This window comes from Harpegnathos saltator, unplaced genomic scaffold (assembly GCF_003227715.2).
Source record: "Harpegnathos saltator strain DR-91 unplaced genomic scaffold, Hsal_v8.6 scaffold16, whole genome shotgun sequence".
NCBI lineage: Eukaryota > Metazoa > Arthropoda > Insecta > Hymenoptera > Formicidae > Harpegnathos > Harpegnathos saltator.
This window is the reverse complement of record NW_020229939.1, coordinates 545,031-605,978: the sequence shown is the minus strand read 5'-3', so window position 1 is coordinate 605,978 and position 60,948 is coordinate 545,031. Positions and strand designations below refer to the sequence as shown.

Below are 60,948 nucleotides of genomic sequence, written 5' to 3'. Positions count from 1 at the left end.
GCGTCTTGGTTGGTAAGCTGAGGTAGAGAAAGAACGTTTGGTCGGAATGAGTGAAGAATATTCGCTACGATTTTTTGTCTTTATTGACATTGAATGTCTAGATAGGAGCTTTTGAAAGAGCTGACGAAAAAAGATGACAACAAGAAGTGGAGACAACAGTTGTGTGCTCTCGAAAATACACTTTTACGAATGGACATTTAAATTTAGATCCCGTAACGACAGTAACCAGACTTGAAAGAAGCGCTGACCGAAAACAAAAAAGGTCGCAATCTAAGAAGCGATATGACGTTGAATATTTTACACAAGACCGGTATACTCACACAGTTGAGAATTATTCAGAATGTTTGATTGAGAACATGATGAATTAGAAATCCGCGTTCATGAACCGTTATCCGTCTCTGTCTGGATCAATATCTCTTGTATACAACAACGCAATAAATAATTAAACAGATAGAAATTGACGAAAGTAATTGCAGATTCATAAAGTCATGATTACTAGTCGGATAATGACGGATTGTGAATGCCGAGCGCGAAATTCCGACTTCTTATTCCCGGAAAATTCGTCAAACGTCCGCTCTCGTTATCGGAGACCTCCCGCATAATAAATGATTCCACATACCTGGAAACGTGACGTATTGGTGCCGGCGTTCTGCTTCCCGACTGCTGAAGTCCTTCGGATTTCACTCGCTCACACTTCTAATGCCGATACTCGCGATTCGACCGTGTGATTAATCAACGCGATGCCGATTGAATATCTCGAGGACCGACGAGATATATTTCTTTCAATTACACAAGACGGAAGTGACGAGCGCGTCGCGCACGGCTGCTGTTGATGGAATGAGGTCGAATACATGAGGTGCGCGAATATTATAATGCGAAGGGCAAAAAGTGTCGTCGCTCGCCAGCCGATCAACACAATCGGCGCGATGTAAATATTACAGGCCTCGGCGGCGGTTGAAGCAAGAGAGACTTGCCCTTAGGCGTCTCTCCTTTTCTCGGAGGTTCCGAAACGACGAGGGGAATGCAAGGAAGCCTTTCAACTGTACGCGACATTGATTTACTACGTATTTATTGATCACTGAAAATAAAGAAAATTACTCTGTCGAAGCATCGGACATTTGTTAGCTTTATGTTAATTAAAGAGAAATGTGTACGATTAAAAAATGTGTCAGCAACTAATTGTACAGAGTGTCAAAGTTGTTGTGACGCCGTTTTCGGAGAATAATTTTAAAGGTCATGATAGCGTTAAAGAGTGGAATTTCATCCCATGCAAATTTTGTCTCGTTCTTATTAAGTATTAGATTATCCGCTACGGACAATAACTCTTCTACTTTTCATCTAACATTCAATGATGATAAATAACATTTAATTGCATTTGTTTGGCTTTTTTTATTTCGAAAATAAAAAAATATATACCAGGGTGAGATTTCACCCATGACAACATAAACATTATTTTCTTTGATGTTTTTTTTTAAAGTTCAAATATTTCGTCGACTCGCGGGATATTTATAATCGGAGGCACGTCGCATTAATTAACACGTGCTCCTCCGAGCGGATCGAATGCTCACCGACGGCCACGAGCGAATGTCCGGAACGGACGGGATGCTGAATTGAGAAGCAGAATGAAGGGAACGGGACGCGGGCATCATGCGATACATCATGCGTCTCCAGACATGTCAAATCGTTTATTATAGAGGAGACTTTGATACGGCAATATATATTCAAAGATTTAACATTTAATACGTACTTTTATTGTTTCTGCTCCTCCCCCTCCCCCTCCCTCTTTTTAGACCTACGGGCATAGTCTGGTATAATAGAGATGGCAAGAGATGGTGGTTGCAGCACGGACATAAACCGCCTGAAAATGGATGTAGCACGGACTTCCATCACATGCAGATTTTACCATCGAGACCTGAAAGTGGATGTAGCATCGTAGTTCCCTTCTCAAAATGGATGCAGATGACGTCCTTTCCCAGTGCGGAAAGTCGGTGTCGCAGAAAATGTCATGTTGGCCGCTCTCAGGTTTCTCTCTGGTAGAAGTATTTTTGGTTAGGCCGTCTAGGGGGAAGAAGAAGAAGGTAAAAGTATCGTATCTAAATACTCATGCTTTATGACTATTAGTCGCGTTGCCGCGGCACCTTGTCGGTTGTAGCATATAGTGTTTTGTTCCCGACATTGTGAATGCTGTGTCTAACAAACCTTGCCACCGCTATCGCTTTCCGCGACACTTTAGTGGCCGAGTGGTGCACAGGTTATCATCTTTGGTTATCGTGTTGAGGATAATACTGTGTAATATGCTGGTGAAGCCTTCGCCAACGCTCGCTGAGTGACATGTCGACGAGAGTAACACGCACTGCGCATTCCGCACGTCGTCATCCATCGAAGAAGCAGCAGTTGCTATCGTACTGTCATCGTACTGCGAAAATTCCGCTCGGTATTTCATTGTAAGTATCCACATGTGAGCTCATGTTTGACTTCATCATATTACACAGGACGATAATCATTGTTAACGTTATGCAGACCTGTGTCGCCGCGATCGAACATCGCTGTTGGGTTTAACCTTCCAATCAACTGAACAGTTTTCTTCACGTTAGATTATTGTCTTGATTCGCGATCAACGGGTCTATCACGAAGTGACATATGTGATTCCATCATAATCGTCGTCGGGCTCGATCTCATGCGAGGTGTGTTTTGTCGTAGTCATTCTTACGTGTGTTTTATCGAGAAGGAAAGAGACAGAGAGAGAGAGAGAGAGAGAGAGAGAGAGAGAGAGAGGGAGAGGGAGAGACAGTGAAAGAGAGGGAGAGAGAGAGAGAGAGGAATGAGTTTAGATCGTTGATCCACCATTGCATGATGCACATTCCCGATATATACGTTATATTTTCGTTGTTGTAAAATGAAATTTAAATTTTAATTATTTCCATCCTTTTTGTTATATTTTAATAAAGTTATTCCTGTACAAGTAGCATTTTTATTTCTATTATTTATTATTTATTTGCTATTATTTATTTTGCAATTATCAATAATTTATATATATTTTCAGGTTGCTTAGGTGATAACAATGTCAGTACATTACAAATTTAAATCCACCTTGGACTATGATACTGTTTCATTTGATGGATTGCATATTTCTGTAGCAGATTTAAAGAAAGCTATTTTTCATCAGAAACGTATTGGCAAAAATACAGATTTTGATCTACAAATTACCAATGCACAAACAAAAGAAGGCAAATATCTTACTTTCTTATTAAGAGTTCTTGCTTTCTTCTTTTGTAATTACTTAGACTATGTATCAACTACTCAATTGATCACTTATATTTCCATAGATTACACAGATGATAATGCATTGATTGCTAAGAACACTAGCCTTATTGTTGCTAGAGTTCCACTCACAGTACAACAAAAGCGCTCTTGGGACCGAAATGAAACCCCTCCATTTAATAACTTGAAAGATGAAACTAATTTGGGCAGAGCTGTTGATCTTACAAGATTGGATGGTTCGGAGGAAGATAAAATTCGTGCAATGATGACACAGTCAACTCAAGATTATGATCCATCTAAGTAAGCAATTTCACTAGTCATTAAATTTACTAATTTATTATTTGGTTAAACACAACATAAATAAGGCCATATTTTTATGTAATCTAAACCATATATTGGATTGAGGTATAACTGATTTTTTGTATATAGTTACATGAAAATTCGTGGAGCAAACCAGACTGGTGACGTACCTGCCAACTATCGTTGTTATAAATGCCATCAACCTGGCCATTGGATAAAAAACTGTCCATTAGGTACAAATCAAGAACCAATAGAAATAAAGAAGAGCACAGGCATCCCTCGAAGTTTCATGGTACCAGTTGAAGGTCCTCTCGTACCTGGTGCTATGATGACACCTACAGGACACTACGCAGTACCTGCTATCGATCAGTAAGTTTCAATCGCGATATCTATGTTCAAAGGACTGACTCTGTTTGCAAAATTTCAGAAATATACATATATATATATATATATTACAATATACACAATAATATTAATAAAAAATAATATTACAATATACACAATGTGTAGGCAATTAGAATAATTGCTTTTGCTTTTTTTTCCTCAGTCAAGCTTATAAGGAAGGCAAAAAAGAACGACCGCCATTTTCACAAGATCCGGAACCTGTGGTAGAGAAACCAGAAATACCAGAAGATTTACTATGTAATATCTGTAAAGATCTGCTGACGGATGCAGTAATGATCCCGTGTTGCGGAAATTCCTTTTGTGATGAATGTAAATTTTCATAAATTATTGATATTTGAAATATGTTATTTTATATGTTCTATTAAGATTACATATTTAATTTTTTTGGTAACAGGTATTCGCACATTTTTATTGGAGTCTGAGGAACACGAGTGTCCGGATTGTAATGAGAAAGATGTATCGCCAGAAACTCTTATTCCGAATCGATTCCTGCGTAATGCAGTTATGAATTTCAAAAATGAAACTGGCTATGCCAAAAGACAAACGTATCGGCCTCCTGTGCAGACTGCTGGACAACCGTCGGCTGTGCCAACTGAGCAACCAAAAGTTGAAGTGCAGCAACTCGCTAGTCAAGTATCACCTCAAGCTACACAATCATCCTCTGTTCCTAACGCGCCATCTCAAGAACCTGCAGAACCGCCGCAACCTATTAATCTCGAATCCACTTCGCAACACATCCCGGCCACATCCAGCAGTTCGCAATCACAGACGCCGAGCAGTAAGTGTTTTTCGACATATATAATTTTTGTTATTGTTCCCATGTGTATTATATAATTCTATAAGAAAAATAAATCGATCTAAGATTGTGTAATATAATAATAGATTTATGATAATTTTATGATGTATTAAGATAATGGAATCAAAACAGCTGTATTTTGTATGTTTTCTTATATTTGATAATTATAATCCATCATTGAGTCTTGATTAGCATGAGATCAATGTGCAGCAGCATACAACTGTCATTTCTTGAGAATGATGTTTATTTGATTGTGTTAAGGATCTTCAATAGTTAATTGCTAGATTTATTAAAGTTCAAATATATTAAATTTTATAGTAAATTTTTTATTGAATCTATTTAAATGTGATTTGGTTAAACATTTATCTTTAACGTTTTAACAGTTTTGCCTGTAATGCATTTGATGACATTAATTTGGGTATTTTTGAATGAACATACACACACGCGCGCACGCGCACGCGCACATACACACACAGAAAATATAAAAAAATTTTGTTTTTCTTACTAAGTCTGTCAATTTTGAAAGCTTTCAATTATTCCAGTGATATTTCTAAGGTGTTTAATATTGTGACACAAAAAAATATATGTATATATATATTAATATAATATATTATACTATACATCAAACTTCAGCATATATATATATATATACATATATATATCGAAGGTTTGTATTAGTTTAGAGATCACATAGAAAACAAAATTAGACAAATAGTAAATAATATATTTAAATTGAGTACTATGGGAAAAACAAATATTCCAAATAATTATTTCCAGTAATTATTCCAAAGTCTTTTAGAAATACATTATTTATTCTGAATTATTTTTTGTTTACTTATTTATTAGTACTTTTTATTAATAATAATTATATATTCTCTGTAATTAATTTGAGTTGTACGGATATTTAAATTTAATATAAACATTGATTAACAATGAATATTTTAGACTTTTTGAGCTTTATCAAAGTTTAGAAAATCTCTTCTTTTTTATATACTTACATAAAAAAATAATCAAACAATTTAAATTTCTTTTTTCTTTTACGCGGAATGTCATTTTATGTCGCTTACTGACGAAAGTGCCGTATTTTTATATACGGTATATGTAGAAAACTTATCTCTCTCGTAAAAAGTGAACCTCTTTCTACTTTTCTGTATATTATATTTCTCGCACGAAAACAGGCCAGACGCCATTATTGAAGTATGTAACCAATGTGGCTTTGGCGTTTTTGTTTCACATAGCGCGTAATACTTGTCGAGTGGAATGTTGTGCGTTGGAGTGTGCTCGATTGTTATTTAATCTTGCACTGTAACATATATTGTTGACGATATATTCGAGTTTATTCAGCCAGCTGACGATATTAAACACATAACCTCAAATACGCGAAAATACCCCGTACATTATTGCGTCTCTGACGCGATGTAGTGAGACATCGCTTCCCTAAAACGGGTTCTAATCGCCTATTCGAGTTGCTTAATCGTATTGTGATGTGCTTCTGACAGCTCTGCCTGAACCCACCTCAGAATCACACTTACAAAGTGATTCGGTAACAAAACTAACAACTGATGAAGAAACTGAGGTACCTCCTCCTCCAGGAACAGAGCCCTTACTTCCAATCCCCACTATTGTAAGCTCGCCCGAGAGAGAACAAGAACGAAACCAGGAGCCACCTTGTCGTGAGAAAAAAGAACGGGACAATGATTACGCAGGAGAACGGCAATCCAGAGAACGTCGACGGAGCTTCAGTAGAGACAGTCACCGCGAAAGGTAAATTAACTCAAAAGGAACAATTTATTTATAATAGAATTATTATTTTGATACATTAGATGGGGAGATATCTCAATCTCACTACAGACAAACTTAGATTTTTAATGACTCTAAAAAAAAATTATCAACTCTATTTGCAGGTTTCGTTATATTGATTCTTATATTATGAAAATTGTAAGAGTTTAAGCCAAAAGATATATTACTGCCCATAATTAACAAAAAAAATTTTAACATTTAGAAAGATGTAACTTATGTAGCTGACTATATGTTAATATCGCAGATTCTTATTGTAGTGTATCGTGTGTAATGAAATAATCAATAAGACGTTCCTTTCTTATGATAATATGCAGAAGTGGAGAGCGTGGCCGTAGAATCGAGAACTTACGACCATTGAGTCGCAGGCGATCCTTGTCGCCCCGTCATTCTCAGCATAGCGATTATCCATCCTCGAGCGGAGTGCCGCCTCACTTAATGAACCCACCTCCTTCCAAAGGTTATCAAAGTCACCTGGGGGATGATGGACATTACCCACCTGCTATGCATTATGACAGCAGCATACGCAGACCCAATGAGGATCGCCCTGGTACTCCGACGGTAAGTATTCGTTTTCTCTTTAGCTGAACGATGGTGAATTGCGATTCTCCGCGTTTATACAAGTTTATCGTTTGTATATTTCCACTGGTATATACAGGTTGACGAACCACATTTACATGTCCCTCCATCTGGCAACCAGCCGCCATTATTACCATTTCCACCCGGTGAGGAGCGTATACCACCGCCGAATTACAATCAACCACCGCCGAATGTGCCGCCTCACAATCCTCCCCTGTTGCCTGATCCATATATGAGTCATCGAATACCAATATATCCACATCAACAGGGCTCGCATTATGGACCGCCGAGATACGATAGACCACCTTATCAGCAGCAAGGATATCGGCCGTCTCAGCCGCCTCGAAATTACAATGGACCACCAAGAGGACCAATTAGAGGATTACATCACAGTAAGAAACATGCTAAATTCATTACATTATGTGATTAGAAATAAATATTCGCAGATTCTTCTTGCAATAATCACTGATCATCGGTATTTTATTTCGAACGTCTTATTACAGTGGGATATAGAAGTTTACAACCACCTCCTCCAGGGCTTGGTAGAAACATACATAATGGAAATCCTCCTAGGTAAGCTAATATTCTCTTACATCTATGCGATTGGCTCGTTCTTTATCATCAACACTCTTCTCTCCTTAGTATTATTGATGATCCATTGGAGGCGTTTGAACGTATGCTCCGAGAAAAGGATGAGAGAGATAGACGTCTCGGTAAACATAGACGAAGGAGCAGAACGCGATCTCGCTCCCGCAGCTACAGCAGATCCAGATCACGCTCATTTGGCCGTAGATCACCGTTTACTCGTATTAGTCGTTCTCGTAGTCCACCGAAACGCAGGTCGTCCAGATCACCCTTACCACTTAGACCTCGCAGTCGTACCCCGAAACGTAGATCAAATAACAGATCAAGGAGCGGCAGTTTCTCCATCAGCAGGTATCTCGATGTTAAAAAAAAGCATAGTGCTACACACACACACACACACACACGTCGTCGTTCGGCGATTTTTCAAACTTCGCGCTCGTGTTGCAGATCCAGATCATATTCCCGCAGTCAGTCACCGAGGTTATCCCCGTCCAGAGACCGGGATCGAGAGAGAGACAGGGACCGGGAGAGAGATAGGGAAAGAGATCGTGAGCGTGATCGCGACCGCGACCGCGACCGTGACAGGGATCGCGAACGAGATCGGGACCGCGATTTGCTACCTAGATATCGGTCGCCAATAAGATCACCTCCAAGGTATGTATTTAATGATTTGTGTCATTACCTTAAATGATATTTTGGCTCATTTTATTATCTTGAAAATGAAACTTCATTGAGTACGTTTCATCTCGAATCATTCTTTATAGCGTGCGCAAAACTGTCTTCTTCCAGATTCCAAAGAGAACGGGATCGTGAGAGAGAACGACCGAGATCCCGCGAGCCTCGGGACGGATACAACACTTATTACAGCGACTCACCGGCTCATGATTATCAGTTCAGAGATCGTGAGCGCGATTTACCACCTAGGGAGAGGCCGTTGCCGAGATATCCCATAAGGAACCAGTCGTCCCAACATAACATACCGCCGTTGATGCCCCATCTAGTCACTGGAGGTCACCCACCACCGCCGCTTATGTCACTGGGACCTCCGCCTACGGACAGGAAAGACTATTATGATTCCTACAACAGGTATTTTCGCCTCAATAGTATTTTCATTCATGTACACGTTAAGCAGACAGTCTACCAAGACAATACCTACATACCGCCGCCATCCCCTGCACAAAGCTGCGGAAGTGTGGCGGATGGATTATACAAAAGCGGCATAAAATACAAAAACCGAATCGTCTTTATTGTGTTTAATAGCGAGAAACTTGTGCGTACCGGAAGGATTCCGCAAATCCTCTTGATATGATGCGCATACACACTGAAGTATAGTCTTATTGCATAAATTTGACAATATGAATCTTTATACAACATAATTTTATAAATTAAGAAAAGAGTATTGTGATATATTATCGTAATAAAAAATGAATAGACCGCAATGTCCATATATGATATTCATTCATTGTGATATTTAATTGTGATATTCAGAGTAAAATAAGTTTGTTGAATTTATGCAATTTGTATTTTGTAGGTACATTTTAATTGCTGCAAGAATATTATCTTTTGCAAGTTGTATGTGTGAGATTGTGTTTGTACTGGCTCGTTCGATTGATCCGTGATATTCGAGAGATATTGTATAGATTTATGTACATATACATATATATTTTTTTTTTAATTTATGTCTAGTCTTGCTAAGAGACAGAGTTAAAGACTAAAATGGGGGAGTTGCGCTATTATACATATAGCACTATATGTTTAATAATTTTCTATTCGAGAAGTTTACTACGAAAATTTATATATTTTTTTATATATATATATATATAATAGTTTGAGTCTTAAATATTGTGATTATATAAAAACTCGCGAATGTGATTCTGAGGATATCCTTATTATAATTTTCGCAATTGCGAACGTGTTTTTTTTTTTCTAAGCATAGTACAAATATGTATACCAATATTCTTATTGGTATGGCTCATAAGATATTCAGATGACGTATATTTATTATATATTAAATATTAGATACTTATGCTCTAAAAAAAAGTATAGTTTTAACTAAATTATTGAAGTGGAACAACTTCGCCGATAATAGTTCTTAATTATGTGTGCAATTTTATACGTATGATCTATATTATTTATATTTCTAAATTGATGATTTTACAAACGACAAGTAAAACGATAAAACGTATGAATGAATGTATGGATTGTATACTTATGATATTTCTATTCCGTGTCACCTTAATGTATTCACTTTTATAAAGGGTTAGAATTGGTTTAAGATATAATAAGGTTGGTTTGAAATCTATATTTTTCCTTTCTTTTTTTCATATTTTCTCAAAGTATAAAGTGTCGAAAATGTATGTGTAAATCTGTATGCAGATGTGGTGAGAGATAAAGTTATGCAATTTTAATGTTGCGGGCTCCTCATTATAGCACGTGACTAAACGGTGCGCACTTAGTTTTGAAATAAAGTTTTTGAATGAAGGTTTCCTTCGTTCTTTCGACATATTTTCTTCTCTATGACTGTTATCCATTTTAATATTATAGTCTTCAAAAGAGAAAAAACTAGTCTGTGTTCATCAAAGAATGCAGTTCCTTTTCTCTTATATACAGTCCGCTATTTCTCTTAAATTATACTACATCTCGTATATTATAATGAATGTTTTTGTAATAAAATAATTAAGCACACAGCAATTACTATAAATATTGTGAGATCGAAGACGAAGAAAAGATTGCGATGGGCGAAAAGAACACTTTCGAGATGTCTCGCGGCGAGAAAATTTGTCGTCATCGACGACAGTTTTTACTTTGTTATAGGTAGCGCTGAACAAGATTGTCTATTTAATACGACATGAAAGTTCTTTGGTTGTACTAAAAATGTACATAGGAATATATTTATATACTTATATACATATATTTAACAAATTTCAAAATCATCGAGGAATAGAATGAACCTTTGAATGGAAGTGCATTTATTTCGCGATTACTTATTCTCTTTTCTAATATACGATAAGACTTGAAACATAAATGAATTAAAAACATCAAATTATATATAAAATTATTATATGGTTAAATGTAACACATTATTTTCTTTTTATACAATAATAAGCGGCACGATTTCGATGAAAATATTTCAAAAAAATTCATTTCTACTGGTTTATTCTACAGGGTGAGGAAAAAATACCGGGACCCCGGAAATATATCGAAAAATATAATTTTTATGAAAAAATGTTTCAAACGAAAGTTGTGGGGTTTCAAGTAACACATTACATAGCAATATCAGTATGACCTTGAATAGTGTTATCAAGGTCATGTGAGTCATCTTAAATTTCTTAAATGGAACCCTCCATTTTTCATTATATATTCTTGTAGCTTATCTCAAGGGCTTTCCAAAACATTATAACTGAATGTTTTTTTGTTAAATATTTTGCGAGTTACATTAAAAGTTATAGTATCGCCGGCATTAGTCAAGGTGTACCGCGTGGAGGTTACATGGTCAGATTTACACCTCTTTTGTGTGTATGTATGTATGTGTGCGTGTGTGTGCGCGCGCGTGTGTGCGTGTGTGTGTGCGCGCGCGCGTGTGCGTGTGTGTATGTGTGTGTGTGTGTGTGTGTGTATGTGTGTGTGTGTGTGTGTGAGGTGCTCCGTTCATTTTGCTATTTTCATTTTTGTGTGCGATAACCCTATTTCCAATTTTAACGTTAGACTGGCTCATTGTTAGACTGTTAATAGCCAGCAATTTGAGCATTTATTATGAATGTAAACGCTCAGAAACATGTAGTGGTATTTACGCACATTTAAATAAAAATATGTATGTACGTATGTACGCACGAGGGCACAAATCGCGCGCACACACACACACACACACGCACACAAAAGAGGTGTAAATTTGATCATGCAACCTCGCGGTATACCTTGAGTAATGCTAATGCCGGCGGTACTGCAACTTTTGTCTTGTAACTTAAAAAATATCTAACAAAGAAACATTTAGTTATAGTGTTTTGGAAAACCCTCGAGATAAGCTACAAGAATATAGAATGAAAAATAGGCTGTTCCATTCAAGAAATTTAAGATGACTTTTACGAGACCTTGATAACGATATTCAAGGTCATTGCTATGTAATGCGTTGCTTGAAACCCTACAACTTTTGTCTGAAATATTTTTTTATAAAACTTATATTTTCCGATATATTTCGGGGTCCCGGTATTTTTTCCTCACCTTGTATATGTAGCGAAATAGCGTGAAAGATTTACAAACAACAGAATTAATCGATTTTTGACTCAACACACTACAAAAATCGTTCCAAACTTAAATTATAAAATCTAAAATCCAATTTTATAATCTAGTGTCTTCTAATTCCACAATTTTTATTACAGACGATATATTGTGCTGTGCTAATGCTTATTTATAAGCATTAAGTACTATATATACATGTTAATTTGTACAGTAAAATTATTTATAATTTGCCCTTAAATAGTTATTTAAGCAAAGATATAGGATGCATATTATGGAAGTTTGTAAACTGTATACGTATGTAAGCTTTTTTTATCCAATTATATTTAAGTATGTAACTTCTTTATACTAAACGGACTTGTGCATATACACAAGAACGTGTGATAATTAGTTATATATATTAGTTATATATAAATTAGGATATATGTTAAATTTATAGTAATAGATAAAACATAGGTAAGCATAAACAATATTAATGCATTTAAGATATTTCACGTATTTTTTAATATCCTTAATATATTTAAATATATTTAAAATAGTTACATAAAAGTGATATTATTTATTGAATATTATATATTATGAAATGTGATATTATTTGTCTTATTAAGTATAGTATAGTATTCGTATATTAAGTATAGTACTCGTTAAATTATATATACACATGCAATTATGCAATTATGTATACATTTAATTATATACACAATACTTGATAATTATTATGGATTAAGTAAGAAAGATTTAATTTGATTTAATAATCTTGTTGCATAATTAGGTCTTTTTGTAAGACTCATTAATTTAAGTTTGCCTTAAAATATACTATATATAACGTGTACAATATTTTATATAAGGATTATACTATTATAGTAAGTGTGCTTTATTTACTCGCTAAATGTTATCACAATATTATTGAATATACAATTTTGTAAATTGCATGTGAATGTGATACTTATTGTTATTATTATTGTTATAAATATTGTATTTATATATGTGTATATATATGTGTATATATACATTATATATATATATATATATTATGAAATATGTTAGTAATCTAAAAAGTGCAAGAAGAAGAGAGAAGCAAGGAAAAGCGTCAAGGACCATCGTGGAGACCACAGAAGCTAGCCAGCTGATTGACACGTCTGCATGGTTTCTGAATCAGGTGAATTCAGGACCAAATCAACATTTATAACGCTAAACAAAAGTTACTTGTTCACATATACGCTTCTCTTATGCTTGGATTAAGACGCTACTAAGTATGTATCGCGTCAACGATAGACAATAGTGTAAACAACACAGATTCCACAATTGGCAATTTTCCTTATACATCTGTATCTACAATTCGAACATTCATGCCTCTCGTTCAGGCGAGTTTGGCGAATTAACGGAAAGGTATTTGCAATTGCAGTATAATAACGAGAAAGCGTATTTTTTTCTGCAGTATATTTAAAGTTCCACGCAAAGTTATGAATGTTGATTTATGTACTTCATGATTTTATAACTTTATAGTTAATGATCTTAACAAGTTTTTTGGGTAATAGGTGGTGTCACGTCCTGTTCTCACTCTTTCAGCTTGTGTGAAGAATCGAATTCGAAAAAAAATGCATTCGTTCCGGCCAACATATTTTCTTTGGTCTGATTATCGAATTTTTATTAAGATAAGTGTTCCTCCACATGTGTGTGACCAGAGAAAGAGAGATCGACAGAGAGTAATCTTGTTAACAAGGATACGGAAGAAAATTCCAAAGAGGCGAACTGACCTTCTGTCAAAAGTTACGCTCAATCGTGCACGAACCTTCAGAAGCATTTTAATACGACCATCAATTTTCTCAGTATGATATCTTGTGTGATATCTTGATGAATCATTACTAACAGCCACCCGAATGCCGCGCAGCGGTATCCTCCTCGCGTCGTCGTATCGCTTCTAAAAGACGTATGACCATGTACTCATCCTAAAAGCACAAAGAAGTGGCCTCTGGTACGAGAAGTCGCAGCTGCGTTGTCTGACAAATGTATATGAAGTGCTGTACTGACTTTCTGTCGACAGGTATTCCGGTCCACCGCCACCGCCGCCACAACGTTTCAGCAGCCCTCTGAGAGATCCTCCGCCTCACAAACGGTTCGATGATGTTGCACCGCCTGGTACTGAGGGTTACTATGACCTTTCGCCACCGGGTGTTGAGCATTCCGACAGGATTCTAAGAGACGATCGCGAGCGACAGCGTTCGCTCAGAGAACAAGAGGACCGGGAGCATTCGTCGAAGGATCGTGACAATGAGGAACGCGACAGATTGCCTTTGAGAGATGATAGGTAAAATTCTTTGGATACACCGCTGAATTTTATTACCCTTTAACAATAAAATTCGCTTATTGTTAAAGAAACCTGTCGGTTTTTCTTTTTTTTACTGCGATTTATTTTCTCTTAGAACGTAAATTCTCGTCATATCTCCTTCGTATTTCTTCTGTTTGATAACTTGATGCTGAGGATATTTAATAATTTTCTGCTTTTCAAAGGGGTCGTGATCGCGAGGATCGTATACGCGAGAGAGACGAGAGGGATCGCAGGATAGCGACCAGAGATCGCGAGGATCGCGAGAGACCAGGCCTACCGAGAGATCATGAGGACAGGATACGAGAGAAAGACGACCGCGACAGAAGAGAGAAGGAGAAGGAACGAGACGACAGACATATTCGTGATCGACGAGATGATGACAGACATGTTGAGAAAAAGGATTACGACAAAGATCGGTATGTTTTAACGTTGTAAATAAAAATTGCAGAAGCTTAAGCACAAATTTCGAAGTTTGAAGTGTTTTTATATGTGAGACGCTGTGCTCGAGCTTTCATTTGCGATTAGTAAGACTTGTCAATTTCTCGTATAATTTAACAACTTATTTTTCGTTGCAGTTACAGAGACGATCGGGATCGACATAGTCGGGATGATAAGGGTCGTCCGCGCGAGAAGGAAAGACGCGAACGCGACTACGAACCCGAGAAGGATCGTGATCGACATGAGCGATATGAGAGACGCTCTGTGGAGAGAAAGAAGGGCAGCAGGAAGAGTCTGACCCCGTATTCGCAGAAGTCCAGAAGTGATGCCAAGGACCTGTCGCCGGAGCGTGCGAAAAAGAAGGAGAAAGATCACGAAGAGAAGGCGGAAGAGAAAAAGAAGGAGAAGAAGATCAAAGAGAAGAAGAAGAAGAAAGATAGCGAGGAGAAGGAAAAGAAGAAGAAGAAGAAGAAAGAAAAGAAATCCAGCCAGAAGGACGCAGCGCCCAAGGATGACTCGATGAAAGCGGTGGAGTCTGAGGATGCCTTAATCGAAATCAAAACGGCGGACGACACGTCATCCTCGCCGCTCAAGACCGAGTCTATGAAAACATGCAATGAGGAAGACAACGTCGAGAACAGAATAGAATGCATACACAGCGAAACATCGATCGTGCCGTCGATCAAGGAAGAATTTGAGGACAAGTCATTGGCGATGAACCCGGAACCGCCAGAATTCCACGGGTCAAGCCCAGGTCGAATTGATCACGCGGAATTTGGCACGAATCCGCCAAATCCAAACTTTAAGCCGATCCCGGAGCTGAAGTCCGAGATGAAATCAACCGCAATTGACAGTCTTTACAGCGGACTGGACGACACAGAGATTAATACTGTGATCACGGAGAAGTACTCCCTGATGTCATCGACGGAACATGAGAACGACGTGAAAGAAGAGGCGCCCGCGGAGAAGTCACCGAAGAAGGACGAGTTCCTGGCGCCCATACCAGAACTGTCCAAGTGGGAACGTGACGACACGATCGAGAAACCCGAAGACGACGAGAACGATGACGCACAGAGCTCACCTGTGGAGAAGACGCAGTCGGACGAGCCGAAGTCAACAAAAATGGTGACGTCTGAAGTGCTAAAACGTGCGGAGAACGCGATATTTCAGAAGGCGATCAATGCGATCAGACCGATCGAGATAAAAAAAATCAGCGAGAGCAGGAAGATATTATATCAGAATCCAGAGCCCAAGGTACTAGAGGTGGTAGACCCAGCAGTGACTGGCGGCGGTAATCGAGAGCCGCGGAAAGTCGTCAATGTGACGATCAACGTCGGCAGGAACGAGAGAAATGTCGAGATTACCGAGCCCGTAAAGAAAGCTAAACTTGATCGTACGAAGTTCAAGCCTGTCCCGGAGACGTACTCGCCGACCAGATTATCCGCGAAGGAACGACTTGGCGAGAAGATCGAAGACTGCAAGGAAAGAAAGATCAGTCCGATAAAGAGCTTTTTAGAGCGACGTGATTCGAAGAGTGAGAATCAGTCGAGAAGTCGATCACCTAGACGGGAGAAGCGACTGTCATCTCCAATATTGGAACGACGAGTGGAACCGTCATCGTTGGGCTTGACAAGTGGTGAGCGAAAGGTATTCTTGGAAGACAGGAAGCGAGATAAAGATAGAGGCAGCGATCGCTCCAAGGACAGGTCTGATTTTCGTGGTAGCGACCGGCATGAGCTAAGGTCTGAGCGGGAAGGTAGAATGGATTGCAGAACGGACTTCCGATCGAGTAGGAGTGACATGAAAGACAAGGACCGTGAAAAGGAGCGTGATCGTGAGCGCAGAGGTAGAACGCCACCTGCTTCTACCAATGTATTTAAATCACGAACAACGGAGATGTCGAAAATGAACCTACTGAAATCCAAAGACGATGAGGAAGAGAGAAAACGAGATAAGAAGGGAACACGGGAGGAGAAGAAACGAAAGAAGGAGCACCGTAGCAGAAGTAAGTCTAAGGAGCATAAGAAACGCAAAGAAAAGAAACATAAAAAGGACAAGGAGAAAAATCAGGAGAAGAAGCAAAAGCACAAAGATAGCGGTGCAGTTGTGGCGACTCTGAAAGAAAAGTCCGATGGCAACGAGACGAAGATCACCGGTTACGAAACTACCGAACAACCATTGACGGAATCGTTGAAGAAACAACGGAAAAACCCTAGGCTTGTGTCCGATCGCAAGCGCAGTATGCTAGATGAGGCGAGCTTCGAGCCTGATTACTCTGCTTCTGAGTCAGAAACGGATGGCGATGACAAAACATTGCTACCAACGAAGAAACTCAAGCTCGATGAACCGGAATTGGACAAGGAAATGGAGATAAAATCACTGAAAAAACGATCCAAATCGAGTAGCAGCGAGGACACGTCCAGCAGCTCTGACAGCACGAGCTCCGACTCAGACAGCTCCGACGAGTCGCACAGAAAAAAGAGAAAGAAGCATAAGAAACATAAGAAGAAGAAGTCTACGAAGAAAGATAGTAGCTCGGACTCGGACACTTACTCGGATTCCTCTGACAGCAGCAGCGACGAGGAAAGACACAAGAAGAAATCAAAGAAATCGAAAAATAGAAGCAAGCAGTCGAAGAAGAAGAAAAAGTCCAAGCATAAATGACATCATTAGGTGTGCTTGATACTCGATCGAGGAACTATACTGAGCGAGTGGAGGAAAGATAACAGCAGAAAGCTTTTCAAACCCTTTTCAGATATTGATGGAAATGACTCTCTCACGATCATCCATAGTTTTTGCAGATAAGTCCGTTTGACAATGATGCATTACTCCTCGCATATCTTTCGGACGGATTATTTTGTACTCGTGACATTCTTGCTACAGTTCAAAGCTTTTACAGAAAGTTGTATTTAACAATAAATTATTTATTGGTGCGGACAAGAAGCTTAAATGCGATGTTTCCGCATACAATTAATACAAATTAACGGACCGAGAAGTAGTAGAAAAAAAAGAATATAATATGCGCGCAATAGTTGACATTGTTACATTTTAATTTAAAAAGAAAGAAAACAAGAATATTGTATGGCCTTCGCATAATTATCATGTTCCAATGTATTAAGAATTATATATATATATGTATTTATATATGTACACATATATATATATACATATATATATATGTACACACGCATACACATACACATATATATACATAGCACAAGTTCATTATGATAAAACGATGTACATTATAGCCGTCAGAAGATAATAAACGTCTCTACAAGGAACTCTATATTATATATGAATTAAGAGCAATTGTATTTAGGATGTTCAATATCTTAACGTTGTACTTTGATAATGTAATGTCATTCTGTAAAAGATACATCACAAAAATAAAATAGCAAAATTCTTTTAACGCAGTTCTATATTTTACCAGAATATATATCGACATTACACATATGAACAGCATGTATATGTGTGCGTGCGTGTTGTGTGTGTGTGTATATATATGTGTGTGTGTGTGTGTGTGTGTGTGCGCGCGCGCGCGCGTGTGTGTGTGTGTGTGTGTGAAACATCTTTTAGCATACATATATTATTTTGCAATTCTAAAACTAATGTGTCGCATTTTCCTTTTATTTTGGTGTGATAAAGCTGATTTATATGTGTTTAATTTGTGCTCAAATGGCTCTTATATTTGTATATATAAAAAGAGACATATCCAAATGATTAGTATGTAATATACATACGATATAAATAAATAACATTTAAAAATTATATTAGATGCGTTAAAATAATTCATGATCATCGGGCACTCGTTTATCATCTTGTGTTAGGTATTTTTTAAATTAGAAAAAGTTTGCACAAGGCTACACAATAATGGTAAATTTTTGCTCCTTTCGTTATCTTTAACTCCTAGACCTTGTGTAAGAAAAGCACGGTCCAAGGGATATTTTGGAAGATCACATTCTGAAAGAATATTATTTTTCAGCATTATTTCTTCAAACTTCTAATAAAGATGAATATTTATATTTGATATAATTTTGTTTCATTAACGTACAAGTTGATACAAATGATATGTACAATAATTGACAAAAAATAAATCATACCTGCAATAAATACAGTAGAACTGTACTTATACCCCATCCAATCTAAATATTCTCTGACAAGTTCATTGATGAATATAATATCATGAGAGGGTTTAACGATTTTTGATTTGCTCTCTTTGCTCGAACAGTCAAGCAGTTTTATTACTTTCGTGCGCATTTCTGCTTTTATACGATCAAGGTCTCCATCAGCTTTCAGTGATTCTTTTACAGCTGCAAATTCAAGATGTTTTTGATTGAAAAACATGGTATTGCTTAAATTATTACAATTATTTTAAGATATGTGTGCAACTACGCGTTTTATTATTTAATTTAAGATTACTTACCATTTACGAAATCTTTCTCCGTCGCCATTTCACGTTATATCGATATTATTTCATATACCATAGACACAAGATAAAAGAAAGCTGTAAAATCCTCGTATATTAAAGGCCGCCTCCAATTCAGAGAATGCTCGTGAAGTATCGTCCAGTGTCAGTGTTCACTTCGTATTTACTTCGTATCTACTTCGATAGTTCGATAATTCAAGAATCTAAAAATCGATCAATGATAATAAAAACACATGAATCGATACAATCGTATACTTAGATCGGTTCGAATTTCAATGTACGGATACGTTTCAAATTTTTAAAATAACGCTGAAAAAATGTCCAAGTCAGGATCGATGAGGTTAACCAACGGTTAATCGATATTGCGGATAACCAGTATCGGAAATAGCGAGACCAAGAATACATATTTTTTTCTGACCTTATCGTCTTTTTACATTTTAGCTCGCGCTCGCACAAGATTTCGCACGAAGAGATTGCGGAATCGGCTCGTAAGGCGCGGAAGGTGCAAGTGGCAGGAACAGGTGTCGATCACGATCGTAAAGGAACACGAAGGTATGCGCAATGTGAATATGCGGAGTACTTCAGTGCAACCGATAACTTCGACGTTTCGATTCTCTCGGCATATCGAAAGGGACGAGCGTAAATTTTCCGAACGTTCCCCTCCGTAACGGCGGCCTATTTTCGAGTCCTTTTCTAGCTCCTCGTCTCCGCCTCCCCCGCTAGTTCCTCTTGCCTCTTCCCCGTCCCCCTACTGACCCCTACTCAGCGCGCGATCTGACCCGCGTATGCGACGTCGCTCGGCCGCGCTAGTTTGACGTTTCCGTTACGTGCGAGTGGGTGGATGAGCGAGGAGAGTGGCGCAACGCAACATCACCACGATCACCACGAGGAGAGTGCAACGATCATCTCGGTTTGTGTTCCCACGCAACGCGTGCGCTCACGACGGCCGGCTTATCAACGGCGGCAGAGGCGACGAGGGCTACGAGGAATACGAAGGGGAAAAGGACGACAAGAAGGACGAGAACGATTATTTTCGATTATTCTCCTCTTACCTTACGAACGCGCGACCGTCATCACCGTTCGCCCTCTCATCTGTATGCCTTGTGTACGCCCCCACCTTCACCGATTTTCCATGAGTAAGTTATTTATTGATTTCGAGACGGGATACTCTTAACAACGAGCGTTTCGCGATTCGCACACGAATAGACCATTCTTCGCGTCTCGAGAACGACGCGGAAATCTTAGCAGTAACACCACTACTATCCTTCGGTCTGTTCGTCTATGCGTCCAACGGCGACGACGACAACGAACGAACGTGTATACGAACGCGCGAGTTCGTATGAGATTTCTCGAGCGCTCCGTTGCCATAGATCGGTTTATATGCACTTGCCAAATGTGCCGAGGTACGTAATTCCTGTCGTAAAACGGATCGAAATGTGCGAACAATTATGCGACGCGGCGAGACTGCCGCGTGCGTTCACGGTTTACTGTGAAAAACAGTCGCTTTACCGAATAAAAGTCAAATGTAAAATAACGCTATATAGCACATCAAAAAAGATACCTATTGTATACATGTGTGCGTGTGTTATATATGATGTAAGTATATATATATATAATGTGTGTGTGTGTATGTGTGTGTGTGTGTGTGTGTATATCGAGTGCACATTCGAGAGAATGTTGAAGTTTATCCAAATGACTCATACGTTACACTCTCTTTCTCGACCAATCATTTACCAAGCACCTCTGCTAAAAGCTAACAATAGGCTTCTTTTCATTAATAATAATGATGGATGGTCTTATCAAACCTGTTGTCTGAGCACTGATAGATACATAAAACAGAAAAAGCATAATTATTTCTAATTATAAATGATAATTTCATCACTCATACGTATTTGGTAGCATTGACAAGATATATTTAATCTTCTTACTATTGTGTGTAATAATACAGTATCTACTCATTTGCATTACAGATGTTAACATTGTCTTCCCACAGCCGCTGGTAATGCAAATACCCTTCCTTGATCTGAAGTCTGCAAGATGGTTCTCATCGTCAAGTTCCAATTTTAGCTGAGAGTAATACAGAAATGTGAGTAACAATTATATGGATGGAGCAAAGTATTGTTTTCAAAATGCAGATGTGTTCTGTTACAGTGAATAAAACTGCTTGTTACAGAGCGAAACAAAATTGGTCCAGCTTGGTGGTAATGCGGGGATGTGGATCTGCTTCGACCCGATAGGAAGCCGAGACGGCTGGGGTGCTTCCATTTCGTTCGTCGTGCTTCTATACTGGACCTCCATCACCATCGATGCCAGCCTAACGAATGCGGCCGCGTCCAATGTCCCACGTAATACCGTTACGTCGGAGATATCGGTACCAACGTCGGCACACCACGAGAACGACGAATGCAGGAATGTGACCACTGACAATAGAGAGGGTACATTTGAGATTCTGCTTCCCCGACCTAACCCGACGACCGCTTGCGACGGATAATTTTTTCTCGTGTTAGCAAAACAATGGCGCTATGCTGTCTCATCTCTCTCTCTAGGTACTGGACTGTCAGTGGTCAGCCATGGATCCGGTTATCCTCATTCGCCGATAGTGCCTCCAACCTTCCTGTACGGAGCTCTTACCTGCCAACCCTATCAAGGAATTTATGTGAACCACATCTACTTTCAACTCGCAAATGCCTTCTTCCTATTGTCACACCTTGCACCAAGCGGCATACATGGTGTACTCTATTTAAGGTGCACTCTACTCGTGGGCTGTGCCTTTCTTGCTTTGTGGGGCTGGACAATAGCTTGCTGGCTGGACGCTGCTCTCTGGAATGTTCTCTTTGTTGCCATCAACTTCGTCCATGTATGCACGCTTCTTTACAAGCTCAGGCCTATCAAGTTTTCAAGGGAAATTGAAGAGGTAAGCGAAGATCGAATAGAAGACAAATGATTTGAGGGAGTAATGTCTTGACATACATTTGATCTTTAGGTGACATATTATTCTTTTAAGATTGGTAAACGTGTGTAGTTTTTATTTCCCTTTTTCTTAATAGCCCGTTTTATTCTTTTCACGTATTAGAGGAATGAATTGTCAAAAATATTTCGTTCATATTAAATTTTTTTTATTAAATTTATAGGCATCTTATTGCATGTTTATTTATTTCCTTTTTACTTACGGATATTAATCCACAATTTTATCAATGATATATCGATAAATTATTAATAATCTATGAGATCGGTAGAGAAAAATGAAAAAAGAGGATATTTATTTATTTTTAAAAAATTATTTTTTATATAATTTATTTATTACGGTATAATAATTTATACGCGCGCGTGCATACACACTTATACATGCACACACATAACGCATTAAACATGTGAGCATTTCTAATGAGCATTTGTCTACATTCTTCAGAACTACTGTCTTATATATATATCTTTATGGATAGATACATTATATATTTTCTGAAAGTAGTATAGTGTATTAGTGATAATATAGGATGATTTCTATTGCTTTCTGTCTGGCTGCAGCACTTGTATCATACACAAAGTTTTCTTATATATTTAATTTTGCACTGTTATAAAATATATTATTATGACTGATGTATCTATTTAGTTCATATCTCGAAATCGAGTGGTGTGCTGTGGAATCTAGTGGCTGAAATCAACTGCTATTTTATCTCGAACGTAGCGGATAATTCTCTCTCTTTATATTAGCCAATAACTTATTGACTGACTATATCGATATATCGATATCAGGAACAAAGTGCAGTGATGTGGATGGGAGTTTTTCCAATATCTCTGATGATGTGTCGGTGTATCTTAGCGTTCTTTAATAAAGTGTTAATAAAAATATCTCACAGTCGTTTTCTGTCACGTAGGTGTACATTGCAGTGTTCCAGCCGTTACGGGTGTCTCGTCATCAATTTAGAAAAGTACTAAATTGCATGAAGGTTATTCGCCAGTTAAAGTATCAAGAGGTTTATGCGCAGGAGAAAGTGACCAAAGTTGATTCTTTATCATTGGTGCTGTCGGGAAAGTAAGCATGAATTTTATCATATGAAATTTCCCCATTCCAAAATTTATCCATTTTTCTTTAAATTTTGCTTATTTCTGAACATCCTCTCTTTATTTCTCTCAGGCTAGTGGTTTCGCAAAATGGGAGAGCGTTGCATATTGTCTTCCCACATCAGTTCCTGGATTCTCCAGAATGGTTTGGCGTTTCGACAGACGAGTACTTCCAGGTAAATTGTTAAGCTTCTATCGTGCGTATTTATCACCGATACGCTCTTCATATCAGCAAAGTTCTATTTTGCGCATTATCAATATTTTTTTATCTGCACTTTATCGAAATTGTTATTTACTATAGATAGAAATCAATACAAGTAATAGCAATTATGTCATATATTTGCTTAGGTGTCAATAACAGCTATGGAGGAGTCAAGGATATTATTATGGCATAGGGACAAACTAAAATTAAGCATAATTACCGATCAATTCCTGCAAGCAGTATTTGATCATATTCTGGGCAGAGATGTTGTTAAGAAATTGATGCAGGTATATGCTTCATCTGTTAGATCATCGCAGAAATGTGTTTGTGGACTTCCTATTAAAAAATTAAAACGGTTTGATGTTTATAAGATTTTAAACATAAATTTTATAGAATACTATATAAATACTTTTCATTATACGTAAATACTTGCTTGTAAATATCAAAATTTTAACGAACGATTATTAATAAAAATCGCCAAAAATTCTGTGTTGTCTAAATGTTAAAAAAGATTAATTAGAAGATTGATGAAGAGGAAAATCGAGGAAATGTACTATATTTTCTTGCAATAGGTCAGTGAAACGATGGCTGCTAGTAGTCATCAGCAACAGAATGGACAGATAATTGGTCTAGGTGGAATTGGAGCCTTAGAAAACGATACTGATACGAAGCTTTTCGTTGTAAAAAAGACTGGTGACAGTCAAGGCATCACTGCTCTCATCAGTCGTCAACTTCAAGGTATGTCTCTTTCAATATCTAATATTCCTTGTTATTGATAAATCCAATGATAAATGTGTATAATAGAGATTTTTATCATTTTTGTATTACTTTGAATTTCTTTTCTCGATATTCTCTTAATATATTATATAATATGTTAACATATATTTTTTAAAAATGGCTATATACCTTTTTATGCCTTGTATATTATTTTATATATTGTTATCTTTTTATATACTACTATTATTATTTCTTTCTTTAATGAATATAAAAGACACATGTAATATTATCCATATAACATGGGCATGTGCATGTTCTGCGTGTACCTAGTTTTGTCGGTATAATTCGTAGTAATATTCGTGGTATTGGCTTTTATTCTCAACAAATGATTTTCATAATGAATATGAATTCGTTAATTACTTATATTCACTGGATTTTTGGTTGTATTGTTAAAATTTGCACTTCAGATAACTTCAGATAATCTCAGAAAACTTTATATAATAATCATTTCTATGAAACTGTATTAGTAGTATTCCACATAAATATAAGATATAAATAATAAATGGAGAAAATGTTGATTAAAGAAAGAAAGAATAAGCAGACTCTCGATGTTTTTATTTTGTATAGAATACATAATGTTTCTTACCTAATATATACCTTTGTAATGCAGCACTTCACACTCTTCCCATTTCAAAGTAATACAATCTTTACTCACGTTTACAATTGTTATGGTATTAAAACTCAGTGACGCAGTAATATGTGTCACATGTCCTTGAATTTATTATACGCACTGTTTTATAATTTCGCATCAACTTTGATTTTGCTTCGGATAGAAGAGAGAATGCCGCTGCTGTACACGAGTCAAGAGGTACTGAGCAATACCTTACACCATGCGAATCACCTCAATGTACCTCGTACGTTTCCTTTACACCCTATACCGTTCGAAAAAAACGTTCAATCCTCGCTATAATATCCTTGCCTGTCTGTGTGCAACGCTCTAGCACAGAATCATATATGGTGTACATGTTATGTTCCTGCAATGGATGCGCGCATACATTACACAAATGTTACAGAGTAACACCATTTATTATTTTTCCTGGGTATTGTACCGAGGTGAGTTTTTCTATGCTTCCGAATATTTTTCATCACGCATGATAAAGTCAAATGTATACGAAAAACGGAGAATATATCTATGAGCAAAAATATATTAAGCACAGTAATTTGCTGAAAAGCATGTTTAATATTGAAAAAATCAATCGTAGTAAAAGGAAAACGATGCATTCAAATATTTATGTCCTCGCATGCGTTACGCTTTTTAGTTCCTCTCAATTTTACAATCAACTCCAATACTATATTCGCTGTTAATATCAACTTATTAATATATTATTAATATCTAATTAATGAACTAATACGCAGTGATTAGATATGACACGTAGTGATTATAAGATATATATAATATCTTAAATAAATAACTAATATGTTAATGTATTTTCAAATATAATTTTCTACAATGGTATAAAATTATAAAAACGTGAGATTTCGATTTACAGCGGCAGGAGATCCGAACGCTTGGAGATTGGGAAGAATCGAAGAGACTGATCACGAAACACCCGTTTAATGGAAAGATTGTTAAGTCGACGTCATCCTCGACAGTCAATATAACATAACACCGGTGTTTTTACATAATGCGATTACAACAAGCAGACATTCATCGTGACGAAAACCACACAAGGCACATTTAAACTGTGCGCGGAACAATTGAACATTCTCTTGCCAATTAATAATTTTCTCACGACTAGTCAACTGTATGCGATAATATGAAAAATTCCATCGTTTTGTAGCATATAATTCCACCCTAGTTTATAAAAAGCGAGTAATTGATAAGTTTATGCTTCCAGTGTATTTTTGAGTATGCCTGAGCAATTGAACTTACGAATGGTTATTTATAATTTACTTTGTGAAGTCGGTATGTTTTCTGACAGATGAACAATGACTGAGACTTTATAAAAGTGTGTACAATGAGATATAAGGATGGCACGTTCGCGGCGGCGTAACTTCTGTTGATGCAAGGTCTGTGATCGTGAAGGTACTCGATAGAAATTCAGGGAGGCCTAAAGAAACAAATTCTTTCCCATATCCAGAAATAGTGCCTTTTTACTTACACTTCCTTTCTTAATGTTTCCACGGAGAAAATATATATACAGTAATATGTATGACTTAATGTATCTAGTAGAATTCTCCAAATGTCGCTGTATTACATGTTCGAAGGTCCATGTTATGATACTGTTAATCAACTGGTGTTTTAATGGGGTCAAAGAAATACACGAAGTTACGCCATTATTATCGCATTGGATGTTACAAAATGTGATGTGAAGGGATATTGTTGCGAAGTTTGTTCATTACATTCTAGATACGCCGAATTGCGTATATAACATTCGGCATTTAACGTAAAAAAAAAACAAATTGCTGTAATGCCAGCATGATTGACGATTATTGTGCGTTCACTGCAAAATATTATGTTTTGTTATGGTTTCTTTGCGAACGATGCGTATAATAATTATTTTGCATAATTCAGCTCAAGCGAAAGTAAATCCTTTAACGTTTCAGCTGTGTATCTTATAAAATGAAACTGAAGATGATTACATACTTGTAAAAGGATCACAGATATTACAATTAAAAAAAGAAAAAAAAACGATAGAGAAGGACAGTATCAGGATAATGGAGCTTAAAACAAGTCTCGGTTTTGACGATTAAAATATTCTAATAATCAAAGTATCAGAAGGAGAGAATTCCTCCCGAAACAACTTTGTTCAATCTTTGCAACTATTGTATTGAAGATTAGCATCATGTTACTAAAATATTGATATCATGCCCAGTTAAGGTTGTAATACATACTTTAAAAAGACTTTTTATATGTACAATCATAACAGAACATATTCTATTTCGAGTATTGCAGATAGTTTATCGCATGATATAACAATGTTCTCTATTACATATACATACTGCATATCTATAACGATATTTTGGTCTGGGGGATATCATTTTACCTAGCGAAATACGAAATGTAGGAATGCCTTTTGATATGTACAAGTGTGGAATGCAGGACCATAAGATTTAACATCTTTTGCATATGAACCGTATACAAAGAGAATGGAGTGTGTATTACTTTCCATATAAATGTGAATTATATGTTATTGAATATTTGTTGTTTATCGTCTCTAATTGTTGTTACGATTATTTTTATACGTGAAATTGTTTTTAGTAACATAGATATTGAAAGAAAGTATGAGTGACGAAAGAGCGAGCGAAAGAGAGAGTAGGAGAGAAATGGAGAGAGAATATAAATCTCACATTGAATACAATAAGAATGAGTATAAAGTGGTGATACGAATAAAGAAAGTTAGTTTTAGAAGTGGCAGTAATTTTATTACGTTTTATCCTATTTTTATTTATTATATTTATATTTATTAAGACTCGTGCATATATAAAAATTGAATGGATATATATATATATAACAGTAAATTTTCAAACATGCGTTAAATGCACATTTATATAATAATTATCTTAACCCTTTGCACTGAAGGAATATTTCCACATTTCCTTCCATCAATTTGCTAATTATGAATATAGTCTGTCATGAAAAATTTAGAATTACTTTTTAGCTGAGGAGGGGAAACATAAAACTTTATCATTTATATATAAATTTATTGACAAAATTCATAAAATTTTACATTTTATAGCTTTTTAAAGTATGATACCGTTTGAAACAATTTCCCGGATGAAGCCCGGGCTTTCTTTCACAGGTATCACAAAAATAACTCGTCCGTTTTCTTTCACCAGGAACATTGGGTTTGGAACACACCACACAATCTTTAGTTTTACTTCCAGATAATTGAAAAATAAAATGCGGAATGTTTTCTAGGCGTTGCTCTTTATCGCTATCGGATACTGGCTCTGATCGTAATTTGGGCGCACGGAAATCTCCAATTAATTCCATCAACAATTTCTTTCGAAACTGTAGATGAGTTATGGGTATATCATCATTTTTTACTGCGCATTCTTTGTATAATATATATGCATTCACAATAGCCGATTCAAAACCCCAGAAAAATAGTTTCCTCCACCATTTCAATGTTTTTCGAATGAAACAATATGACACAGCATATTGATCTGCAGTATTAACGTTGTTGTCGGTATAATCGAAAATCACCCTCGGTTTTGTTATAAGTTGTTCCCCACTATTTGGTTCCCTCGAAAATCTTTCTTTCGGCCGAGTCAACATACCCGACGTATGTTTTGTACTTAACATCGTGACTACTCTTTTGTGACGCCAAGCTAGAAGAAGAGTTTTTTCTCTTCGATAGGCTATGCTTTGGCCTATTGCTAATTTACATTTTCTTATTCTTTTGGATATACCTTTTCTGTTTATCGATATTGTTCCAGTTAAAAAACACTGCTGTTTTAAAAGTTCAGTGGCAAGTATTGGATTGGTGTAAAACTTGTCTGTAAATATATGATAACCAGTGGCTCCAGGTATCGATTTTTGAAGATTATCATATAGCTGAAGAACTATCCTATTTGTGAATGATAAGTCTGGTCTAATAAGGTCATTTATTGTTATTTTTCCATAAAAAGGAACAAATGAGTATAAATAACTTGTCCGAGTATCTGCTAATATGTATACTCGAAGTCCCCATTTTGTTGGCTTCTGCATGTTATATGTACGGAAAGAAACTCTTCCTTTAAATCCCACAGTAGACTCATCAATCGATAAATTTTTTTCTGGAATGTAATGTTCCATAAATTTTTTATTGAGAAAATCAAGATAGCTGCTGATTTTCCGAGTTTTTGTCGTCATATTCATTGACCTTGGAAGTGTTTCTAAATGTAATGCCCAAAAAATTTGCATGAATCGATCACGTGAGAATATCTTTGAAAAAAATGGTATTTTCGAGTAAAAATTTCTTGCCCAATAATCTTGCAAACTAGGCATGTTTATAAGTCCCATGTTTATAATAACACCAAAGAAAGCCTTCATTTCACATTCAGTGACATTTTTCCATTGTTTCCAAATAGAACGAATTGATAATTGTTTGTGTTGAATAATGTTAGCTGTATAAATATTTGTTTCTATAACAATTTTTTTGATCAAATCATCCGTAAAAAACAGTTGGAAAAAATGTAGTGGTGTTGTACAATTAGATGGAACATGAGGTCCAGTGTTATTTCCGCCAGTTGAGAAGTTTATATTGTAATTATAATTGTCTTCTTCCGTAACGTCTAGCCAAGGAGACTCATCACTTTGAGTCAAGAATGAAATGGCATTTGCAGAACATTCTTCTTCACTATCACTACTATATATTATCCTCAAATCTCTTCGCCGTGATACCGCTAATATTTCTTCACCAGAATCTGTTGAGCATGCTAAATCATTTTCTAAATTTATTTTCACTTGATTTTAATACTCACCATGAAAATTCTCATCTTCAGATAAATCTTGCAATTCAGCCTCTAATTCACATACATATTCGTCAGAACTGCTTTCAAATTCAATATTTTTATTCACTTTGTTTTTTATTTTATCCATTATTATAAGCGCAAAAAATAAATTATATTTTCTTTCATCCTTTTGCTCCGGCGCGCTTATGATAAAATGTGATCGCTGAAGACGGGCACGTCGTTGACGGGTTAAGATATGGAGAGCGTATAATACGTTGCGTTGTTTGAAACAAACAGATGAAGGTATCTTATTGTTGAAAAAACAGATATACCTTGTCGACAGTATATTGTTTCATGATAATTAACTATTAAATATTCAGTTGACAATGTCTTATATACTGTGCTGTACGTATATGTTACTGTCCTTACGTAAATGTCAATTTTTCGAACACATATATTCTTTGAAGCGAAAGGGTTAGAAAAATACAACTGACCAGCTTGATAAACAAACGTTTAATCCTTGAACTGTAGGACGTTTTGGTTACCTCTTATTATTAGGACGGGTGAATTTTTATCCATAATTTTGTTATTATCTCTTTTTGTATATACATGAACCAACATGTATAAACATTTTAATCGTAGCAGATCACCGCTGTGTAAAGGTCATTCTACAATACGTGTCGTAAGTTGTAAGCCGTAAGAATTGGCGAATCACAATCAATTATTATAAAAATAATCGGCCATAATTGGTCAGTTCTTACGGCTTACAACTTACGACACGTATTGTAGATGACCTTAATGTGTTGCTATCTAGTAGTAACAGTTAAACGAACAGTTTAAACAGTCTGCTTCGCAACCGCCTGCGGGGCGACGTCGTTGTCGCTCGGCTATGGTATAGGACAAGAACACAGGTTTTGCATAACACATAAAGGTCATTCTACAATGAAGTTGTAGTAGTATGCAGTAGTATGCAGTAGGCAAATTGACTAATCACGACCGATTGTTCTCCTTACGATCGAAGAAAATTCGACTGTGATTGGTCAATTTGCCTACTGCATACTACTACAACCTCATTGTAGAATGACTTTAAGGGTCATTCTACAATACGTGTCGTAAGTTGTAAGTCGTAAGAACTAACCAATTATAGCCGATTATTTTTGTAATAATCGACTGTGATTCGCCAATTTTTGCGACTTACAACTTACGACACGTATTGTAGAATGACCTTTATACATAACGCATAAGAGAATAAAGCCCTAAACACAATGCCAGGCAACAGGCAATAAGATTATTACAAGAATAATCTATTGTGATTGGTCTATTTTTATTCTTATTGCCTGTTGCCTGGCATTGTGCAAGGGGCCTAAACCAATTAGGCCAGTATTCATAGTCGGATCTTATATTTAAGACCGTCTATAGGCTCGTCTACATTAGCTGTAAGAGTAAGGCTGTAAGGTTGCAAGACACAAAATGAAATATTTTCATTCGCTGACAGCTTACGTTGCAGCCTTACAGCCTTACTCTTACAGCTATTGTAGACGAGCCTTTAAGTTTATCTTCAAACTCTGTGCAAAGCATTTCATTGGCTATAGAGTATCTGAAAGTGAATTTAAGACGGTCTTAAATATAAGACCTGACTATGAATACCAGCCTTAGTTTTCTTCATTTCCCTCCTCAGGACAGAAATGAAGAACTCTGACTTGTTGATTCTCTTACGTGTTATGTATTATGCGTTATGTAGAAGTCTGTGCTCTGGCCCTAAAGGCCTATCCAGACAAACTTGCATAAGCGTGTAACGCATATGCATAAGAAAATTGACTAATCGTATATTTAATACAAAAAATATTTTTTTACTACACGGATCATAATTGGTCAATTTCCTTATGCATATGCGTTACGCGCTTATGCAAGTTTGTCTGGATAGGCTTTAAGGGCAAGAGCACAGACTTCTGCATAACGCGTAATACACAACGCATAAGAGAATCAATCAATCAGAGTTCTTCATTTCTGTCCTGAGGAGGGAAATGAAGAACTCTGATTGGTTGATTCTCTTATGCGTTGTGTATTACGCGTTATGCAGAAGTCTGTGCTCTGACCCGATGATCAAAGAAGTAGTACGACTAGACGACAAATCAAACGGACCTTTATTTTACAAGTAATACAACTCAACATCAAGTCAGAGAGTTTTATTTCAAATAGTTCGTCGCAGCGGCGGAATTCGGGTTTATTTTCAAACGTTACAACGTAACAACGAGTCAGATGAACTTTGTATTGTTCAATAACAGTACGAAATAGTTACTGTGAAAGATACGTGTCGAGCTGATATATTTTTCATGCGACATTCAGTGGCGATAAGAACCGATTATGACGATAAGCACCTGATAAATAGCTGACCTCGAATGCAATTCTCGTGAGATGTTAGCAAAGTTATTCGCGAACCTTTTCTCTAGTGTGACGAAACGTACACGAGGATGCCGAGTTTCGGCTCACACGAGCTCACGCACCCGGAGCTGTTGTCAGAACACCAGCTCCGTGGGCTTTTAAGCAATGTAAGTTACATAGGTTAAGTATGTGTTTGTAAACTCGTTATTGACCATCTTTGCTGTGTTTCTGTCAGTCTCAAATTATATATTTAACTAGTACATCATTTTCCTCTTTCACAGAGTTGCATTGACATTCGTAATTTGGAGAAGTTATGTAAAAATGAATTGTTGGAAATATATAAACGAGTTTCTATGCCGTTACCACAGCGGCAACGTGAAAATACGAAAACTTCGGATATGAAAGTAGATACAACGTCAGAGGAATTTATTGTAGTTGCAAAGTAAATTTGTTCATAAAATTATATTTTCTTGAAAAGAACTATATATATTTCACTGTAATATATGTTAAAACATTATTCTGATGTAACGTAACATGGTTTGATGGTATGTCTTATAGGGACAATAATGCATATAATTTAAACACAAACTTAAGCAAAGGAACTAAGAGGATGTCTCCATCGTCACAGTTTGAAGAGGATAAGTTAAAACTTTCAATTAACGATAAAAGATCTTTACCTAAAAAAATTCAATTATCTTCTACATCAAAGGTAGAAACTATATACAATGGTATCAACAAGCGTAAAAGCGAAGAACAAAATGAGGTAATAAACTGTTATGTTCACATATGATTCATATGAGATTATAATTTATAGTTTAAATAAAACTATGTATGTGTGTGTGTGCGTATGTATGTAGAACTATGTATGAATGTTACAGGAACCATTGAAGAAATATCAGAAAATCACATGGCCATAAACAACAGAGGAAGATATACTGAATTTCTCATATTTTATTATCAAAATTAATTTTTAAAGAGTAGTGTTTGCTTAATAGTAAACAAAACTTCTATAAATGACAAAGGCTATGCTTACAATACTTGGCCAGTATGCATGGGAAGAACCCATAGACAGGGCAAGAATTTATTTCTTGTATTATACATGCGATATCAAGTTTAGATAGTTTTTTATGTGAGGTAATTTTTATATGAAAGAGATGAGAAATCAATGTTTATGTGAAATTTTGTTATTAGAGGTTAAAACTGGTATAATTAGCTTGGATGAGAATTATACCAGTTTTAATTTCTAACACAAAGCATGTGACAGCTGTTGTTATGCACCATTAATGTTATTTACATTCGTTTGATAGGGATGTTGGCATCTTGACGTCGATTCGTGATTCTTCTTAATCAAGTAACTCAGATTGTATATACAGATTTATAGTTGGGCATTGAACTAATCATATATCGAGGTAAGCATTCTCGTTGCATTCATTAACATGATTTTATTATGTTTCAACGAAAATAAATATTTTACTTCGAATAAATAATCATGTATGTACGTAATATATATGTAATATTCGATCGCTTATGATTTATTTTATACATTATATGTTTATATATAATCATGTGAAACTATTTCGACAGTATTACTATGTTTGTACAGTCGGGATTTATGCAAATATTACATAGACCGATATCGTGCTGCGTGAGATACACATAGCGTACGATATCGCTAATTCGATTATTTGTACATTAATAAAATACCGATATAAGTAAGTGTTGCGTATTATTTATTATATGTGTGTTTGCATATATACGCCCGTATACACCACTACACCCGAACTTTTATCTTCACTAGGAGACAACGTTTTCCCTATTTTTCTTAAATTTTTCTCAAATCGATTCTTAAGGAATATAATGGTGAAAAGGACACATGACTTTGAAAACACCCTGTACAGTATCATAGTACAGTATCATTTTTGACGTAATCTCATTGGGCTTTTACAATATTACAGTATGTCGTTGGTAATTGCATAAATCTTTCCGCGAGATGCGGCTGGAAGGATGAGAGAAGAAGCGTTAGCGGCATCACGTTGCGTAAGCGTAAGCGTGTTTGCGGACTTGTTTCACGGTCACGGTCGGTGCTCGTCCTCCTTAATTATACCGAGTGACTCATTTCTGTTTATGAAGGAAGAAGCGGCGAGACGAGAATGATTCATACACCGCTAACGAATCCGTATCTTGTTGTGTTTCCGGTTGCGGTTGGATTCTAATCGTCGCACTGCATATTTTTGTGATTACAATAAGGCGCAGAGAAGCGATATGCGGAATGTGCGCCGCACGATAAATCGTCGTACTGCCGGTACTTTTAATATTCACGCCAATGTCGTTTTTTCGTAACGACGGAAATATTACATTTATAGCCGGTTCCGTGCAGAAAAAAAACGCCGCTATTACGCAAGAGTGAAAGCAACGGCGCTGCATAGAAGAATTATCATTTACCGTCGTGATCTCGCGTTTTTTCATCCGTTATGCCGTATTGTATATTCTTGCGACCTCGTAAGTAAATTTTGCTTCGTGGATAGCATAAACTATGAAAAGATATCTGAAAAAAATAGGGTGTCTTTTATATGTCTGTAAGACATTTTCTTACAGACATCCTCCTTCTAATAAAAGATGTTCCTCAGACGTCTTTTAGAAGTAGGACATTTTTTGTAGTAGGCGTCTTAAAAATATCTTTTAATAGTTATTATCACCGGAGTTTATGTTGCCTGTCTTTCGAAAATCACTTGAGAATTTGTACACCGCTGTATTTGTATGCTTGTGTACTTGCTCTCGATTTTTTTTCACTACAGAGAGATCCCGATGTCGATTCGACTCATGAGCGACTTGTGGATGAATGATGGTCTGTTAGAATTGGCGATACGTGAGTTACGTAAAAATTTACGCGACGATCGGCCGAACGTGGATCGAACCTACGACGACATTTCGCAAGGGAGAGGCGAGCGCGCGAAGCAACCGCGGCTAACGATTACGTGTCCTGTAATTAATGTAGCGACTGTAACACGTCGACTCGCGTCTCTGCGGACTCATCGTCGCTACCGCTGAATGTGAAATTCGCCGATTGCAGGGTGGTGGTGCGTGAACTCGCGACAAATGGACGCTTTCGTGCTTTCGTCAAACGACCTTGATAAATGACCAGCAGCCAACTGTATTCGACATATTGGCACATATCACTTGCGCGTATACGTGCACAGCGTGCACGATCGCGCGTATTTCAGTGATCAATCGGTTGCTCGCCCGCACGAGTTGCATCAGGCAATATATGTACCGCTCGTCTCTCTTCCATTTTTTCTTCGAGTATCGATCAAATCCGTTGTAAACTCGATTCCTTCCCACTTAGAACCCCATAATACGTTGATTCGACATTGATTCGACGTTGAAATGCTCGATAAACTGTTGAATCAACATTAATTCAATCATCCTCATCGGCGTCGAGTCAACATATTGTGGTGGTTCTGACTGGGTTGTTCCTTGGCGCGAAAGGCCGTTCTCCAAATTCTGCCCATAAAATATCCTGGCGAGTGGGAATTTATCGTCATAAGCTACAATTATTTGATCACATTACTATACTATTACTTTCATGATGCTGTTTTTACATAAAGTGTAATTTTTTGTTTACTATTATCTTAAATCTGATATCGTTATCATTGTATCCGTAGATGAATATCGAGAAGCTGAGAAGAAAGAAGAAGAACGTGTTCGAGAGCGCGGTTCTCGATTTCGCGGTTCGCGATTTCGTCGAATGACCTCGAGCCATTTCGATGTGTCTTCTTCGGCGTATTGACACCCAAGTCGCGTGTACGTCGCACGGCGACGATATGAAGAAACATAAGCGCACGTACATTGGTACAACGTTCGTCGGACATTGGTACAACCCGACGACTCTTGTACGTCGCAACGATCATCGGTAGGTCACTGGGAGCGCTACCAGAGGTTAGACGTAGAGGAGACGTATCGAAGGAGATAGAGAGAAGAAGATAGAATTATTAGAGGGGGAGAGAGAGTGGGGCCGTACGCGGGTGGCGTTAACGCGAATTCGGCTTCGCGAGGAGCATCATCGTCCTCGGATGACACGAGACGTGACGACGACGACGACGACGTATAAAAGTACGGCCAATCCAACCCCGAGGCATCAGTCTTCTGGCGATCCTCCTGTGAACAAACAAACATGACCGGCAAGGTAAGAGAAGTTGGGGAGGCCCGCGGCGAAACGCCGCTGCGAGGGCGCACCCTGATCTTTTCTCCCGCTTGAAGAGAGGTATTCTTGTTCTTTTAGTTAGTTTATAATTACACCACAAATACAAATATATCAATGGTATATCGCCGTGTTGCTCGATCGGAGTTGCTTAACCGAGGCTTGATGCTGTCTCTTTGACAACGATCAACGCTCACTGATGGCTTTTCAGCTCATCTTCTTCCTGGGTCTGGCGGCGCTCGCTCAAGGGGCGGTGGTGCCCGCCGTGCCGGCGGTAGCGACGGTGCCGTTGGCGAAGCTGGAAGAATTCGACGCGGTGCCGCAGTACACCTTCGCGTACGACGTGCAGGACGCGGTGACCGGCGACTCCAAAGCGCAATACGAAACCCGCAATGGCGACATCGTCCAGGGTAGCTACAGTCTCATCGAAGCGGACGGCACACGTCGCATCGTCGAGTACACCGCGGACCCGATCAACGGTTTTAACGCGGTCGTCAGCCGGGAACCAGCAACCGCGGCAGTCGCCGCCGTCGCAACGTCGCCGTTGTTACCCTTGAGACCGGCGTTGCAGCCGGTCGCCGTCGGCGTTGCGCCCGCAGCTCCGGCACCATCGATCCCCGCGGTCGGACCTGACTCCGACGTGGAGGTAGTCGAGGCGCGAACCGGCCCTTTAACGACCATCACACGTGAGCAAGAGATTCAGCGTCAGCAACAGCGTGATCAGTTGCGACAACTGCAGCGCTTGCAGGATCAGCAACGCCAGCAGCAGCAGCAGCAGCTGCGACAGTTGCAGCGGTTGCAGGAACAACAGAGGCAACAGTCGTCGAGGTTGCAGGTACAACAGCAGCAGCAGCAGCAGCAGCAACAACAGCAGCTGCGACAGCGGCAACAGCAGCGGCGACCGCAGGTGCAGGAAGATGAAGAAAAGGAACTGCAGCAAGAACAACAGCAACAGGAGCAACAACAGACACCTGCGCGAGCCGTTGTCGGTCAGATGCAGCCAGCGACGAGCGGGCTATTGGTGGGTCTCCCTGCCACCGCCAAGGCGATAGCCAGCTACCCGACTTACCCCTACGCCGCGTATACCGCGGCGTACACCTCGCCGCTCGCCTACGCCACCCCCGTCGCCGGTCTCACTTACGCGCCAGCACCCGCTCTGGCGTAGACTACTACGTAGCTCGCGTTACCATAAATTGTTACCTCGGGAATGTTTGCTATTTGTACCTCGCTTCCTCGCCACGACTTTTTCGATGAGATCGTAATAAATCGTTTGCCGTGAGTTATATGTAATGATTATTATTATTATTGCAGAAATCGCGAATGGCAACGTATGTTGGATAGAGTCTCAGTCTTGAAAATAAGAGCAAGAGTGTGTGACCCAATCTGCAGTGAGTTCTTATCCGTTTGCTCTAAATTTGAAACGGTTACGCAATTTTTAGTGAAAAAGAAGAAGAACGTTTCTCGTGCTATTTATATTAGACGTTAGAATTTCTCAATTTTGAGCATTATTGCAACTTTTGGCAGCGTGAGAAACATCTTTCGAAATTATGTTACAGTTTCAAACTTCGAAAAATGGAGACTTACTCCACCCCCCAAGTAAAACATAAAATTATAATGATATCAAAATGACGAGAAAATGATCGGATTATGATGATAAAAAAATGAGTTTTCCTCGTCATTTTGACGTTATTTTAATAACATCATGATTTTCTGTTCTGCCTGGGCCTTTGTATCTCTTGTACCCTATATGATTGATTCAGTTAGATCGTGAGCAAGCATGGACTCAGTCAGAACTATAACTCGTTGACTTGACGTTGATTTGACATTAGGGAGTTTTTGCAACACCGTCTCTCAGATACGGTAAACGTTATTCGCTCAGAAAGAACGTCGCAGTATACGCGACCAATAGCATTCACGATCAACGTTTACCGTATCTGAGAGGCGGTATTGCAAAAACTCCTCATTAAAATGGTCGATGAAACGTTGAATCAACATTAATTCAACCCTCATCGACGTCGAAACAACGTTGTGGTTCTGACTGGGAAGACGAAAGGATTTTCATTTTCAAAGTGCCGGTATCTCGCGTCTTCGCACGTAGACTAGGCCGTTGACCGCAGACGACCCTACTCGGTTACGTCGTAGGTCACCGCGCTAGCGTAATAATACTCGCGCGTGTCGCGAACCAACGAACGACCGGGTGTGGCGGGTAAGAGCGACGACGACGAGGTGGACATGCGTGCGTCGATCAATGTCACCGATTTCGCGGATAGATTGCAAGGCGGCGGCGGCCCGTTCGTTCGGTCAACCGTCACGTCCGATTCGTCGTGTTCTCGCTGTTACGCAAGTTTCGGGAGCCCGTTGTTACGCGGCCGGGCCCCGCCGCCATGTTTACGCAAGAAGCACGCATACTGGCACGCGATGCGACCTTCGGTTACGCGTGTTGACTGCCCAACAAGCATCGACGCGATTGAACTTCTCGTTTAATTTTGTTTTTGTAATTATCTTAATAGGCCCATCAACGTGCTGATTGCCAGTACTAATCACCGGTGACTGACGCTGTCATATCACCACGTTTCACTAATTTACATATGAAACGTTATTAAGTGCTGCGTACAATAAATAAAATATAAACAGGCGAGTCGATGAAGCCAACGAGTGTGAATATATGCGTCGCGAATTCTATTTATTTACCGCATTCTTGACGATTTAGACTTGAGTTGAATATTGAAATAACCGATGGAAAATACCATGGCGGTCATCGTGTTAATTAACGATCGCTACTTGAAACTTGTCTCGAGTGAAATACTCAGACTTGAATTTGCAATTAGATGTAAATTTTTTCTAACAGAGAATCGCGCGATTACAAATACAATGTTCACCTATCAACCGAATAGGAAGGACTCGAATCTGTCTTTATAAAATAATCAGATCCGAGTGTTTCACATTTATCGATACGACGAGTCCGAGTAAGAATGCGTCACGATATGATTACTACGTATTATCTTCCGACAATTCTCCGATTCAGCGATGATACATCATTGTGAATGGATTACTCTTCCGCACAGAGCAAGTAGTAAGAATCAGCGCTAGTCAGACGTGTGAGCGGTTACTCGAATTTTGTTTAGTCATGTCTTGCGTTTGAATGGCCGACCAATTAATAAGTGCTGGCGCAACAAATATCTCTGTAAAAGTTATAGTCTCTGCAATAGTTTGCTGATGCGATAAAGCAAAAGGAATACTTTGTCCAAGAGGTGCATAATTATTAAATTACATATGTCTCTTGGACTGCTAATTGTCCTGTGAATGAGGATAATGCGTGTGTGTCGGGTCGAAGAATACGCGGTAACGAATAACGAGGAGTAACAAAAATACCACCACGTTGGTATAACGAAGAAAGGCTCGACGACGGCGGCGACGCGGCGGCGAGAAAAGAAAGAAAGAGAGGTTCGATTCATCGACTTTCACCGAACAGAATCGCATTTGCAGCCGCGTGCGCGTGGCCGTCAAAGAACCGCGCCCAATGTCACTATGCGGCACCTTCTCGTAATCGCGCCCTGTATTACGTTCGCTCGGAAAAAACCGGTCCATTTTTGACAAGGAGCGGTCGGAATCCGCGCGGGCGAACTGCCACAGGCAGGATTATTGCGCGTTCTTCCAGTCAATCCAATTGTAATACAAGACCGACTGCTCGCTTCGACAATTCATCGCTTCTACATTGCAATGTCTTTGCGGAATAATTTTTACATGGAAGAACTCTTTTTTTTTTAATTTGAGATATTTGAAATATTCCAGTCTAAATCGCTGGAAACGTCCTGAGATTAATCTGGTTGTGCTCAGGATGACAATCGTGTAACTTTCCTACGAGTGAAAAGTCTCGCATTCCCAGCGGTCGAAAAATTGTGAAAAATTACTTTTCGTTTTTAATTTTCGTTTTTAAAAATTACTTTTTCCTTTTCACTCTTAACAACAAGTTACACGATCGCTATATCCTGAGAGATAATTACAAAGTGCTTTAAGGATTCAGTGAAACACTCTTTTTTATCAGTACAATATTCTTCGTTGAGTTGTATACATAATAATTAATAATTTGAGGATCGAGCGAATGAAAAATTTTATATATTTATTTGTTATATATTTATATAAATGTCATATATTTTATTACGTTATTACATATTTTATTATCTATTATTATTTTATTATGTTATCGATGCGCTATTTTGCTCTGCAGTGACCATCGATTTACCGCAAGACAGCTCGATTGCGTAGGATCGCAAACGTGCTATTCGACACCGCGACGGTCTAACGTATTGTTCGATTAGCGATCGTCATTCAATTCGCAAAATACTCACGTAGCGTTTGCGGTAACTGCAACTGCCTCGTGATTGGAATACATTTGATTGACATGACGAGTTACAGAATCGAAGCGAATCGAATGAACTCTCGGCTTCAAACGAATATCTCAACAAACGAACGAGATCGCCGTCCGTCTCTCTCTCTCTCTCTCTCTCTCTCTCTCTCTCTCTCTCTCTCTCTCTCTCCTCTCTCTCTCTCTCTCTCTCTCTCTCTCTCTCTCTCTCTCTCTCTCTCTCTCTCTCTCTCTCTCTCTCTCTCTCTCTCTCTCTCTCTCTCTCTTTCTCTCTCTCTCTCTCTTTCTCTCTCGATGAAATACTCGAGTTTACTGATTAAGGTCGCGCATTCTTTTTATTATTATTTGTCTGGGCTCGAGTGCGAATCAAGGTCAACGACAAAAGCGAAAAGGGGTCGGTCGAATATCGCGCACGCGTGTACGCAGTATATGCACGAATTGAACAATCGATCGAACCGCGGAGCACGAAGAATATCGAAAAATTATCGTTGTCGCTCGGCCTCTCGCTTCCCATAAATTATCGGCGTGAGGATTCGCACGCGAGCTACAAGTGCGAGGTAAAATTTAACGTCACATCCATCAGGGATCCTCTCGCCGACCGCGTAATTTCTCATCGGTGCACCGTGTCCGATGCACAAACGCGTTTTCAAGTACACACAAGTGAGAGGGAAGCTACGGCCAAAGCGATCCGTCGTTCGTTAATGTTACTGGGTGTACGGATAATATCGAAAAAGTTACATCGACGAGGATGATGAAAAAATGCGCAGAAAGGAAGAGACGCCTCGCGCTTGCGCTTGCGAAGAGCGAGTCACGAAGTGTTGCGGTGATTTATCATCGCGTGAAATAAGACAATGTCGTAAGCTCGCGACTGATAAAATTAATCGCAACGATATACACCGTAGCAGGCACATTATGTGTGTTTGTGTGTATACATGAGCGAACATCATAGCACGTTATTATTATATTATATTATATATTATATTACAGACATCAATGAAAAATCGGAACGAATCCGGAACATTCCAGCTCGACGTACTTGCACTTTCATCGAAGACGCTCTCGTGACAGTTCGGATTGCGCAACAGCGACTTTTCTTTCGAGGGGCTTTACGATATCGTCATTACGCGTGATATCTTTCACTTTTGAAAGTCGCTTTGTCTTCCACGTGCGTACATACATATTACACCGCGTGCGCAAGCACGCAAGCGCCCGCATGGACTTATAATTGGCTTATCCTCGCGGCGCAGCGCGGCGCGAACGACTTGCCGCACTAACGAGAATTCCCAAAAGATCAATTGAGATACGAGGTGAGAGCAAGATCGGGCCAAATCGATGAATATTAATTGGCGACCGTGTCGAAGCACCGTGTGAGGAAGGTTGCGCGGAGGCCCAGGTAGAACCACTCTCGTTAACCCGTACCGTAACGCGAACGCGCCCTCGAATTTGCATCTCTAACCGGATGCTTTCCCCCGACGTCGTTTAATTTTGATCGCGACCAATTCTCAACTCTGCGAACGAAGATACTGAAATATTCAAATCGCTATTTTCTTAATCTAAATCCTTCTGCAGAAGTAATCAGCGTCACCTCGATATGATGAAGTGAAGCGGCATTGTTTAGCCATTAATCGTCCAAAAGTTCCACTTATCGGACGCTTTCAATCTACTAAATATAATTATATAACTGACAATTTTTTAATTGTTATTTATATTAATATGTTATTTTTTAATTTATGTATTTAATTTTAATTCTTACTACTTCCCATGCATCACTCTCTCTAAATTTTTAAATGGGTTTTGACGGATTAATAAGATGGCGCGGTATTTATAGCGCGAGACATGCGATATATGTTGGAGTAAAAGTAATTTTCATACCAAGGTCTTTATTATTAGCCGGCGTCGGCCGGTCGCATATGGAATTCATAGCCAATCGTTTCCACGGAATCGCTCCTTCGTCGGGCACACGGGCGAACGCATGTACGTGTTTCCCGAAAAGCATGAGCGGTCCGCCCTGTTGCGCAACAACAACGTTTAAATCGAGGTCTGGAATTTGGGTGCCTTTCTCCCTCATCGGCAAATGAATTCGAGCCCGCGAGCGAGCGAACTCGAATTCGGTGGCGTGCGTGTATACGTAATTCTTCCTACACGTTTCTCTCCTGTGCCGACATGTGCGTTGTTACGCGCGCGAGATGCCGCGAGGCGGTTCCACGATTCTTCGGGAGAACAATCACGAGAGGACGATGTAAATAAGCGCAACCGATCTACTTTACATTTGATTCGGCAGTGAGCGTTATCTCAACATACTGTTGACTGATAATGAAGGGACTTTTGTACCGCATATTGACAATGTAATCGCAGAACAACTGTCCAGTCAGAACCATAACGTTGATTCGACGTTGATTTAACGTGGGAATGATCGATGAACCGTTGAATCAACGTTAATTCAACCCTCATCAATATCGAATCAACATTGTGTTTCTGACTGGATATTAAACAATATTCAAAACAGTCGACAACATGTGAATTGGAACTCCATCAGAGGATTAGACAATACGAATATGTTTCAAAGATGTCTAGAATGAGTACGATATTTTATAGACATCTCCAAGATATCTTTTAAATATTTATGTTATATATGAATGATATATGAATATATATGAATATATATGAATGAATATACAAATTATATTATATAAACGTACAATGAACACACAAATATATTTATATTATAGGATTCATCATGATCTAATCAATTATCTCTCTCTCTCTCTCTCTCTCTCTCTACGTTCACAATACAGTATTAAGGGGAACAATTAATTGTAATTCCAATCGAAATGTTTAATTAGCGAAACGAAGATCAAACGAGAGAGCAGGATTCGCGGACAGAGACGTGTGCGAGTCATCGTCCGTAGAATATGACGGGCGACTTCGTGCAAAGTTGGTGTTTTCCCATCGTCATGCTCGACCCTTGAGCGATGCAACGCTTTTGCAATTGGTCCTTCGATTGGCGGGACCGGGCGCGGCGAACAAAAGCGCAGCTTCACCGCGATCTTTGCGCGGCCCCAGGAAGGTGCTCGAGAAAGGACGAGCGAAAAGCGGAGAAAGTGGGTCAATTCTTCTGGCCGGAACGCCCAAAATAGCGTGACATCCGACGTCGCGGCGTTACGTACGAAAGTTTACCCCGAACGCCAAGGGCACGGCGAGCAGGAGGGAGGTTCGTCCCGGGGCCGAGAATTTCACGTCGAGAGCGAGAGATAAAACTTTATATCCTTGCTCGATAAAACTGCAACAATTCAGAGCTGAAGAGGGGTGTGATGAAACAATTCCAACGCGTACAGCGAGTAAGTAATTAATTTCTTACATTAATTTCTCCGATGTTTCTGTAAAACTCGCGCCGGGAGTTCCAGAGCGAGCGATTCGCGCACGACGGCTTTCGGTGCGTGAGAATCTTGCGGAGAGTCATGTGCGCTCACAATCCGCTCTTTGCATTCTACTCACGCGCTCGCAAATTTCTACTTTCAACTTAAAATTCGTACATACACATTCCACAATGCGTGAATCGCTTGGAACATTGCGCATCATAAACGCAGCGCAGCGGCGACTTAATAGCGCGACAGAAGCGACAGAACGGCGATACCGCGGACGCGTTGGTTATATCCAAACACGTCACAACAGAAACAGAATAGATTCGGCGCGAACAGTATCGAGGGCTTTCGACATCGCCGTGCCTTTTCATTGGCGGGACAACACAGAACAATACGAGCTGCAACAGCAATCCGGAATGTCGCATATGACGCGCGCTCGCGATTAGCACATCACACGTGTGGTAATCTTTCTCAACGTCTCGATTCGATCGCTCTAATCGCGTTTCTCTCGCTCGCCTTTCTTCTCCTAGAAAGTCGCACGGTGACGTGCTCGTGAATAATAATCGCTCCGCGTAGCCTCGTAGAATTGTATCAGCTAAAGAACGAGTTTCATCAACTTAGATTATCTAATCTAATGTTCTATTCATCTGCTGTGATACGCTCGCGACTATTAATTATTGCAACGATTATGATCGGCGCAAGAGTATTATACGCAATACCGTGCGACTTCTTTAGAAAAACCAACACCAGATACCAATACATTCTGGCAGTATATTTAATTATTAAGTTAATTATTAAGCATATTTAATTATTAAGTATTATAGCATATCGAGCATATCGAATATACTATGGTAGTGGAAAACGGACTGAAAGGTGGCCTTAGGTGTGCAAATCAATAGTCCCAAATGTTACATTATGTAACTCACTTTAATCAGTCACATTTAGAAAAGAGTCTGCTATAAAAATAAATAAAAGTTCGGCCTGAGTCGACAACGTGGGGGATGGCGGGGACGAGGTGATCAGTGGATGTAGGCTGCGGGAGCAGCGTAGGAGATGGCTGGCGCGGCAGCGATCTTAGCGATGGGTGCTGCATGCGCGGCATACGCTACGGGGGCGGCATGTGCGGCAACAGCCACAGGAGCTGGGTGCGCGGCGTAGGCGACGGGAGCTGCGTGCGCGGCGTAGGCGACGGGAGCTGCGTGCGCGGCGTAGGCAACGGGAGCTGGGTGCGCGGCGTAGGCGACGGGAGCTTGGTGTGCTGCGTAGGCGACGGGAGCTGCGTGTGTGGCGTAGGCGACGGGAGCTGGGTGCGCGGCGTAGGCCACAGGAGCAGCGACGGGGGTAGCGATCTTAGCCACGGGAGCGGCGTAGCTGATGGGAGCGGCGACCGGGGTGGCCAGCTTGGCAATGGGAGCAGCGTAGCTGATGGGAGCAGCGACCGGGGCGGCGTACTTGGCTACTGGCGCGGCGTAGGTGAAGGGAGCAGCGATCGGGGTGGCCAATTTGGCGACGGGGGCGAACTTGGCGACTGGTGCAGCGTAAGCGATGGGAGCTGGTGCGACGTGAGCGGCGATGGGAGCAGCAGCGACGGCCTTCACAGCGACGGCGGCGGGTTCCTTGCGGACTACGGCGTTGAATCCGTTGACTGGGTCAGCGGTGTAGTCGACGGTGCGCCTGGTGCCATCAGCTTCAAGGAGGGAGTAGCTGCCTTGGACGATGTCGCCGTCACGGGTCTCCTGCTGGCTCTTGGCGTCACCGGTCAAGCTGTCATGTACGTCGTAAGCGTAGCTGTACTGGGGATGCGGGTCGAAGTCAGCGTCGACCGCCTTGGCAACGGGGGCTACAGCCACGGGAGCTGTGGCGTACGCCAGGGAAGCAGCAGGGGCGAGTACACCGGCGTTGGCGGCGGCCACGAGGGCGGCAAAAGCGACGAACTGAAAGAGAAAGTAAATGAGCCAGGAGTTCTCTCAATTTTCCACAAATTCGTAGTCTCCAATTATATATTATTCGATAATTCAATAGGCCAGTCAGACAAAGACTCGAGAGAGAGAGAGAGAGAGAGAGAGAGAGAGAAAGAGAGAGAGAGAGAGAGAGAGAGAGAGAGAGAGAGAGAGAGAGAGAGAGAGAGAGAGAAAGAGAGAGAGAGAGAGAAAGAGAGTTCGATGAGACTTGGTGTACAGCTTGCAACAGCCTTGTGCGACCTTTTACCCACCTTGAATGCCATTGTTGAATGGATTTGGTTGGTTTTGGATCTACCAAAGCGAGACTGATGATGTCCAGTGTTGATCGCGGCCGCTTTATATACCCGATGTGGCTGGGCCACCACCGTGGATCCCCACCGTCGATCCCGGTCTGAAACTTCGAAAGTTCGCCGCCGTTGACATCCACGACCGGTCGACCGACCGCACTTGAACTTGGCCGCTGATCGCGAAAGCGCACCCTCTCTTTCAATTCTCCTGGCCGATTAGAAATCCAAAGATGTCGACAGCGAGTCTGCAAAGCGGAAGTATCTAGAAATCACTTGATCTTAGTGCGAAGCTGAATGACCAGCACCTTTCGTGTTAAGATTTAATGCATTATATAAAGGAAACAGTAAGCGACAAGGTGCGAAACGCAAAAGTCATTTATACTTCACGCTTCTTCTTTACTTTGACATTTCTTTCCAACTGGCAAAGGTCGTTCATTTTTCATGTTGTGTCGTAATGAAAGCCTCGTTCACTTTTTCCCTTTATTCCAGCATAATCGATTCGTACCGTTGTGCAATACTGTCGCGTCTGGTCCTACATTACTGACCACACCAAATGCTTTTCGTATGCAGTCCCTTGTATGAATCAACAACTTTTCACGATGCTGATTATTGATCGTAGATAATTATAATATAGACCTCCATCGCGATTAGCTAAGAGCAATTCGTATCATTAGACGTGACAAAAAAAGACGACCGTGAGCGATTTATGAACGATCAAAACAAGAATTAAAATTCGCGTCGACTCGTCTAGGCGATGCAGATCAGTCAGTTTACCCGGATACACCTTGTATATCTATTTTTAAAATACTATTTCAATGACTTTTTTTAAGAGATGTATAGAAAAGAAGGAGGAAAAAATATAGAAATTTGCTTCATTTCTTCATAAGACATCTCGATGACTCTCAAATCTCCCACCGTTCAATTTTATTCTCATGAGGAGCTTTTAAATGAATTTGAGATGTTAAACGAATTGATATTTCTACGTAAAAACTGAATCTGTGATATCCCTCTTTCCTCTTCTAAAGAACTTCAGTATACCAGCATCTCCCCACGTGCGAGAGATGATATTTCATATCAAGAAACGTCTCTTCTTTTTCTTTCTCTTTTAAGTAACACATGGCCGAGGAGACGAGAATCGCGAGCAGTACTGCAACTTCTTCCTCCTGCTCTTCGTCGTTGTCGCTGTTATCGCGAAACTTTCGAGGCGTTTCGATATACGTGTTGCCGTGTCGAATGTGTCATGTCTCGGACGGGATACGCGTCTTAATTGCGTAATCATATCTAACGTCGTCGGCGGGGCCCGTGCGACGGTCGGGGAGAGAGAGAGAAAGAGAAAGAGAGAGAGAGAGAGAGAAAGAGAGAGAGAGAGAGAGAAAGAGAGAGAGAGAGAGAGAGAGAGAGAGAGAGAGAGAGAGAGAGAGAGAGAGAGAGAGAGAGAGAGAGAGAGAGAGAGAGAGAGAGAGAGAGAGAGAGAGGGAGAGAGAAGTGGAGCACTTTCATAAAGAAAAAATAGGTGGGCTGACTGAATTTCGCGTGTCGAGGCCCACCTCGATCGATCGCGGGCCCGCGGGCATTATCGGACGGGCCACTGATTGACGATTGAGATTTCGTCGATCATTGTCGCGGTTTTTGTCGCCAGTCTTTGCGAGAGATCTCCATAACATCAGAGAAGAGCCGCGTTGTACATGAAATCTGTAAAATTTTTAGAGAGAGAGAGAGAGAGAGAGAAAGACTAGTTTTCCTCGCATGCCCAAGACGAGTGCGGCCTAATTAAAAAAAAAATCTTGTTTGTTCTGAAATAATATATTTCGACTGTATATTTTCATCAGCTCGAACTCGTCATCCGACGAAAGCTGCTTATTAAGAAATGTAATTAATTCCGTCAACGCAATTGGGTTGTCCAATGACGTTGTAATTTTGTACAATTTATCGTCGTGCGGCCATAAGGAATGCAATTGGCGGCACAAATACATCGTAATAATGTCGCCGTGTCGCTTCCGATACCGCAAGAAGACGAGTTCGTGTGCGATATTTTTCATACGGTGCGTAATTTATGATATAAATTGCAAATGAGTCTTTTACGGAGCGCGTGCAGCCTCGTCCCCTTCATCACCTTTTTTTCTCTCGGCGTAAAAACCCGTCGGCTTTGATTCGGCCGATTATGGAAAGGCTGAAGGTCGCGACAGGAAGTCCGGTACGACCAGTGACCGGCGACAAATCGCGCTCACCGATGATCCGGACGTCAAGACCGAAATTGAGACTGCGGCCATTCGTTGTTCTCCTCCATCGGGGAGAAACGCATTTTGTCGCGGAACGCCCGCTGTGAGTGTCCATTATCGAGAGACGGGTCGCAGACTCGAACTCAAAGTTGAATTCCAGCCGTGCGGCCTTCGCACTTTGCAACAAAATACCATTAATTACAATCGCGATAACCATATTTCAACCGTGCGTGAAAACCGACCGCGAGACTTCTCCGCTCGATAAACGCGCCAGTGCTCCTTTTTCTTCGCGCACTTACCTCTCTCGTTCGTTTCGACATCGAGAAATGCGGCAAGTTTGCTCGCTGGGGTACGGCAGTTTAAAATTGTAGAAATTCCCCTCCTCCGCGTCTCGCGTTCGACCCAAATTTTGCTGAAGATTATCGTCACCTCCGAACCGGACAAGCGCGCTCCCTTGTCGCATTCGCGCAATCAGCTGATACCACCTCTCGACATCCTAAGAGATACAATTCATCAGACGTAAAATTACATGCGAAATAATGTTTCGAAACAACAGTTCACATAATTATCCGTGGGTTCGAGTATCTGGCCAACCACTAATCAACCTACCCACGTACCCATCAAGTTCTCCTTAGGTATCGATCGACGCTCTTGCACCGAAACGCGGCCCACACACGCGCGTACACGAATCGAATGTCGTCGAAGGCTCACGCAATTTGATGCGAGTAGCATCGTGTATATTGCACAGTACTGTGCAACTCGATCGAGCTGCATTCCGTGTGTTACAAGGGTAACGTTTGGTAATCGAGGTAAAAATTCGGAAGAATTTGCGGTAACATTGCCATGTATTAAAAAAACAAAAAAATTATCATACAAAGAGATCGCGTGTAAGAACGCTAAATTCGTTAGCGTTCCGCCAACGGAGAGACACGACAAGTTGAAAAATAGCATCGCGAGAGAAATCTTATGTAGATAATACTCGTAGGACGGGCGAGTAGTATAAGATTATCAAACGCGCGGCATTAAAGTCACCGCGGCCGAAAAGACGAGTTCAGAAAAATCTGTCAGGAGAACCGAGTGATAGATGAGCGCGTGTCTGTGCGACATGCGTAGACGTATTAATTAGACTTGGGTGAGACTTCATAGAGCGCGAGAAAAAGAAAGTCATGCCGTGTCATCTTATAATGTCTAATAATGTAATCGTCCGATATAAAGAGAACACTCTCGTGAAGAGAGCATTTGATCATATTGAGTAATTATGTAATATCACCCAATGAGAAGAGACATCTGAACATCTTATCGAACTCGAAATAACCGCGTCACACCTTTCACACGACGCACAAAAGAACCCAGTTTTGCATAGAAATGTGAAAAATCTTTCATAAGAGAGAGAATATACGCTGCTCTCATAGTCTTTCTCTTGTACAAAATCTTCGATTAAAAGAAAGTAGACAGACATGAGAAGTAGAACAAGAGAGAGAAAGAAAGAATAATGAGGGAATTCGAAAGAGCGAGTGAGACCGAGAGAACGAACATTCCGTGGAACTATCAACGGAGTCGTAAGCGGGGGAGGATTAGGTAATTTGTGGCAAGGACGTGGCCTAGTGTCGGACAACGACGACGATCAACATTACGCCCGCTGTCTCGGAGCTAAAGAGTGCAGGGCTTAAACTTGAGTCTGGCTGGCTCGTTGTTGGGCGTGGTCCGATTTCTTGCTCAATTTCGTATTACTCGGTACGTGGCCGCGAATCGGGTGACCGTTGAAGGTACCGTCACCCAGTTACGTCAGTGACGTACGCCCTGGCGTGTGGTGGTGCGGCATAGTGTGGTGTGGGCCTCTTGGTAGTCTCCGACCCGGTGGTATAAAAGCCGAAAACGGCCCATCCATCGGTATCATTCGCATCACAGACTCACAGCTCGAGCCAACTACCGATCAAGCAAGCAACCATGGCCTTCAAGGTATTGCGACTCTTAGAGTACCGGTCGTGTCTCTCCGCCTTGAAGTCGCTCCGTGCGACGACGAAATTCGATTAATTATGGATTATAAAAATTAGAGGGGTAATTGCGGGTTGATACGCTCATTCAGTTTCGAAGCTACACTCTTATTATCGTTCTCTGTAGTATTATTTCATTGATCTGTCGAAAAAAGGCACAATTAACGACGGACGCCCGCTTGAAAGTGGAATGCATGTAAGTAAACGAGCACTCAGTAAACTCGGCACGTACTGTGGCTTTCGTTGAAGCGACTTCACTGAACGAGCTGTCTTCGCGTTCCTCTATTTTCTAATCATCGTTCGTGCCCTAAACACTGAAAATTTACCGCAATTAGTATTTTACTCTAAATATTATCAGTACAATTCTAGCGCAAAGAAGATATTGCACTCTGAGATAATGAATTGTACTGATAATATTTAGAGTATATCCAATCGGTCAATATATATATATATATATATATTGACTGATTGGATATCTACTAACAATATCACTCGTATCCCCGCAGTTTGTCGCCTTCGCCACCCTGCTCGCCGCCGCCAACGCCGGCGTGATCGCTCCCGCCGCTCCTCTGGCGTACGCCACGGCTCCCCTCGCCGTAGCCCCCATTGCCAAGGCTGTGGTGGCCAAAGCGGTCGACGCTGACTTCGACCCGCATCCCCAGTACAGCTACGCTTACGACGTACACGACAGCTTGACCGGTGACGCCAAGAGCCAGCAGGAGACCCGTGACGGCGACATCGTCCAAGGCAGCTACTCCCTCCTTGAAGCTGATGGCACCAGGCGCACTGTTGACTATACCGCTGATCCAGTCAACGGATTCAACGCCGTGGTCCGCAAGGAACCCGCCGCCGCTCCCATTGCTCACGTTGCACCAGCTCCTCTCGCTTATGCCGCGCCGGTAGCGAAGATCGCCACCCCTGTGGCTTCCGCACCCATCGCCTACGCCGCCCCCGTAGCTAAGTTCGCCGCTGCCCCGGTCGCTTACGCCGCGCCATTCGCCAAGGTTGCCGCCGCTCCCGTCGCGTACGCCTCGCCGATCGCCAAGGTCGCCGCAGCCCCCGTTGCCTACGCCGCAGCCCCTGCCTACCTCCACTGAACTGACCGGATCGCTACTTAGGAATCATGTTTATCGAATAAATCTCATTTTTCTTAGCAAGTATATCAGTTGTGTGAGATTTACCTTCGCTTATCTTCGACACATTCACTCCTCCGCTACAATGATCGGTTCAGTGAAGAACGCAATTTTGGAATAATTATCATCGTCCTCACGCGGAATGATTGTTCATTCTAGCAACTATGCAGCTTCTTCTTGATCGTTATCATTATTGCTCATCACTCTAGCAGTGAAGATCTTAAAAATAACGAGAAACGAGATATAAGACAGTGTGTACATAAAACTAATCTATTTTTCTTCTGGTAAAATAGACTCGTCCAGATGGGATCGTCTGGTCTCGTGATGGCAATTACAAATCGAGATCATTTTCAGGATGGAATTGCATAACTCTCGAATACATATGTATGAGCGCGCGGTGTCATGATATATTATTCAATTCTCTGATCCAATCGTAGACTAAGATGCAAAAATAGCGCAATAGCAGAAGTCATCAAGGAAACATCGAATTTGACCGGACCCAATTACGGAAATTTGGGTCAGATACTATCAGCTCACTGTTATCCCACCTTGTCGGAGCGGCCCATTAACGATTCACGAGCGTTCTTTGGGCACTTTCTCCGACAGTGCCAACATACTCATGTGCGGATTGCACAACACCGCCACCACGCCTCGTCCACCCGACCGACACGCACCGTGCCGGCCGGCTGACCGTCTCTTACGCGCATCGCATGTAATAAGCGTAATAGCGTTGCGTTAAAGCCCGAGAACTCCGGCCGGACCAGATTCGCGCAATGCTGCGAACCTTGATCCACTTACCAATTCGACGTGGACCGCACACGTGGACCGTGCGTCTACATGCGTATCTTAGTCCCGCGTGGAGGTGACTCCAGCCACTCCGAACCACATCTGTCACTGATGAATCAACTCGGGGAAAAGAGGAGAGAAAGGGAGCAAAAGAGAGTTGCTTGCAAAGTCTCCGACGCGTGAGCATTGCAACTGGAAAACATGATTTATAATGAGGATCAGGATCAGTCAGATTGCTGGTTGGCTGGTTAAGTTACGACGAGTGTTACGATAAGAACTTACCTGGATATGAGCGGTCATACTTCGTACTGAGACGAATTTGGAAATGGCGGGATTTGAAAATAAACAGGAAGCGAATCTCCGATGGATTATTGAAGCCGCGACGCGATCGAGATTTGATATTTACATTTTAATATTAAAAAAGAGAACTTTATATTTAATATTATTAAGAAGGAAAAGAAAGGTAGAGTTGTATTATGTTATGTTGCAACATTGGTAACTACACTGATACAAATAAAGGCACTTTTCTTCTTTATATCTTGTCCTTATAAATTTTAATTTATATCAAATAATGTAAGTCGGTAGGATGTACGTTATAATAATGTGTCGGACAATATCGTCGCAGACAATTTTGCAGCTAACAAAAAAGTCCTGCATGTAACATGTAATATGAAATATAGATATTTCACACCACATTCAATAAGTTGGATCCAGTTTTAGATTTCTGCCTTCATATGTATTATGAGTTATGTGAAAAATATAAATATCTGAAACTTCTTTTTACACAAAATAGAATAATATAACGTAAATAAATATCTTATCTTTGATCGGACTAAGTATAAAGTTTCCGTGCAAAAATACGTTATACTGAATTTATTCGATATACGCTGAACTTTGTACTTAACGACAATTACTACGTAAAACTTAAAAGGTAGAAAGGAAGAAAAAAATAATCGGCTTTTATTGACTCAGCCCTCTCCTATCTGGTGGTTGCAATCTGAAAAGACACATTCATTCAAAAGACTGTAATATAATGTTCAGATCCCAATAGCAAATATTAATAGAACTTCTATACTTACTGATGAACCGTTACGTAATCTTCGACAAGAACATTCGATGTATCTAAAGGTGTTAGAAAACAGAACTGGCTTTCCGGATGCAACTTGGTGTGATCCAACAGTATATCCATTATCACTCGTCGATTCACTTTATCCTGCGAAATGGATTGCCTTTGGTTATTGCATATGAATCGAATTTGTAGCTCACAGAAAAAAAGATCAATACTCATTTCTTTTGAGTTCTTAGTTGCTCAAGTCTTTGAATTGGAAAATATTTTCAATGTACGAAATATTGGTCTTCTTCTTTCAAAGATAAAAAAATGTATCTTGGGACACATACAAACGTGAACACTCACCATAAATACGTCGAATTCATCGAGAAAATAGAAGGGCATTCGAATACATTCCCAAATAGACAAAATAAATGCTATGGTTGAGTAAGATCGTTCTCCTCCCGAGAGTGATCTAGTATCTTTGCTGGTACTATCGTTTCGTGCACTTACGTTCAATTGAAGTGTTTTATTTATATGGTCGATTATCATGTTACCCTGATAAAGTAGAACAGTAAAAAGCGTCCCCGATAAATAAAACGATATGCGATTTACATATGTAATGCTTGAGATACATTTCCTTATAGTTACCTTATATTGCCTTAGAGCAAGTACATCACTGAAGGACTTCTGTATATAAACACCGTATAACTTCCTCAATTCCTCAAACACATTCTGTCGATGCTTCACTCGTTCGATATGTTTCTGCAGACAAATACATCACCTTGTGAAAACTGAGTCTGGATCAAATGTAATCGTAGAATCATAAATGACACATTTACCTCACAACTTTTTTTCAGTGTATACATAAACTCGATATTCATCCCGTACTTTTCCTCTTTCTCTTGTAATTGTTGTTGCAAAAGATGCACAGAGCCGAATTGATGTTCCACCTCGCGAATCTTCTCTCGCAAATTCGTTATCGTAGACTTAATATGATTTATCGATCTACAAAGGATACGATTGAGGTAACATGTACTAAATGAGAAAGCATGATTTCAACGACTTATTTAGAATATAAAATTATATAATTAAGTAAAATAAGGTTAAAATTAATTAATATAGGTCATCAAAACACGTAACAAATGTCATTCCGCAATACTAACTTTTCTGTATTTATTCTGAGGCATTTTTCGGAGGCATTAGCAACTGCTATCGTCGTGACTCTTTCCTGTCTCTGAAATTCCCCTGTCGCACTTTGTACAGCTTGACGAACTTCTTTCAATTGTTGCGTAGAACGTTGCGACTCGAAACGATGCTTCTCTTTCTTCTGTATGAGTTCCTTTATTTGTTCCTGCGATGTTGTTAAAAGTTAAAACAAACAAATCAACTTAGTGATATTATCTAAATATAAGATAAAAAACAGAACAGAGATATACTTTGAGAGGATCGATCACTGTATATAAATCATCTGTAGCGTCTCTGCAACGCTTGACTTCTTCGTCAAGGAATTTCATGTTTCCCTGGAGTTCGTGCGTTTTCTCAGCTAAAAACTTCTCCGCCATTCTCTCTTGCGTTATCTTCTTCTCGACTTCCGTAATTTCATGTCGCTGTACAATAGATCAATTGGGTAGCTATATTATTTCGAAGAAAAGATAGAAGCGATATTATCTAATGAGGAATATGATTATGCTACTTACAAAGACATCGTCAGACATGCCTTTATTTGACTCGATTTTATCCTTTAAGTTATCAATCTCCTCTTTGCAACGACTTTGCAGTGCTTTAAATTTCATGACCGTCCTGTTTACAGTGTTCAATGAAGATTTCGTGCGCTCTTCTTTCTCGCATACAGCATTGTGTATAATTTTGGCTTCTTGCCTTTTATTTTTTGCTACCTCAAGTTCTTCCTTCAATGTTCTAAGTGACAAGATAATAAAAATGATCAAAATAATATATATAAGTAAATAGTTCATTTATATTATATACATGTATAACGGAGATGTTTTATCGGTGATTAATATTACTATAGATAAAAATTGGTTTTACTCACTGCATCGCTTCTGTACTGGATACTTGAAGATACTTTGCGCGTGAGCCACACTTCCCGCCGTACGTCCTGTAATTTGGATCGGGAAAGTAGATGTCACTTTGTTGAGTAAACGCTCTTTTGCAATTTTTTGGCACTTTCGCTGCATTCGACATTATCTCGCAGGCCTCTTGGTTAGTCGGTATGAGGAGTATGCATTCGATTTCACGTTGATCGATTAAACAGTTAGCCACGATGGGGTCTTCTATAATCATCGCTTCCAACAGGTTCGAGTATCGTGGCGACTGTGTACAGTGTCTTCTCACATCATGTATCTACGAAAATTGAACGGTTACACATACATACATATGTGTGTAAAAATATTTGCATGAAATTGTCAATTGCATTAGAAAAATAATAAAACGGATGTTCTTACCTGATTGTAGTACTTGCTAGTTATAATTTGAGGTAGTCTCTCGTTATAGAAAATCTCCTTCATAATACTGGTCAACAATTTAGCATCTTGGTTGTTATCTACACAAAATGAATTAAGAATACCACGACCTAGGTGACTTTCCACCGCTGGTGCCCATGCTTCATCCTTCATCTTTATATAAGCACCTGTGCAGTAATAAATTTAGCAATGAAATTGAATAACTTTACTTGAATTACAATGCTTCAAAACCACATACCGATAGGACCACGTGGTTTTTCTTTGAATCGTCCTTTTTTGCATTCTTCCTCAATTCTTCTCAATAGACGCGGTATATTAGGCCCGAACACACTCAACACGTTATCAGATTGTTGCTCGAATCCACTTAACTCTTTCTCCAGCCTACCTGTAAGTTTACAGAATATATGTAGCTATTTTGTCCTTTTTCTTTGCATGAACTTAATTCAAAACTTAATTATGAGAATATAATTTTTAATTTACTACAGATGTACAAACTTACGTATGGAAGCATCACAATTGTCCAATTCAACTTTCGCGGACTGCTTTTCTACGGAAAGTCGCATATTGTCAGCTTCCAAATGCATCAATTCGGTTTGCTTTGTACGCATCGAAGCTTCAACTTCATCCAACGTTTCCTCTAACTTTGATAGCTTGTCGAACATTTCTTTCCTTTCGATATATTGTTCATTGTGGCAACTGTGACAAGAAAATATGTGAAATCATATATGTCGCCTATCATTCAAGAAATATATTGTTACACCCGTCCACCCGCAACGATATATATAAAATGGATTGTGTCTTTACGTCTCCAACTTCTGGATTTCTCCCTTCAGTAAACTGATATCATCTTCATGTCGTTTGATTTGATTTTCTACGGACCGCCATTCGCGCAGTTTGTTGGAATAAAATTCTTTCGCAGCCGCATGTTTTTGTTTGGCACTGTTATATGCTTCATGGCTATCTGCCATTTTTTTTTCTGTTTGCAGAATTTTTTCCTTTATTTCTCTACAACAAAAAACATACTGACGTAGAAACATGACAATGTATAACGATTTCTTCTAATTTTATTATGTTTTTAATATATAAAAGTCTGTTAAAGACACGAAAATATGATACTGATAAAAGTTTCAGTAAGTTGTATTACAACTTTAATTCCTACTTTATCTTTTTGTCAATTTCTTTGTTCTTTGTTCCTACAGATGACTCCACATCTTGTAGTTTTTTCAAGTTGTTCTCATGTGTATTTAAAACTGCCTGGATCTTTTCAAGTTTAGTTTCCTCTTCGATAGCCTATACAATAAGACAATAACTCTTATTCAAAGCAAAAGATATATACAAGATTTATCTTCTTCTGATATTAAACTATATTATATGCAGAAATTTAAGCAATATTGCTAGAGAATAGTAAGAGCATCAATAGATCGCAGCGTCGAGAATTCTTGATTAACAAAACTTTCAGATTCTCAAGCATTAGTTCTATTGCTTAAATTTCTTTATGTTACAGAATTATGTATTATAATTGTTACACTTACAATAGCCCATGGTAGTTCTCTTTCTTCCAAATTAGTTAGCTCTGCACGTGACTCATCCATTTGTTCCATTTTTTGTATATCATCTTTCAATTTCTCTATTTCAGCTTTTACTTGCGATAAAGCCTGAAACACAATCAATAATAAGAACCATGATACAATAAAATATGAACGTACCTAGAAAGTGGATACGTACCTCATAGTATTGCTTCAATTTTTCGTTTTCTTCCATACATATTTGTAAAGCTTCTACATAATTATTTTCTATGATATCTAAGAGAGTAGCTTTCATAAATAGATTGTATTTTTCTTCAGATTTAGAAGAAATTAGAAACGTTCGTGATACATCTTGATTCAAAATAGAAATCGGATTATCAATTTGTATATTCATCGATGATATAATATCATCCAATTCATCTCGTTTTGTAGAAATGATCTCCCCTATAAGTAATGTATATTTCTTTACATTTCTGTAATTATAAACAATATATATTCATTTAAAGTGTTAAAAATGGAATTTATTTTTGTACCTCTCCAATTCTTTATTTTATACGATGATGTTGGTCCAATTGTTCGTACAATTGTAATAACATCACCATAAGTTTCAGGTTTGTATGCTGCGTCTCCCTTATTTGTTAAAGTTATCTCAATGATAGCAGATGTCTGGCCTACTTTTATGAATTCTGCAATTCATATAAATAATTTATATATCATTAAATTTTATTAAATTATCCTTAGTTATCCTATCTTGTGTTCTGATATTAATTGCCAGTACTAAAAGCAGATTGTTCTAATTCCTTGGTAAGTTAACTGATAATTAAATCATGTCTGTCTTTGTCTAAGTTGAAGGAAAAACAAAGACAAACATATGATTTAACTATCAGTTAACTTACCAAGATATTGGAACAACCGGCTCTAAGAATCTATTGTTCCATTATATATATATATATATATATATATTGTAAATTTTCATCAGTTTTGTTAGTAAACATCAAAACACCGACTTAAAAAAAAAAAAGAAAGAATATTTTATATAATAATACTCTTTAAAGAAGTTCCTCTGTTGGTGATATATGCTCTAGCACCAAGTCCTACAGTTAATGCTGTTAGTATGGCACTTTTGCCACTACCATTGCGTCCCACGATAAAATTAACATTCTCATTTAGCTTTATTTCTAATGCATCATGACACATAAAGTTACGAAGTCGAATATTTTTCACTCTTCCAGCTGTATACTGCAATAATAAAATAAAATTATAATATCATAGATCAAACACATTATTTTAGTTGTTTAATCAATTAATAAAACTATATTAGTTCACTAAGATTTAACTAGAATTTTCTGTTTGCTTCTAAAAGCAGTGAGTTGAAGAGATAGGAAATTGTTTATAGCCTCATTTATACACATTTACAACTGCAGAAAGTTCATGTATTTAATCCCTTGCACTGTGATTTAAGTCGCGATAGCACGTACCAAAGTTGGTGATAAAATTGTATCTGTAACGCCCAATTTACATAAATCGCAGACGCTGAACATTGACCAAAATAGATAAAAATTGAACTACGAATCTCACTTGTGTTTCCTATGTTTGACCCACAAAACATACGATGAATTTTACCCGTGCTTATTATATTTGTTGTCCGATATATGTAGTCTGACTCGTGTTTCTTATTTGGCCCATAAAACATATCACGAGTCTCACACAATATTGTAAGACAAGGGGTTAAATCGACGAAGAAACAAGCGTTAACATATTCAAAATACCTCTGGTTCATCATCGTCGCTATTTTCGCTTTGCCTGAAACGTTTAGCCAAATGATCGCTAGGATTCGTGCAATTCCTTTTCTCCTTTGTCATGGTATTTTCCATGTTTCAAGGATCGATCACGAAATAATTTAAACAAGCGGCCTGTCTCTCTCTCTCTCTCTCTTTTAATTTTGGCTACAGGCACCGGTTAAGGTTTCGCCCCAACGCCATTTAACGAAAGGTACGAAAATAGGAATTAGAATGTTGCAAAGTGTGGTACAAGCAGGGACCACGCGCACGCAGTCCCCAATATTCAAAGAATTACGCGTAATTTCGTAACGACAAAACCATATCTAATGGCCTTGGGAGCCAACAAAAGACTAAGCAAACGGCCGATGTGCACGGTTGATGTTCAAATTCTCTGAATCGCGACAATATCAATAGTCACGGCGGTTACACCCGGTCTCGAGATTTCACATTAATTACAATTAAACACGGCGGATATCAATAGACGAAAGCGACGATATTTTTCGCGAATCCTGTTGTTTCAACACAATTAACGAACTACTAAATTGTGAAAAGCTGCGAAAATCATTCCCGCCAGATCGTTGGTGGTTCTTTCCTTTCTCCTCAAAGTTTTTCGACATTTTCAACAACAACACGGAGCCAAACAGCAATCTAGATGACCATACGACTATACTAGCAGTGAATTTGGTCTGTTTCGAAGGACTTCTAAAGCCAGTGGCACACGGTGCTTGTTTTCGTGCTGGTTTGCTTGCTGGATGAAAATACTGCGTTCTGATTGGTGCATTCCATCCATCTTCGGAAATGTACCAATCAGAACGCAGTATTTTCAACTAGCAAGAAAAGCAGCACGAAAACAAGCACCGTGTGCCGCTGACTTTAAACTGGCAATCAACATCCCACATGCTACGACCGTGTTCCAAAATTTGCATGACACAACCTATATATTTTCAGTACTGGCAGTGAATTTTGGAACACGACCTATATGTTTTGCAACTATTATTTCTAAAGCCAGCGGCACACGATGCTTGTTTTCGTGCTGGATTGCTTGCTGGATGAAAATACTGCGTTCTGATTGGTGCATTTTCATCCATCTTCGAAAATATACCAATCACAACGCATTATTTTCATACAGCAAGCAATCCAGCACGAAAACAAGCACCGTGTGCCGCTGGCTTAAGCAAGCAAGATGTTGATTGGATATCGTGATATTCCTAGTCAACTTCCGCCGAGTGGTAATGGAGGATTCACACTGCGTCCAATGTCGACGTACGACGCCCAACATCCAATAGGAGAACAGCTTTCCAGTGGAGAATTGAATTCTCCATTAGATGGTTGAAACCTAAAGCGTGGTCTACAATGGCCGTAAGCAGTAAGAAGAAAGCATGAACAGTAAGAAATGGACTAACCACAGTTGATTATTTTTGTCATAATCGACTGTGATTGGTTTATTTCTTACCGTTTACGCTTACTTCTTACTGCTTATTGCCATTGTAGACCACGCTTAAGAGGCCTTCTACAATAAGCAATTAGTCATAAGCTATAAGCAAATTGACCAATCACAATTGATTATTTAAAAAATAATCAGCTGTGGTTGGTCTATTTGGTTACAACTTATGACTAGTAGCTTATTGTAGAAGGCCCATAAAAGAATATTCTATTTACATTTTAATCATGAATAATAATCACTAAGCGCTTAGTAAAATGCTTTTTGCTGAACGCAGTCATCATCTCGTCGGTGCGCGAAATTTATCGTGCGCGATATATCCGTTACATCACTGTTTATTTAATGCGTTCAATATTGCATTTTTCACGCTTGTCAGTCGCAGGACTAATTCTACTCCAAATTTATACCA

General features: G+C 39.4%; 9 protein-coding genes across 17 annotated transcripts; 5 read left to right on the top strand and 4 right to left on the bottom strand.

Annotated features, from left to right (window-relative positions):
• The first annotated feature begins 2,112 nt into the window (after positions 1 to 2,112).
• On the top strand, positions 2,113 to 17,733 carry LOC105180617 (E3 ubiquitin-protein ligase RBBP6). 2 transcript variants are annotated; one of them, XM_011136803.3, is made up of 17 exons: positions 2,114 to 2,444; positions 2,521 to 2,684; positions 3,044 to 3,227; positions 3,327 to 3,561; positions 3,691 to 3,930; positions 4,109 to 4,275; positions 4,361 to 4,744; positions 6,262 to 6,526; positions 6,877 to 7,120; positions 7,218 to 7,530; positions 7,642 to 7,711; positions 7,781 to 8,074; positions 8,171 to 8,377; positions 8,513 to 8,809; positions 14,001 to 14,264; positions 14,468 to 14,701; positions 14,861 to 17,733. In XM_011136803.3, exons 3-17 carry the CDS (start codon positions 3,062 to 3,064, stop codon positions 17,385 to 17,387), a joined length of 5,907 nt encoding a protein of 1,968 aa, XP_011135105.1. In that variant the 5' UTR covers positions 2,114 to 2,444; positions 2,521 to 2,684; positions 3,044 to 3,061; the 3' UTR covers positions 17,388 to 17,733. The 2 variants fall into 2 exon arrangements, with proteins under 2 accessions (XP_011135107.1, XP_011135105.1); XM_011136805.3 differs by lacking the exon at positions 2,521 to 2,684 and having other exon boundaries at positions 2,113 to 2,444; positions 14,861 to 17,387.
• Positions 17,734 to 18,126: 393 nt separating this feature from the next.
• On the bottom strand, positions 18,127 to 20,385 carry LOC105180614 (lisH domain-containing protein FOPNL). Of its 2 annotated transcripts, none has more exons than XM_011136797.3 (4): positions 20,205 to 20,385; positions 19,150 to 19,355; positions 18,827 to 19,036; positions 18,127 to 18,686 (listed from the first exon to the last, which is right to left on the bottom strand). In XM_011136797.3, exons 2-4 carry the CDS (start codon positions 19,175 to 19,177, stop codon positions 18,550 to 18,552), a joined length of 375 nt encoding a protein of 124 aa, XP_011135099.1. In that variant the 5' UTR covers positions 19,178 to 19,355; positions 20,205 to 20,385; the 3' UTR covers positions 18,127 to 18,549. The 2 variants fall into 2 exon arrangements, with proteins under 2 accessions (XP_011135099.1, XP_011135098.1); XM_011136796.3 differs by lacking the exon at positions 20,205 to 20,385 and adding an exon at positions 19,571 to 19,907.
• Positions 20,107 to 27,542, top strand: LOC105180615 (popeye domain-containing protein 3). Of its 6 annotated transcripts, none has more exons than XR_849552.2 (10): positions 20,107 to 20,288; positions 21,123 to 21,238; positions 21,326 to 21,587; positions 21,699 to 22,066; positions 23,028 to 23,185; positions 23,288 to 23,390; positions 23,563 to 23,703; positions 23,989 to 24,154; positions 24,967 to 25,246; positions 25,684 to 27,542. XR_849552.2 is itself a non-coding variant. In XM_025296828.1 (10 exons), the coding sequence occupies exons 3-10, from the start codon at positions 21,365 to 21,367 to the stop codon at positions 25,749 to 25,751; spliced, it is 1,308 nt and encodes a 435-aa protein (XP_025152613.1). In that variant the 5' UTR covers positions 20,107 to 20,288; positions 21,146 to 21,238; positions 21,326 to 21,364; the 3' UTR covers positions 25,752 to 27,542. The 6 variants fall into 6 exon arrangements, 5 of the variants coding, with proteins under 5 accessions (XP_025152613.1, XP_011135100.1, XP_011135104.1 ...); XM_025296828.1 differs by having other exon boundaries at positions 21,146 to 21,238; positions 24,967 to 25,047; XM_011136798.2 differs by having other exon boundaries at positions 24,967 to 25,047.
• Positions 27,543 to 27,848: 306 nt separating this feature from the next.
• On the bottom strand, positions 27,849 to 30,266 carry LOC105180619 (piggyBac transposable element-derived protein 4). 2 transcript variants are annotated; one of them, XM_025296819.1, is made up of 2 exons: positions 29,603 to 30,266; positions 27,849 to 29,557 (listed from the first exon to the last, which is right to left on the bottom strand). In XM_025296819.1, the coding sequence occupies exons 1-2, from the start codon at positions 29,718 to 29,720 to the stop codon at positions 27,861 to 27,863; spliced, it is 1,815 nt and encodes a 604-aa protein (XP_025152604.1). In that variant the 5' UTR covers positions 29,721 to 30,266; the 3' UTR covers positions 27,849 to 27,860. The 2 variants fall into 2 exon arrangements, with proteins under 2 accessions (XP_025152604.1, XP_011135111.1); XM_011136809.3 differs by having other exon boundaries at positions 27,849 to 29,545.
• A 1,474-nt stretch (positions 30,267 to 31,740) lies between these two features.
• Positions 31,741 to 33,670, top strand: LOC105180613 (uncharacterized). The gene is made up of 4 exons (XM_019840236.2): positions 31,741 to 32,121; positions 32,236 to 32,396; positions 32,513 to 32,717; positions 32,833 to 33,670. Exons 1-4 carry the CDS (start codon positions 32,044 to 32,046, stop codon positions 32,869 to 32,871), a joined length of 483 nt encoding a protein of 160 aa, XP_019695795.1. The 5' UTR covers positions 31,741 to 32,043; the 3' UTR covers positions 32,872 to 33,670.
• A 429-nt stretch (positions 33,671 to 34,099) lies between these two features.
• CPR3 (cuticular protein 3) lies at positions 34,100 to 37,768 on the top strand. The gene is made up of 2 exons (XM_011136794.3): positions 34,100 to 36,137; positions 36,364 to 37,768. The coding sequence occupies exons 1-2, from the start codon at positions 36,126 to 36,128 to the stop codon at positions 37,315 to 37,317; spliced, it is 966 nt and encodes a 321-aa protein (XP_011135096.1). The 5' UTR covers positions 34,100 to 36,125; the 3' UTR covers positions 37,318 to 37,768.
• A 7,020-nt stretch (positions 37,769 to 44,788) lies between these two features.
• LOC105180611 (cuticle protein 21) lies at positions 44,789 to 48,830 on the bottom strand. The gene is made up of 3 exons (XM_011136792.3): positions 48,647 to 48,830; positions 46,093 to 46,373; positions 44,789 to 45,814 (listed from the first exon to the last, which is right to left on the bottom strand). Exons 2-3 carry the CDS (start codon positions 46,102 to 46,104, stop codon positions 44,900 to 44,902), a joined length of 927 nt encoding a protein of 308 aa, XP_011135094.2. The 5' UTR covers positions 46,105 to 46,373; positions 48,647 to 48,830; the 3' UTR covers positions 44,789 to 44,899.
• A 1,360-nt stretch (positions 48,831 to 50,190) lies between these two features.
• Positions 50,191 to 51,451, top strand: CPR1 (cuticular protein 1). Its single transcript, XM_011136790.3, has 2 exons — positions 50,191 to 50,306; positions 50,848 to 51,451. The coding sequence occupies exons 1-2, from the start codon at positions 50,295 to 50,297 to the stop codon at positions 51,436 to 51,438; spliced, it is 603 nt and encodes a 200-aa protein (XP_011135092.1). The 5' UTR covers positions 50,191 to 50,294; the 3' UTR covers positions 51,439 to 51,451.
• A 1,523-nt stretch (positions 51,452 to 52,974) lies between these two features.
• SMC6 (Structural maintenance of chromosomes 6) lies at positions 52,975 to 59,757 on the bottom strand. The gene is made up of 19 exons (XM_011136791.3): positions 59,087 to 59,757; positions 58,364 to 58,556; positions 57,851 to 58,003; positions 57,517 to 57,761; positions 57,324 to 57,446; positions 56,951 to 57,081; positions 56,596 to 56,796; positions 56,291 to 56,487; positions 56,030 to 56,176; positions 55,774 to 55,958; positions 55,362 to 55,672; positions 55,009 to 55,228; positions 54,748 to 54,918; positions 54,475 to 54,662; positions 54,151 to 54,316; positions 53,960 to 54,073; positions 53,675 to 53,866; positions 53,340 to 53,473; positions 52,975 to 53,257 (listed from the first exon to the last, which is right to left on the bottom strand). The coding sequence occupies exons 1-19, from the start codon at positions 59,189 to 59,191 to the stop codon at positions 53,221 to 53,223; spliced, it is 3,213 nt and encodes a 1,070-aa protein (XP_011135093.1). The 5' UTR covers positions 59,192 to 59,757; the 3' UTR covers positions 52,975 to 53,220.
• Between the last annotated feature and the right edge of the window lie 1,191 nt (positions 59,758 to 60,948).

What these genes read in the sequence shown, in the direction of transcription:
- LOC105180617 (XM_011136803.3), top strand. Translation starts at nt 3,062, where the DNA reads ATGTCAGTACATTACAAATTTAAATCCACCTTGGACTATGATACTGTT. An exon ending in AAATTCCTTTTGTGATGAAT is followed by an intron (nt 4,276 to 4,360) that starts GTAAATTTTCAT and finishes TTTTGGTAACAG; the next exon opens with GTATTCGCACATTTTTATTG. An exon ending in AATTAGAGGATTACATCACA is followed by an intron (nt 7,531 to 7,641) that starts GTAAGAAACATG and finishes GTCTTATTACAG; the next exon opens with TGGGATATAGAAGTTTACAA.
- LOC105180614 (XM_011136797.3), bottom strand. Translation starts at nt 19,177, where the DNA reads ATGGCGACGGAGAAAGATTTCGTAAATG. An exon ending in GGAGAAAGATTTCGTAAATG is followed by an intron (nt 19,037 to 19,149) that starts GTAAGTAATCTT and finishes TTGAATTTGCAG; the next exon opens with CTGTAAAAGAATCACTGAAA. An exon ending in TTCTACTGTATTTATTGCAG is followed by an intron (nt 18,687 to 18,826) that starts GTATGATTTATT and finishes ATATTCTTTCAG; the next exon opens with AATGTGATCTTCCAAAATAT.
- LOC105180615 (XM_025296828.1), top strand. Translation starts at nt 21,365, where the DNA reads ATGTGGATCTGCTTCGACCCGATAGGAAGCCGAGACGGCTGGGGTGCT. An exon ending in TCATTGGTGCTGTCGGGAAA is followed by an intron (nt 23,186 to 23,287) that starts GTAAGCATGAAT and finishes TATTTCTCTCAG; the next exon opens with GCTAGTGGTTTCGCAAAATG. An exon ending in CGACAGACGAGTACTTCCAG is followed by an intron (nt 23,391 to 23,562) that starts GTAAATTGTTAA and finishes ATATTTGCTTAG; the next exon opens with GTGTCAATAACAGCTATGGA.
- LOC105180619 (XM_025296819.1), bottom strand. Translation starts at nt 29,720, where the DNA reads ATGGATAAAATAAAAAACAAAGTGAATAAAAATATTGAATTTGAAAGC. An exon ending in TGAAGATGAGAATTTTCATG is followed by an intron (nt 29,558 to 29,602) that starts GTGAGTATTAAA and finishes AAAATGATTTAG; the next exon opens with CATGCTCAACAGATTCTGGT.
- LOC105180613 (XM_019840236.2), top strand. Translation starts at nt 32,044, where the DNA reads ATGCCGAGTTTCGGCTCACACGAGCTCACGCACCCGGAGCTGTTGTCA. An exon ending in GAATTTATTGTAGTTGCAAA is followed by an intron (nt 32,397 to 32,512) that starts GTAAATTTGTTC and finishes TATGTCTTATAG; the next exon opens with GGACAATAATGCATATAATT. An exon ending in AAAGCGAAGAACAAAATGAG is followed by an intron (nt 32,718 to 32,832) that starts GTAATAAACTGT and finishes TGAATGTTACAG; the next exon opens with GAACCATTGAAGAAATATCA.
- SMC6 (XM_011136791.3), bottom strand. Translation starts at nt 59,191, where the DNA reads ATGGAAAATACCATGACAAAGGAGAAAAGGAATTGCACGAATCCTAGC. An exon ending in CTAGCAAGTACTACAATCAG is followed by an intron (nt 55,673 to 55,773) that starts GTAAGAACATCC and finishes CAATTTTCGTAG; the next exon opens with ATACATGATGTGAGAAGACA. An exon ending in GATTACGTAACGGTTCATCA is followed by an intron (nt 53,258 to 53,339) that starts GTAAGTATAGAA and finishes GTGTCTTTTCAG; the next exon opens with ATTGCAACCACCAGATAGGA.